This window comes from Xiphophorus couchianus, chromosome 14 (assembly GCF_001444195.1).
Source record: "Xiphophorus couchianus chromosome 14, X_couchianus-1.0, whole genome shotgun sequence".
Classification (NCBI taxonomy): domain Eukaryota; kingdom Metazoa; phylum Chordata; class Actinopteri; order Cyprinodontiformes; family Poeciliidae; genus Xiphophorus; species Xiphophorus couchianus.
Window position 1 is genome coordinate 17,904,395 of NC_040241.1, and position 60,948 is coordinate 17,965,342.

Sequence of the window (60,948 nt, forward strand, 5' to 3'; positions counted from 1 at the left end):
CGTGGCTCAGTAGCTTGTAGAACATCCTCTGTCTAAAATAATCTAATGTAGTTGTTTTCTGTGTAACTTAATCAGTCTCTGGAATGTGTTTTCGTATACTTAAGGTTAGACATAATTTTAGAACCTCGTAAAGACCAATGGTGTGTCCAAATTTGAGTGCTGCGTCCAGTTGAAGACCGATTGCAAATTTAAAAGCTCCTCAAAAGGATTCAAAGGACGGGTCGGGGAGATTTTTGCTCTAGTAACAATGAAGCGGGAGATAGAGCAAATAACTATAATTTCCATTCTTATCCATATTTTTTGAAGGGCAGTATTGTTTACAGAAATGTAACAACACTTTTTATCGATGGTTTCGGTTGTGTGCAGTTTTTATTTCTGTTTTATTTACAGTTTTGGTTGCCGCGTTTTATTTTGGATATTTAAATCATCTGCCAGTTCCAGTGTCACGGGTTCTTTACAAAATTAAAGTTTATCAGTCGTGGTGAGGGTGAACCTACGTTATTATGCCGCTATTGATATATTACTAGAAACAACATTATAATTTATCACAATAAGTACTTGGATAATGTATCATCCAGCAAAATTTGTTATTGCGACAGGCCTAGACATACGCAGAACTAATGGTGGGAATAAATCTGAAGTCTAGTCTGCCAATTTCACCCCCGGTTCACCTCTATTTCTTTATAACTTTGCTTCTCGCCGACATCTTGACAGAAAACAGAGGTCTAAGTAACTAGTCTTGATTTCTAGACTAGACTGTTTTCTCACAGTATTTTAGTTCAGTCACATATATGGCTGTAATCACCCAGATGAAACACAGCATTTTGAGACACAATGAAGGTCAGAAAGCGTTTTTACGAGGCCTTTCAGTTAGCTATTATCAGACAGTTGAGAAAGGGGAACGTCCCTCTGATTGGAGCTCATATGAGGATCTGCAGCTGTTTTTCATTTTGTTCTCTTGTAGCTGGATTTTCCCAGCTGGTCAAAAGGTTATAAAAAACCACTGACCTTCCTGTCACAAGCTCCTCTCTCTCTCTCTCTCTGACTGTCATCCTGCTGCGTTAGTAACTGTAGGGGCAAACCTGAACTCTGTGACTAATGTAGTCAATGAAGCATGGCCTGTTGGGACTGCAAACTGCTGCCAGACTAAGTAGGGTTTTTCCAAAATCCATTTTATTCACTTTAGCTGCCGTGTCATACCTCTATACCATAATGATATGTATATCAGTGTGATGCTTTGTGTTTGTGGCTATTGTTAGCGCTAAACACGTGCAAACCAACTCCTGCCACCTGCGTGATTGTTCAGGGTTGAGTGTCTTGTTGTTTGTCCCCTTGGAGGAAGTGATCGTTGTTAGCTGTTGTTTTCTCAGGGTGAAAAAGATAAAGCTTCCAGCTGGTTTTGACTGTGGCGTGTCTTTAACTCGTTCAGGAGCTACTGAGCTTGTAAAAGCCAATAACTGGACCTGTCCCCGTAAAGGAAGCTTCAGTCTATTCCTGTTTTGGTAAACTACGGGTTTGTAAAGTAGTAGTTTGTTTCTGTTTTCTGTGTGTAATGTTGATAATTTACCAAAATAAAGTGAAACTGAACTGGGCCGAATATCTACAGTAGGAAATTTTGCTGTCATTTTTAAAGAATCACCCTTTTATTTCTATTGGTAGGCTTTAAAAGAGAGAAAAACAAAACTGGGAAAATGAAGATGATAGATCCATTTTCTTTTATGGGATGTAAGCAAAAAAGCACACAGTTACCGAACTAATAAAAGGAAAAATATATCTAAATGTTAATCGTATTTTTTAGGACTGGGCAATATGGCTGAAAAACCTATCACAATATAAGGGTTTCATATTAGTCAATATTGATAATTATTGATTAGTTTTTTGGTTTAAATATCTGAAAAACTGTCCATCTGATGGTGTGACCTATCCTGCTTTATCCACAGTTTCCAATTGAACTATTGTTCTCATTTTATGTTTTCATTTTTAAGCATTTTTGAGGCACCTGAAACTGCTGCTGCCAGTTACTCAACAGGTTGTTGCTAGGTAACCAAAGAGCGAGTGAGTTGCTAGGTAACCAGAGTGAGTGAGTTAGTTGATGCCACCAACCTGGCTGTGAAAGGTTGAATAGCTAAAGCCTTTCTGCCTACATCCCCCAGAATGCTATACGGTTCTGGATCGGTGTTCAGCGAAATAATTTAATGTTGTAGCTAATATATTTTCTATCCATATTGATTAAGTGTTTACTTTAGCACATTTGTTGTCATGTTTAAAGAGCCACCATTTTATTTTTTTATTAGACTTTAAAAAAAAGAAAAACATAAAACTTTTGGGAAAAAAAAAGAGCATAGATACATTTTCTTTCATGGGATGTGGAAAAAAGCAGACAGTTTCTGGCCTAATGATAAGAAAAATAGATCTTATTACCAGAACTTTTACTGTCCATTGTTGTGGAGATTGAATGAAAAACTAAAAATGAATTTAATTAAACAATGATCTAAACTTCAAAATCAGTGGAAGAAAAATGATGTACTCCTCAAGATTTAGTAGCACGTATTGAATTGTTACATTCTGATTGAAATTTTGTCTCATCAACCTCTTATGTTGCTGTGAAGTAACTTTCTCTGTAGAATCATTTTTCTGTATTAAACGACATAAATGTCGTTATAATTCCCAGCTGGTTTAAAACGTCCAGATTAAAGCCAGTTTTGATTTTTAGGAGATGAATTGCTGAGTACAGAATGACTAATTCTGAGAGTGGTCTCTGCCTGCTGATTCGAACAACTGATTTATCACCACATGCCTCCTACATTAAGCCTCAGGCAGCAAACGAAAGACCCACTTATCACTCAGACCGATATATTCAGAATAAACTGCAGTGTTCAGCCCCCATTGTTTGTGGTCAACCCGACCCGTTATCTCTGAGTGAAGATAATTTCTGACTCTTTACCAACTACCTCTGTTCACATCCTCTGAGTTTTTACAATGTGATCTGTAAGTTTCAGTTTTGGTTTAAAGTAACCCAGCTTGCACAAAGCACTGGTTTTCCATTGTTTGGACAGATGAAGCAAAAAAAAAAAAGAAGTTTTATGTTGCATCAGCTTTTACAGATAAAAAAATGTTAAGAGAAAACGTGCTGTACTGTTTTTACCATAGAGAGGACTAATTAGTGGATATGAGATCTTCCTGCATTTTGAATATTGCCTAAGAGCAATTGTACTTCAAAACGTTTTCCCAGTTATACAAACAATAACCTCTGTAATTAAATAGCAATAAAATAAATACCTCTGCTGTATTAGAAAACTAACCTTTAACATAACAATTTCTGTCCTTTTAATTATTGGATAAATAATTAAATAAAAATATGAAATATTCGGTGGAAATGAATAACATTTTCTTTTTAATATGGTAATAAAATTAGACTTATTTAATAAACAAAAAAGTGTTCACTTTAGTCTTTAAGTTTTTCTTCATCCTCCCTGTTCTTCACCCATGTTTTGCTCCAAAACTGCCAAATAAACATGAAAATCTTTGCAAGAAGTGAAATTATATTGCACAAGCAGAATATCTGTAAGTGACTCAACAAAAAGCCGGTTCCTCTCCTTCGTTCACTGGGTTAGTGACGGAGCCAAATCAACATTTGCATTTTGCGATGGAAGAACAAAGACAAACTGCAGTCTTAAGCAATCCAGAGAAAAATGTTATGCTTTTGGCCTTACAGTCTTAACTCGTACTGCCTCTTTTTCTTTTTTGTGACTATGAGATATTTTGTCATAGACAGAAATACAGATTTTAGCTTTCATATGGTGCATTTGTCCCGACTGGGATGGCATGAGGGAATTTTCCTGTGTAATGTGACACTTTTGGCAGTTTTATCATATCCCAAGAGCGGAGAAAAGAAAGACCACAGAAGTTAGCTTCTGTGCTAGCACTAAGTCTGCTTCCACTGTATTAATGCATATTAAGGTATTTTTGATGTTTGAACAGTTTAAAAAAAGTATTTGTAAGTGTTTTTGGAGCAGGTTTTAAGTATTTGAGGGTTTCGGTTTTTCACAGGTGGTTGTGGTTTGCTAATTCTCACAAATACTAAAAGTTCACGGCCCTATTTTTTGTTGACTTTAAATTGAAATATGTTTTGCAACTTATTTTGGTTTGGTGACTGTTAATGCCACATAATTTAAAAGACATTGACCCCCTGATCAAACAAAACTATCTGAGTGACTGATGGCAGATAACATTTCTTGGAGTTATACCCTTCAATACAGCAGATCACTAGCGCATTTTAGAGAATGACTGAAGTCCAACAGTGCCTCCTTCTCTTTTGACACATGGATTGTTTCAATACTTTCTTCATTGAGCCCTTATTTGTTTTCCACCCATCAGAAATGGAAGAAAAACTGGTTCGTCCTCTACCCTGCCAGCCAAAACGGCATCGCCCGCCTCGAGTTCTTCGACTCTCCCTCGGGTGGAGGAGGGTCCGCCGGGAGCTTGGTTAGCGGCTCCAACGAGAAAACCAGGAAGCTGGACAAGAAGATCATCCGACTGTCGGAGTGCATCTCCATTCTGCCTGCCCTGACCGAGAGCTGCCCCAAAGACAACATGGCGGCTTTCTGCGTGGAAACAAATGACAAGACGCATGTGTTTGCGGCAGAGAAGAACAACGCGAAGGACTGGATGGACACCATGTGTGACATTGCTTTTCAGGTATTTCTGCCATTCTGCTCTCACCTTTTGTTGAAAACAGGATGACCAGTTCACTCATTTGGTTGCTAAAGGAAATAAGAGTGTGCACCAAGTGACTAACACATAGGTGGAAATGTTTTTTTAGGACTTCCTGTGCATGTGTCTGCTCTGTTTGATGTCTCTCTTGTTCTCTAGTCTCTGAGCCTTACTGTGATCAAACACAGACAGAAAATTAATTTAATAGGAATTACTGAAAATTCTTATTGGTTGTGTTGCCCACACTTACAGTGTTTTCCAGTCCAGTAGAGCTGGTTTGATTGGGACCAATATTACATTTTCAACTGGCACGGTTTGCTTTCTGTGTGAAACGGTCCAAACTCTTTGGAGAAGCCTGTTCCCTCTCTTCTTGGCGCTGCACCAAGAACCACTGAAGGAACCGACACAAAAGCCTTTGAAGAAGACATGAGCTCAACTTCCTTCTTCACAAAATGTAAACAAAAATGGAGTGTTGTCAGATTTTAGCGGTTGTAGGATTTCTCTTTGGTCTTTGGTAAAAGACCACAAATCATACAGCGTTATCCCGTAACTTTTGTTTTGGTTGTATTGACCCAGAATACCCTGCGCTGTAGTCTGCTTCCTGCTTTTAGACCATTCAAACCGCACCAGAGTTCACTTCAACTAAACCAAAATCTAGGCTTTTAGGTGGACCAGAGTTTGCTTTTTTGGTCCGGATTAGAGTTCACACCTCCCCAAATGAACCAAACTTTCTAGGCAAACGGTTACAGTGGCCTACGCAGGTGTGAAGGAACAATTATTATCCAAGTGGCTATCCTTGGCATATTTTTATGCACACTGTGGAGTAAACAAGATGAAGTAAACAGCTTACTCTTTCATGGGAAGGTGGAGTAATAAGATAACTAACATGATGTTTTCTCTCTGGTTGAGTACAGGGGGGGACCGGCAGCAGCCTGACGGACAGTAATGGAGGACCCCAGGACCTGCAGATGTCTGAGAACCTCATCTACTACTCCAGGGAGGAGGGTAAGGACATTGATCAATTTAGTCTTATGACCTTTGGTTGGAAACTCCAGCACGATCCCTAATGGACCTTATCACTTGACAGTGAATGAGTTCTGGGTGACAGTTCAACGCACCGAGGCGTCTGAACGTTGCGGGCTCGCAGGAAGCTACTGGCTGAAAGCAGAAAACGAAGCGCTGATTATAAAGGAGCCCAAGACAAAAAGGAACATCCTGGTGTGGCCCTACAAGCTCCTGAGAAGATACGGCAGGGACCGGGTGAGTGCCTCACCAGACAAACTGAACAAAACACACAAAGAGCAACTCTTGCTCTTTTCTGAGCAAGAGTTGCTCAGAAAACTCTTAGAGGAAGCTTGTTGGCTGCAGCAGTGATCATAAGGAGGAAGCATAAATACCACAGATGTGGTCAGATTATATTTAGCACCCCCGTTTGTGGTCATTTCTGTCTCGCAATGTTGTTTCAAGATAGAGTATGTGATCTAAAACTGACAGATGACCTTTCAAGTTTTTATTTGTTGTCTGTTTATAACAAGTGTAACATGACTGATTAGAACTTTGAAACCTGCCGATACCAATTTTAGCCAATTTGTAGTTGACTTTAAGAGATACATTATGGGAAAGTTTTACAGGACTTCTTGCTATGGGCAACCAGTAATTATTTATATCAGTAGCAGACATGATGCTACACCATCAGTATCTTATATTAATGATTAGCATGATTATGTTTATTAAAACAGCAGTGCCCATGTGTATATTTAAGAGTAGTGATCCTCATGTTTCAGATTTGTCCCTACTCCATCAAACCTAATTCACATGCATTCTCACCCGAGGAGGGCATCAGTTCATTTATGTCAGGTATACGGAACCCAGTAAATGCCAAAAACATGGAGGCCAGTAACTGTTTCCATTGCAAATGTGGCAAAACTTTGTCAGTATTCCACTGTCAGAATACATGATTTCACAATTCTATTTAATAAGAAACTCAGTTAAAATCACATGTGACTAAGTTTGTTCGAAGGATCAAACATCAACTTTGTTGAACTCCATTAAGCCTCTTTGTTAACTGATGAAAGTCTTGCTTTCTCTCGCTTTTCTGCAGTCTTAAGAAACTTCAGATACCTCCTCGACACGTCTGTTGCTACGTCTGTTCTTCCTCTGACTTCATTGTTAAACACCTGCTACTCTTTGGTTTTAAGGTTTAGCCTCTACATAGAAACAACTGGTGTGTGGAAAATGAGCCGTTTCAAAAACCTCCCGATTGTTAAGTCACAATCAGCACCGTGGCGTTGCTTAGCAACCCCAGAGGAGCTCCAGCACACTCGATAAGCTGGTTTTACTGCTGTATTTACTGTACAGTGGCTGCTGGAAAAGAGAACTGCTTTGTTGTTGACTTACCATCCAGAAGTCACTTGCTCTAATATTGTTGTTTGTGCAGGAAGCTCCACTTCTGCTTTTCAAAGATGTTTTGCTGCAACAAAAATAATTGACCCCTGAAATAATCGAAAGAAAATAATTAATAAATATAACTGACGCATCTGTTTTGTAGCCATTTTTACATGCAAGTGTAAACATTGAGTTAGGGGGCGTGGTCAGCAGCAGCTTATTTGGATTTAAAGTGACAAGACGCCCTAAAACAGCTGATTTTGAAAGAAGCTCAAAAGCTAAAATCTCATTATCTAAGAATGATTTTGTGCAAAAAATGTAGCTAACATATTTAATATCATAATCTGTTCAAGGAAGCATAATAAATCTGACTTAATTTCGTCTTTTCTTTCCCCAGGTGATGTTTTCTTTTGAAGCGGGACGCCGCTGCGATTCCGGCCCTGGCAACTTTACCTTCGAGACAAAACAAGGCAATGAGATCTTCACACTGGTTGACTTGGCCATCCAGTCTCAGAAGGCCCACGCCGAGGAGCGCCACCTCAGCGGACCTCAAAGCTTAGACCCCGACTGCCCGTTGTCCCTCCAGTACATTCGGAGCGGCGTTCCCGGCTGCGGCATGGCGGCGGGAAGCGGGGACAGCAGTAGCTGCAGCAGTCGGGAAGCGGACGGCGATTCCGGCGGCAGCAAGCCGGGCTCGGCTGACGGAGTGCTTGGGAAGAGGGAGGGCGGAGACGGAGTCGGAAGAGGGCAGGGAGGACACAAAGGGAGGAGCTTACCAGAACCCCCAGCTCCCAGAGGACTGGCAGGGAAAGCTGTAGCCCCGCTGGATGAACAGACAAGTCTTTATTCTGAGCCAGCCGACTCAGTGCGACTGCTTGTTCCCAGTTGTGACGGCCTTTACTCAGACCCAGTGGACACCATCAAAGGTCAGAACCAAACCTCGCCTCCGGTGCCAACGCCACGCCTTCGACCTGTGGGTGACGACTCCTGCGGAGGAGATCATCACCACACGGGAAGCAACCAAAAGAAAGTTCCCGACCTGTATTCGCATTTCTACGACCAGATTGGCGTGGACCTGAGCCAGAAGACGGGCGCACTGAGTCTGAACGGGTCGGCTGGAGGAGGAAGAGGAGCCAGAAAGGGGGTGATTGGCAGCAAAAGACCCCCAGGAGGTCATGGGGAAGGGGCTTCACCCCCTCCTGCGCCCTCTGCGGACCACATATATGACGAACCAGAAGGCTGCGCCAAAGGAAGCAGCAGGCTTCCCGTAAGCCTTGGGATGACTGTTTATGACGAGGCCCGGTTGGAGCCTCAGAGGCAACAGGAAGAGGTCGGGCCTCCATCAGGACTGGACGTCACTTACAGCATCGGCTCCCACGGGAAGCCGACGGAGCTGCAGAAACACTCTCCAAAGCTGCTGGGCCTAAGTCGCGGAATGCCGCAACCTCCGACGCCAAAGTTTCCCAAACCTGCCACCGCTCCAAAGCCCAACAAGAGCGCTTTCGCTCGGAAGGAGCCAGTGCCTCTTCCCGCTGGGAAACACGCTGTTTCCAGTAGCAACGTAAACAACAACAACAACATGTGGAGCTCCAGAGGAGGCGGGAAGGAGCTGTACAGTAGAGTGTCGAAACAGAAGCCTCCTCCATCCGTTGTGTGGTGTAATAAGAACCACCAGGCCCCGCTCAGGGCACCTGACATAATTTATGACAACTTGGGAGACATTTGACCGCTGCTGTAAAACGCGGACCAAAAACAAATCTTTACTTACTCTCTCTCGCTGAAAAACGGAGAGAAGCTTCGGAGTAGAACGCTGGGCGTCTGCCTCGGGATTTTCTCGTTTCACATTCGTTCCGTCCACGCGGACTGCAACAATTATCTGAGACGGTCAGCTGGTTCGGAGGAGATTAGCTCACAACTATGAGAAAACCACATTACGGGCGCAATTTGAAATGTGGATTGCAGTGATCGCTGGGCCACCCTGTGTGCGTGTCATAGAGCGGGAGAGTGTTTGCATGGGCAAAGCCATAATTGGCATACCAAGCCACAGTGCGGCCAGAGCCAGCCACTTTACTGGAACACACACACACACACTCACGCACACAACCCAAATGGATTTGTCTTCACTTTAACAAGCTGAGAGAAGGAAAGCGGCCTGGTTCCTCTTTTCCTACAAACTCCTGCTGTGCTTATGGAAAAGACAGACATATTTTTGCACTGCGTCTCTTCTGTGTTTAATGTGAAATAGAATGTGATGGTCAGGAGTCGATCTTTGACTTCAACAATAGGAAAGCTCTTTATTATTTTTTTCTGGACTCCCCCAATGAAACGGGGGGAATAAAAACAGGACGGCTTCGGGCTTTGGAAACACAAAATGGGTCAGAATCTCTCTGCATGTTTTGTTGGTTGGATTTTAAGCCTGAACCCAGTAATGGAAAACAAAACAAAAAACAATTGGGTTATAATATAAAGTATTAAATAGAATTGCACGCATTTGAAACCATATTTAAAATGATAAAAACTTAAAATCATTGAGAAGAGTTGACCACTGCCTCGCTTTCTTATATTTTGAAATTTTGACATCATTGCCCATATATGGTATTTTTGAGTGTTTTCAACATCAGCAATACATTTATTTATTCTTCTTTTTGACTATCCTTTGTCTAAATGTTAAAGAATGTGTTTATTCTATACACTCTTGTTTATCTGCATTTGCTTCATTTTTGGAAAACAATCAGGGAAATTTCAGAATTTTAAATGTGTGTTTTCATATTAATAGTGGTAAATAACAAAAATAACCAGCAAAAAATGAATCCCCTCCACACCATGGGCTCGAGAAGTATATGATTTACATTAATGATGCACGTGTAAAGTAACGGGCAGTGTTTGCCACATGCACTAAAATGTTTTTAAAATATGTATCACAGTCCGAACCCATGAAAACATTCGGTGTGAGTTTAACTTACCTTCATTTACAAACATTTAAGGACCACCACAGTTAAAATCCATGAATACTTCAGATTCCCTCAAAAAATACCAAATTTAGTTGTTCAAACACCAAATATGCCTTAATATGTTTCAAGTGGAAACCATCTTATTACTACCGCAGAATCTTCCTTATTTACGCTCTTTAAGCAACAACCAATCAGCATGAAGGAAAATGACTGAAGCTTTTTTTATTGGCTGCTTTTGAATGCCAGCCAATAGCGTGTCAAGTAGCATTGAGTCTGAGTATTTCAGCTTCCCAGCTGCATTTTTCCCCCCATATTTTAAGAAAATAAATCTACAAATGGACGCGTTTTCGGTGAGTAAATTTGAGTCACCTTTCACAAAAAATCTGCAAATACTGAACCGTGAATCATCAGTGGTGTAGAGAGGAAAAATGTAACATTTTTAATATATTATCAATATTAAACACATGAAATTATGGGTAAAAAGAAACAATAAATTGGCCTGTTTTTCATATTCTGACACTCTCCATCTAGTAAAGCATGTGCATCACTCAGTGACGTCACTCGCCATATAGGGAAGACGTTTGTTTTCATTTATTTATTTTTCCCAACAAGTTCATGAAGCAATAATAATAATAATAAAAAAATGCTACAAAAGTATTTTTAAAAAAGAAATTTTATTGTCCAGATTTTATATTTTTGTGTCCATCTGAATTTTTATTTTACAAATTAAAATATACAGAACAGAAAATGCACTGTCTTGAAATATATGTGTACAAATTTTACTATTTTAAAACATGGGAAAAAAAAACATTATATATTTTTATACTATAAAAATCTAAACAGAATAAAATTTTTGCTTGCCTCAAATTTTAATCTAATATTTTTTCTATTTAGTAAAATATGAAATATCCACTTGTTTTTTTTAATGGTGAGATAATCCAATTACCAAAACATGCATGGACCCAAGAGCAACTTTCTGCACAAGAATCCTGAATGTGTCTGTCGATAGATTAGATGAACTAAATATGAAACTAATCAATGTGTCGGTCTGTGTGTAAACGTGTCACAAACAGCTGTGCTGTCTGGAAATGTATCTGATAATAAAAGTGTCTCTAAACGTTATTTTTCTCTAAACTGAGTCATTAAACTGTTCATAATTTCTTCCCCTCTGTGTTCTGGTCCAATCAGAATCTGTTGTTCGTGTTAGAAAGGACTTTTCTGTGCTGGAGCGACCGGGACAGTAAAAACAGTCTGACCTCATCCTTCACTTCTCTTCCTCTGCTCTGTTTTTGTTGTTTCAGTCTGTTTCCAACCACTTAATCACGCCGTAAAAGCGTAGCCTCAAAAGCAAAAGCAAAAAAAAAAAAAAAGAAGGAAAAAAGACCCAAACAAAGACGTTCTTTCTTACTTTTCATCCTTCCTTCTCTGCCTCTAATTGTGTTGTTTGGTTGCCGAGGCGACAGATAATGGTGGCTGGTTTGTGTCGGACCTGCCGTGCATCTTAACTGCGGAGTGATACCGTTAAGAAGACGAAGATGAAGGAAAACAAAGTTTTAGATCCCTGATTTAATGTGATGAATGCTGTCTGGATTGGTGAACCTGCCTGTGTCGTCTTGGCTCACAAACAGGTACAGGCTGTTCCACTTACTGCCCTCTCTCTCTCTCTCTTTTTTTTATTTCTGCCCTTTTTCTTTCCCTCACCTGCTGCTAGAGTACTTCCAGCTCCGGAAAAATAACTGATTACATCTGCTTCTCTCAGACAGAGGGAGGGAAGAAAAACAGAAAGCGAAAAGAGCTTCTGTTTTTCTCGTTAAACTATCTTTGAACTCATCAAGGGAGGAAAAAGGAGCGTTTGGCTAAGGGGGACTGTGTGCATTTTTTTCTTTCATTTGCGTCAACACTTCCTCTTGGAACGACTAACAAGCTGTTTACACGTTTACAGGTCCTGTGTGTTTCAGTATGTAGACTTTTCTTTTTAAAATTAGGGTCATAAAACCTCCATAAAGTGCCAACAATAGGATTCCAACTTCGGTTTTGACTGCAGTTCTACCTCCACCGAGTCGTCTGCTGAAGAACTAGATTTGTTGTTTTATTGTTGTTGTTGCAGTTTTACTGCTTTATGCTTGGCAGGTACAGTAGCTCAAATGTTCATTATTGCTGTACAGTGGCTTAAAGAAAGCATTCATACCGAGAGAATCCAACAAGCGACGGCGTTCGTAACTGAGATGAAAGGAAGATGATGCAAAGATTACATTTATTTTCACAAATAAAACTTTAAAAATAGCACATTTGTATTCACACCCCCCATAATCAATAATCTGCATTTAGCTCATTTTGTCTCTTCAGAACAGAACAGAAACTTATTATGTTGTAGGTCTGAACTTTGACTAGACCAGTGTAACACTTATGCAGCCACTGAAGCTTTAGCTGTTTAGTCTCAAAGCTTTTGCATCTAACGGGTTCATTCAAGGATTATTCTGTATTTAACTCCACTTTCTCATCCATTTTGACCAGTTTCTCTGTGAAAACCATTCCTACAGCATGATGCTGCCACCACCATGTCTCCTGAGTTATGAATCTCTGCAGCATGTGCCTCTTGGCTGCTTCAAGAGGCTAGATTATGTTGTCCTTTAATTACACACAAGTTGACTTTTTCTATTCTAATTGCTGAATGCAATTGGCTGTGCTACATTTTTAGGGGCATTAAAGTCTGCTGATTACCAATGCATGCCACACTTTTCAGAATTTTTTTGTTCAAAAAGATCTACGTCGCAAAAAACTAACGTCGTTATGCAATACTTTGTCTGCCAAATAAAATCCTGGCAGCTTGAGGTTGAGCTGTGTGGAAAAATAAAAGGATTATGAAAACTTGTAATAAAGTTCAGATTTTTCTATTTTGTTTTCCTTTTGGTTTTTGTAAAGTTCTGCACACTTGAGCACAAATAATTTACCTCAAATATTTACAGTTTGGCTCATTTTTAAAAGCAGCAACACTTGGATTTGTCAAATCTGGACTGGATTATTTGACACTAAACGCAGATTATTTAAAGCACAGTTTGTGGGTTGTGCTGGCTTTATTTTAGTTGTAAAGATAAATAAACAATAAAATTTTATCCAGAGCTTAAAACCCTGATTGAACTAAGAGAATGTGGAGACTAAAAAAACTGAACAAATCACATTTTTGATATATTTCTGGACTATGTGGCACCAAATGTTTTATGAAGTTGAACAAAGATAACACAATTTAAATATAGATAATTTTCTTATTTTATTTATTTATTTTTTTTACAAATTCAGATTTTTAGGCAACAGATTAAGAAATATGACCTGGAAACCGAACAGTTTTTTGTTCTTGTCCAGACTTGTTAAATAACAAAGAGCAAACTGAACCAGCTGCTTCGGCCATTTAAAGGAAAAATGAACAGAAACTTTTAGAAAATGGTTTTAGCCGATGTATTTATTCAATGAAAAATCATTTCTTGCCACTAATTGATCAGTTGAAGGAGTTATGTAACCGCAAGCATGAGGGACTTCATTCATTCAAACAAAAGGAGCTTCTTAAAGAGACAGAGGCCCAATTTCAAGACGTTAAATTGCAAAGTCAAACTTCTTTTAAGTCAAGTTTGATGTATACAGCATCTTCATAACAACTGAAGGTAACACACAATTGTTACATGACTGGAGGGTTGGACGATGTGGCTCAAACACATTTCACAGTATAAGCGTTTCAGTCGATAGCGATAATTATTGATTAGTTTATTGTTTTGAATATCTGAAATATTGCCAAACTGGTGACATGACCTTTTCCTGTTTCAGTCACAGTTTTCACAGCTTTTGATTATCTTTAAGCAATTATGAGGTCCGGTCCACAGGCCTCCCTGCCCTGCATGTTTTAGGTGTTTCCCTTCTGCCACACACCTGGATTGAATATTGTGGTGATTAACAGGCTTCTGCAGCACCTTATGGTCATGCAATCATTCGAATCAGCTGTTCTGGAATAGAGGCACATCTAAAACATGCAGAGCAGGGGGGCCCGAGGACTGGATTTGAGAAGAGCTGCCTTAAGTGGTTGAGCAACTAAAGCCTTTCCTCTGCCTACATCTCCCAGAATGCCGTGTGGTTCTGCACCAGGGTTCAGTGAGTATTCTCCATACTGAATACTAAATATTCTACCACACGTGTTATCTATTGATATTGATCATGTGTCTATTGCGGTATAAATTGTTATTGATTTATTGCACAGCTCTATTTGATTGTGCTGTAAAAATGGCTGGAATATACAGAATACTTTTGCTATAAATCTGACATCAAAAACTAATTTATTGGTTTTATCTGAGATCTCCACCACTTTTGGCATTCAATACCTGGTTTCATTTTGTCTCATATCGACTGACTGGGGCCTCACCGTCTAAAGCTCACATATCCTTTGCAACGATCCCCTCCTCTGCCTTTTGCACAAACTTCTTCTCAACTCGTCTGACCTTTCGAACTTGTGCCACGCAGTTCGGCTGACTTCGCACCGGAGCACATCTAGGTGTGAAAATAAGCCTTTCGTGCTGAAGTGCTAAGTGAAAATATGTAGAGCAAGTCCAGCCACGTCTTTTTGTTGTTAGTTCTTGAGTTATTGGTGTGATAATTTTATGCATGCTCAGATAAAAAAGACAAAAACCCACCTAACAGTTTCAGATCAACTTCAGCAGGTTCACACTGTTCTTAGAGAGGAGGCATATTAAGAGGAAGCCCTTGATAATTTAGGTCGTCCATTTTTTTTATTTTATTTTTTTTAAAATGTGGACTGCCTCTGCAGTAAAAGACAAGATCATGATGTGTGGGCGAGGCTATTTTAACTGCGGTGTCAACATCCACACAAACAGCCTCTAACCTTTAATATTTCAGACACTGTCTCTCACTTTGCAGCTTTTGTTTAAAGGTCATGTTAGAGTTACAGAAAGAGAAGAGTCGGTGCAACGACAAGAGGCACTGAAACTACTTCTTACCCAACAGGTGCTTCTGTGTGACGGCCACTTTCTGGATAACGCACAAGTGTTGCTCCAGAAATTAAAGTTCAGCCGTTAATTTGATGATGCAGCGCTTATAATTTGACTAGGAATAACTCATTTGCTTTGTGCATCTCTTAATTCACAACCAAAGGTTGTGAAACTGCTGTTGGCATAACAGCGATGCTGTTATGAGTGTCGGTGCTAATGAAGAATATTGACAATATCCTAAAGCTGCATTTCTGTGCTGACTAAATTACAGGAAAGTTGGATGTGTGGTGGATAAAGACTTCAGTTTTATTTATTTCTTTGTTTTGTGGTTGAGAGCTGGAAAACTGAACTGAAACACTAGCGCTGTAAAAACCAAAATAGTAGCAGAAACGCCCTGCTGATGCTTTTTTTATCTGGAAGCTTCTCTCCGTGTTTACGCTCTCTTAATTTGACTTGTCTTGTCAGAGTGAAATCCTCAATGTTTAGGGGGAAAAACTGATCTGAACTCGTCTCTTGATCAGCTATGCTAAATAAATCAATCACAAATCCCTACTGAAAGATTGTGACGTTTGCTTACAGCAAGACATTTTTCATGTTATAAGAGAAATAATTTTCCAATGGAACAAGTACTTTTGAAGGAATTACTGACTTAAAAGAGTCTCATATTTTTGATGAAAAGTTGCTTGTAAGTTGGTTTTGCCTCATTTAAAGTGTACTAAGATATTTGCACTAGAAACTAGACTGTTTTTGCAGGGTGTCTTTGTCCGCAGTGCAGCATGTCAGCAGCTGAGGGAAATGAGCCATCAAGAGGGACTGGTCAGCCAATCAGAGGTGGACTTTGGTGAAATGACAACAAGCAGTCAGAGGGCAGAAATATGATGTATAAACTTCCTTTATGCCATCTGAGAGACAGAAGTTGTGTGAAGAGAAACATCATGAGTGACCTTAGTCTGGACTGGAAGATTTTTTAAAAACTTGCTTTAATTCTTACTATTTTATTAACCTTTAACTTGCTAAGACAAATAAACCAAGGCTTAATTTTGGTTAAATTGTAAAAAATAAGGGCAGCTAAAGAGGGAAGAAGAGCAAAAAGTCTGTCAACAAAACCTCCAAATTAAGAGGTGCATGTTGCTACGCAGCTTCAAAGACGGCTGCTGGCATCGCCGTTTTCCACGGTACAGATGGTACTTCTAATGCGATGCGCTCTTCCTTCCTGTCTCTGCTGCACAACCTGTCCGGAAGAGAAGCTGAACAGTTTGATCTTTGCTTTATTCAGAGGATTTCCTGGTGAACTGAGAGTCAGGTGCCTTTTGGATCATGTCAGCCAGTCATGAGTCATTCAGTGAAAAGTGACCTCTGCCCTGTTAACCCGCCATAAAGCATAAAGCGCTGCACTCTGAACTAGTGTAGGTGTGATTGGCTTTATTTCTCAGGATGAAACAGAAAATATTTATTTTTTCCCCTTTCAGTGACTCCTGGTGCATGTGGTGGCACAGACGCAAGAATACAAAAATCAGGTTTATTTAAAAGTTTCATGACAGAAAAATAAGACAATTTCAAGATATAAAAGGAGGCTTTACCAAATTTAATTCAGTAAAACAGTGAAATTCATTCAGTCTAGTCTGGAACATATCCTTAATTCTGCTATAACATTTAAAAAGTGATGTGACAGTGAACAAGTTTGAACTTTTTGTGGATTTTGTCTCATCCGCTCAAGTTTCCACTACACCCCAACAAGATTAGCTTCTCAGGAGAACTGGTAACGTTTACTTAAATTGGTTGATTTCTAAATATCGATCCTTCATCCATTCCAAAACCAGTTTCAAACTGTGTTTGGGGTGTAAACATGTGAAAACTGGTTACAATTAGTGCTGCACAATCTACTGAATATGAACGTCTTTGCGTTATCCATGTGTTGGAGGACGTTCAGCTCTTGACGTTCTGCAGTAGATGTTTGTTTTTTATGGCTAAGATGCTGCAGCTCACAAGGAGTGGTGGAGTCGCAGTGACGAAGAAAAACAAAACAAATGCCTGCAGAATGTGGGTTGTTTATGTCTCATTTCGTCACCTTGAAATATGGTGGAAGTTTAACATCATTGGTGACCAAGAAAAACAGCTGCTGCTCCAAAACAGACGCCTCTGAGAAACTGCATCCACGTGCAAAGGTTGAGCGATTCCACCAAGCTGACAAGAAGTTTGTTTAAGTTAGTAAATTTGAGGCTTTCAAACCAGCTGTCCCAGTTTTACGCTGCGTTCCAGTTGTACTTTGAACTGGGAAATTCTGACTTCTCAGTTGGAAAAATTAACTGGAACGCTCCCAGAAGTCGGGTTTCCCAGTGGGAAACTGAGAGTTAGCCGGACTTTGTTTTTTCAATATGGCCGCTCCTCGCATCAACAGTAGCAAGGTGTGGCGGAGACGTTTATTTTACAAGACACACATGTAAGAGCGCATCTAAAATCAATGTAACATGTAAACTGAACTAATTAAACGTGGAGTTTGCTGTAAAGCTTACACTGCAAAAACAAAATCTTAAGTATTTTTGGTTGAGTTTCTAGCACACTTGAAATAAGACAAAAATAACTTACAAGTAACTTTTCAGCAAGATATTTGAGTTTGTTTAAGAAAATAATTTCTTAATACTGATAAAAGTACTGGTTCCACTGGCAGACTTTACTTATAACAAGACATTTTTTTTAGCATTTTATGAGCAAAATAATCTGTTAGTGTACAAGTACTTTTTATTAATATCTGTTTTGCTTTGTTTCTCTTCTAGATGAAAGAATTTCTGGATCAGTGCTTGGTCTGTGTGTGGGCAGGCGTGTATGTGTGTGTGTGTGTGTGTGTGCTTCCCTGTGAGGCAGACAATGTTTGCTTTTGTGTAACATTGTTGACTAAAAACCATCTATACTAGAAAGTCCAACAATTTAAATGATTCTGCAAAGATCCAGACAGAATTATGCTCCGAGGCTGCAGACATTTAACCAGAGGGAAGGAATAAAGTCAAAATGATTTATTCTTAAAGACGTTTGCTTTCCAGCCTGAAATAAACTCCTGCTCCTTACGCAGGTTTTTCAGACCCAAAGCTTCAGTCTGATGTGATCTGAGAAAGGACTTCCTTCTAATGTTGAGGAACTTCGACAGCTGTCAGCTGCACTTCTGAACGTAAAGCAACATTTAGCTGAAGCTAGGATGTATTTCCTCCTTCTGTTTCAACTCTGCGGTAAGGCAAAGCAAGAACCCCTTTCACTTTTGAACATCTGATAGGGATCTGTGCGTTCTGCGTTCAGAAACACCCGAAACTATATGGCTCCCTCCCCGCCGAGCGTGAAGACCACCCCGGTTTATTTTTAGCTTTTAGCGTGGGCTAACAGTGATGAGTCTGAAAGAGAATCTTACTCATTTCTCCTTAGATCTTTCTCAGAACTACCTGAAGGAAATGACAGGTCTTCATGCATGTCATCGCTCTGCCGACCTAAAAATAAAGGCACGTGTGTGTGGGGTGTGGGTGTGTGTGTGTGTGTGTAAACTGCAAGGTTTTAAGCGTAAAAGTGAGTCGTCAGGAGGAAGAGGTTTGTTTGAGTCTTTCGTTTCCAGTAACATGATTTTATCTGCAAAAGTACTCATTTACAACTTCTGCAAAATTTACAACTTTTGCAGTGCAAAACCATAAAATGTATTGTTTTGGAGCTTGAACTATGTGTTAGTTTTAGGTATAAGGAAAAGAAAACAAAAGAATTAGGATTTTCTAGACAATTCAGACTTGAAAAATGTTTCCCATTTCTTTCAAACAATTCTTGTTTGGTCCCTGCAAGGTTCTGACTTCACTTCCTCCCTCCCAGAGATGAACTTCCTCTTCTTGCTCAACTTTGCTGGTAAGAGATATGATTATTATTATTTTTTCTTGTTCCCCGAGTCTGAATTGTGACTCTTGTATGCTTGTCTGATTCCTGTGGCCTAGATGTGTGGACAATTACAGGAAAGCGACGGAGACAAAGAGAAGCTAAAACATAATTCTGCCTCTGCTGCAGATTGTTGCAAAAAAGGAAATGGAACATTAAGAATAAAGCAGGAAGTTGCAGAACTAATATTATCCCAGAACAGATATAGATGAGTTAAAAGAATCATTCTTTTAGTCGGTGTGAATGCAGAAAGTTATTTTTGTTGATCACAGTGGAAACTGGTTGGAGAAAAATGATGATTTTCTTAGTAAAAAGAGTTTCGGGAATGATTTAAAAAGATTATCAGAGAATCATGAAATACACAGATGTACAAAACTAGAGCAGATAATAGCTCCTCGTCTTGACATATGAAAAGATTCTGGGTAGATTCAGCTGCTTTTTGACTGCAACTAATTGGTAGCAAAAAATATTGAGCCTCTTGATTATTTTAGGAGACAAACAGCTGTTAAAAATGTAGGTGGCATGCAAATAGCATGCGTGTTATCGGTTTCGCATTAGCTTCTGCCAATATTTGTGTGTTATCGGTTTCGCATTAGCTTCTGCCAATATTTGTGTGTTATCGGTTTCGCATTAGCTTCTGTCATTTTTTAAATGTGTTTAGTGGTTCAGCATTAGCTTCTGTCATTTTTTAAATGTGTTTAGTGGTTCAGCATTAGCTTCTGTCATTTTTTTTGTGAGTTTAGCAGTTTAAATGCTAAATACAATTAAAAAAATGCTGATTTTTAAATGTATTTAGCAGCTTAGTGTTCATCTAATTGGCAATTTTAGTGCAAAAATTAATTCTCCATGACAGCCATGGTGGCCATGGTGAAAATGTAAAAGTTATCAGTAAGTATATAATTTTTGTGGGAATAATTATGTATGATTTGACACTAAGATATTCATCTGTGGTAATTGCTGGCAGTTGCAGTGCAAAAATAAATCTTCCTTGACGATCATCTTGAAAAATGGCCGCCACCTTGAATTGTTAATGTCCAACGCTTATTTAAAAAAAAAAAAAAGCACCTGGAAACACCTGTGCCACGTTAATTTCTTCTATACACATGGGAAAGATTTTGCTGAAATATGAAATTATCTGCTGCACTAACTGGTGTAACTGGTAAACTATAATGGTGGTGGCAGAATGGTGCTGGGAGGTAATGTTCACTGACATCAGGATCTTGAGTTTGATGTTGCACAGTTAAGAAGTCAGTGGGTGGTTAAAGGTTAGAAGGTCAAATGCTCTAACCTTTGACCTTCTAACCAGTCACTTAATGTCACAGAGATTTTACGCTGATAAAGTTCCCAACAAATGTTGCTTTTATTTAGTAACCCAAATGCTACAGAGATAATAAATATAGAACACAGTGAAGACACACAGCAGAGAGAACTGAGTTAGAAGATGAACTGTTCATTTTCTACATGGATGAACCATTAAAATCGCACAAAAGAAATCAATTAAACACAAAGCAAACACTGAACTGCAACATTAACGAGTCAAAATGTAACAGTAGAACAATATGAACGGCTGCCACAGCTTTTAAAGCAGAAACAAGCACACTTTTGTCCTCTGATTTTATTTAAATGTGAAGTGTGTCTGACAGCATTAGGATCAAACAGAAGGACCTCCAGCTCTGACCTTTTGACCCTCAACGCGGACAGAGGGGCTTGCTGTTGTTCTGCCTGAACCAATTTGTGAAATCTGCACGCGCTGACTCAACTTCTCCGCTTTTTAAGGTAATTAAAAGAGAAAAGACACCGCAGAAAACATACGAGGGTGAAACGTCAGCGGAAAGTTGCTAAGGTCCGAACATTAGGCCTCTGGGAACAAAACAAATCGTTGTGGTTTGGGTTTGTGAACGCAGAGGAGCTGCGGTGTCATGCCAGTCACTCGTTGGTGCTGCAAGCTTCAGCAGGGGGGCGGAATGGCGGGATCCTGATTAACTCTGTGTGAGCGTCTGTGTGTGAGGATGATGCAGCTTCCTGAAGAGGAATAAATTAAGACGAGTGACGACAGACATGTTCAACCGAGAGGAATCTGCGTAAGAGCGTGAATCATCGACTAAATGAGAGCAAATGTAAACGAAGCCACTTCATCGACTTAGAGTAACCGCCAGGCCAAAAACACCACGGAAATTTTCCTTTTCTACGTTCGCTGTTTCACAGAAGTCTCACACTGGAGATTTTAATCACTTACTTGGTTCTGCTTGCAGGCTGTGGCCCCCCTGGAGCGGGAGGGGGCCAGCAGAGAGGCCCCTCTGTCTGCTGCTTTATAACAGAGACGCTGTGTTCAAACTAGGGGCACAAGGGCCAAAATGAAAAGAAACGCGCACTTGTGTGTGTTTTTGTCTATGGGGCTTTATGCACACATTACTGTACATACATGGTGTGTCTGATGTGCTTACTCTCATCTTTTGGGGGGTCTTAAATTAAAAGCAGGAAGTGATTTTTTTATATACATCCAGAAGCTTTAATCTGCCTACACGAGGAACCTTTTGTTCTTTCTTCCTCCTCATTACTGAAGGAAGCCTTCATTGTCCTGCTGCTTCCCTTCATCTCATGTTTTTCTCTCTTTGTAGGTTTGCAGTTTTGAAGTGTGCTGCCTCAGCATTCTGCACGTGGCACCAGCTCACCCCCTTACAAGTTCAATTCGGTTCTTACTAAAGATGTTCTGATTACTGTAGACTTCAAGCAGTCACAAATCAGGTACAAAAGTATAAAAGCCCTCTCTAACGTTTTCACTTTTTGTCATGTTGCAAGTTTTCAGCAGTAGTGCGTAATTCAGATACTTGCCACCTTTACTCTGATATCCTCAAATGAATCCAGCTGTCTTTAAATGTCACCTCATTAGTAACTACAGTCCAGTCTGAGTGCGTAAAACCAAGAAAAACAAACAACGCAGCGTCCTTGTCACAAAACGCCTGTTACAGGACTTGGTTTGGATCATTTATATGTTGAGATGACCTAGTCAAAGCCCAGACTTGACAATTGATGTTCACTTGGGGCTTTCCATCCAAAGTCAAAATGTTTGAGTTATATCACAAACAACAATTTGAAGGTTTAAAGCATAATGTGGCTTGATGAGGGTTTTACTTGGGTGGTTGGGTGAATTTAAATGCACACCACACTTTTCAGATTTTCACCGTTTAAGAAAAATAATGACAACCACATATCATTTTCCTTCCCTCTTCACAGTTCTGCTCTGTAACCTTAAATTCCAATAAAACGCACCAAACGCTTGTGGTCTCAACTCATTCAAAGGCTATGAATATATTTCCAGGGCACTAAAGCTTCAAATTAAAGCATTTTTCGTTATTTTTTAACGATGTCTTTAAGTACTTTAAGAGCCATGTGGGTGCTCCTATGTTTTACAACGAGCCCAATTAGCCAAATGAGGGTGTATTTGTGCTGACTAAGGTTTGCTGCTAATGCAGGGAAACCCCTCTGCAGCGCAGCGCTCACCTCTCCCTTTCTCTTTGACTCCTTTCTTCCACTCATCCTTCATTGTTCTTACTGTAAAATCAAACAGTCATCACTGTCTTCTTCCTGCAGAGGAGGGGCCGGGGCCCGGCGGCCGCTGCTGAGGAAGTGCAGCGCGGGGCGGGAGGCCTTCGCCGGAGGGGGTCCCAGCAGGGAGGAGGAGCAGGAGGAGGCGGAGGGCAGCGGAGCCACGGTGGCCCTGACCCTGCTGCTGGGTCCAAGCTGGCGGTTTGGAGGCTGAAGTGAAACAACACACACATTGTGTCCATGTATGCAGAGGAAACCTCAAGACCAAGAAACACATTTTTTATGCATTTTACACACATATTTATCTAATTTGTAACTGTGAATGATAAAGTGTTGTTGGACTGAATTAAGCTGAGTTGAGTTGTAGATCGTGATTGTTAGAACTAAGTCTGTCGTTATAATCAAAAACAAGCTCAATGATTTCCATGCGCATGATTTATCATTTTTCTACCAAAAACTGGATGACAAAGTCATCAGTCTGGTGCTTTGGTCTCAACTGGCCCTTTTATTTTGAAGGGTAATTTTATTTACAGAAACTTCAGAATTCACTTTATTTGTTTTTCGTTTGTTTATTTTGGATATTTAAAATGTCTTCCAGTTTCAGAGTTAAAATAATCATTAGAATTTAAAGTTTATTGATTTTTGAGAATGTGTTTTTGCATTATTACCATTATACCACTTAAAAATGGTCTCACAACTACAATATTATTGTTTATTGCAATAACATCTGAGACAATTTATCGTCCAGCAAAATTTGTTGCTGTGACAAAGTTAGTGATAACAACATCTGTGAGAAAAAAGCCTGAAGGAGTCTGAATGCCGTTCTTGAGGGAACATTTTCTCCTCGTTTTCACTAGCTGCGTTCCCATTCACCATCAAATTTAGCAATTTGACGGTTTGAAAATAAATTTGCATAATGGAAGCAGTCATTTTAAAAAAGCTCAAGTTTTTGTGCTAGGATGAGGTGGATTCTTTTGGCCGTATCAAACTTGATTCAAAACTGCAATGGAAATACTTTTCACACCTATGATCAACAAGTGGATGCTACTGGCGCCTGACTGAGCTTAAAATATTTAGCAAAAAATCCATCCATCCATCCAATTTTGGGTTAAAATTTGGGTAAAAATATAGAGTTTAAAATGTAAAAATGTGTGGGAATAATTCATGTATGTCAGTTCAGTGTCTGTCAAGACAGACTCTTGGTTCATTTGAAAAGCATTTCAAAATAGCTCATCTCCTTTGAATAAACGCGATCTGTTTTTAGATTGGTAGTTTTTTTTTGGAACTGAAACGTTATAGTTCTCAAACTTTAAATCTTTATTTCCACTAAGTAAATGTCTTATTCTTAGAGTATAAAGCAAAAACAAGGCTCAGCAGATTCTAAACTAATTTAAGAAATAAAAAATAGGACGAAGACGAATAAAATAGCAGAGCCCTGAACACTGTCTTGCACTGAAGTGAACTATTTGCATGTCAGCAGCTTATCGGCCTTGATGAGTCACACGGCCTGCGGCGATGACACTGCGGGGCCGCCGTCGGCCTCTGCAGACAAAATGAAATAAAATGGCAGCTTGATGTGTGGGTTCTCAAGCAGGAGGTCGTTTGGAAAATGGGTTTAGTTTGAATAAACAATTAATGGTGTGAAAGAGTGTAGGAGTCAAAGCATGGTGATATCTACGACATCACAGGATTGCTGTTGCAGCAAAACCATGAGTTGGCCGTTAAAACTGTTCACCAGAAATACGACAACAAATAAATAGAAAGTTTTTTATAAGAAATTGTATTTTTAAATCTGAGAAGTATCACTTTTGTTGTAAGTCTGTTTTTATTTTAAGTAAGCTTGCTTTTCAAATACCCTGACCACAGACTTGCTCTGTCATTGTGCTTTATTGGCGGTTATGAGTCACTCTGGAAATATTGAAATACAATAAAAGAATGATTCAAAGAGAATTAGTTTGACTCAACAGGACTTTCTGTCTTAATGTTCAAGATTTAGAACCGAGCGTGACATCTAATCCTAGAAACATGCATCATCGCAGCAGAACAGTTTCTAGAGTTTTAACTTTGGGGCCATTTTATACTTTTAATGCAAAAATAAAGATTAAATACCAATGTTTTACTGTTTAGCATGTTGCATTCATCTTAAAAAAGAAGATTAGTTACATTTAAAAATTAACTGTGTTTGATTTCGGATCTCAAGTACAAAATAAATAGTGCATTGATTAGTAGATTAATAAATAAATTGATAAAATCAGTAAGTGGATTAAAAAATATGTTATATGAGTAAAAAAAGAAACAAATAAGTAAAATAAAAAATGCATTAAATTAACTAAACCAAATAATAAAAAAATACATAAAATAAATAAATCCAATAAAAAATGCATTAAATGAATAATAAAAAATACTAAATAACTAAATAACTAACTAATAAGCAAATGAATGTGAAGCGGGGAATATGAAAATATATTAACCCCTTCCCACTTAAAATTTGGTTGCATTAAACAAAACCAAAAGTCCCTCTTAAGAGTCTGTATCTACTGGTTTTAGTTCAGTGGATTTAAAAATAGGTCAACCTGGGGGTTTCTTTTGTTTTTATTTTTTGGCTGTAAGTAGCTTCATCTTTATTTAACAATATAAATAAAAACAACATTAGGAAATTAATTTGCATTTTATTAAAATAGATTATGCTAAATGTTACTCGTTAAGTCTGACAACATCCGACCTCAAAAGTCAAAATTAAAGAATAAAAATAGTTTGCAGTATTTGACTACAAAACCAGAACACAGAAAACACAGAAAACTTAAGAAACTTTTATGTTTTACTGTTTATATGGACTTTATTTTGTCTTGTCTGTATGAACTCTGCACCGCCATCTAGTGGGTCACTAAGGAACTAAAGAAGTGAGGAGGAAGTTATCCTAAAAGAGGCTAAATATAAACTGTGTAATGGCTCTGGAACCACGGCGCCAACATTTCCATTGCTCTATTATTTCCATGAGGAGCAGCTGTTGGCCTTTACCTGCCGCTGCTGTCGGCCGACTGCGTTTCTGCTGCTTTCTGCCGCCTGCGGCTGCTCTCTGTGGGCGGCTGCCGACTGAAGCCTGAAGTAAAGAGAAAGAGATGCACGATAAACCCCTCATGTTGTCATTCCTCGTCTCTTTCTCTCTCTCAGTGTACGTTTCAGGTGGATTTTATTGTGGGAGCAGATAAGGCGGCCGACCTGTACGGGTATCGCGGCTGTGAGAGGAGCGCTCTGCTCCGGAGGTGCTGGTACAGGTTGCTGCTCAGTAGGAGAGGGTTCAACACAAAGTCCTCATCCAGCTGAGAGAGGCAACCCTGAGATGCACAGAAAACACAAAAACCTTAGAGGAACCAGCACAAAATCCTTCTTTTTCAGTAAATATTGTCCAAGATAAAATGTGCCTGTATGTATATACCGTACCATTTTAGAAACTGTGGGCTTAGTCTAACCTAAATATTAGGTTTTATGAAGCTATACATTAAGTAAACACAAATTCCAGTAAAATTGACATATTTTTTAAAGTAAAGATTATTTATAAAGTGCCTTCAACAGCCACAAACTGATATACAACATAAATAAAGGATTATTAAAGGAAGAAACATAATAAAATCATGATAAATTAGAATATTTTCCTTCATCACAGCTCATTATCGCTACTAGAATGAATAAGTTCTGTAGGTTACCTAAATTAGAGAACTAATACATATATAGATCAAAAAAATCTATATATGTAACCAGTTTTAGTACGTTTAAGAAACAAACAAAACTCTGGTTACGTCAAAAACAGAACTGTACCCATTTTTAATGTTTCATATTTCACTGTTTGTTTGTAGATGTCGTCAACATTATGCTGTGCTATTTTAAATGATTATTATTTTAACTGTTAGAGGTACTTATTAAAAGCCCATCTAGGGACAAGTGCTGCGAATAAGCTGTTGCTATTGCACTGACGCAAACATGGGACTGCTGTTTTGTTCAGTTTGTCTATGTCAATGTACGTCTGTCCCTACCAAATAAACTCAAATAAATAAACAAATAAATACATTTTATTCACTTTTGCATGTAAGCTGCGAAAATCTTACCAGATAAATACCTATTAAAAGTATTGATAAACTGGAAAGTTTTACATCCAGTTTTACACTCTTTAGTCTTTGAATATGTTGCTATGAAGGAAGAGCACAGATTTTTATTGACTATTTTCATGTATTTAATTAAAAATGTATTTTTTCAATAATAATAGAACATTTTTTTATTGTTGCGGAACAAGAAGAAGGGCATCATTTTTGTCAGCATTTATAATAAAATCTACTAAATCAACAAATATATTTTATCCAGTGCAACTTCCATTAAACAGATGTTATTGAACCTGTATGCTTTGCATGGCATTAGGAGAGGGGTCCTGATTTGAGACGGGCAGTGAGCAAGGCAGCAGCAGCTCTCTGGAGGCGACGGGCTTCAGGAGGAGGGAAAGAGATGGAGACGGCTGGAGGATGTAGTGGGAATATACACCTGTAACAAGTACGATAAGAGGATGTGAAGATATGAAGTAAAAAACTGTGTGTTTGTCTTTAAGACACAGACCTGAACCTCCAGCTGGGGATTTCTTATCAGGTTCCACCCTCAGCAGCAGGAACAAGTCTTGATTCTGAAGACGAACAAAGGAAATACTGCATTAGAAATCGGATTTTAGTGTGGGACAGAAAAACATGGAGAACTGGTGCAAAGCATCCACAGCAAATGAAGGTAATCAAATAAATCAACCATGTGTCAAATGAATTCACGCTAAACAATTAATTATCTGTGAAATTTTAATTTTGGTAATAAAAATGCCGCAAATAGCAAAAACAAAACTATAAAACTTTGCAAAAGTTGCTTCACAAGATTTAAGTCCTCCAGACCACTAGGTGGCGTCGACCACCAAATCATGTATGACCAGACCTCAGTATAAAGTTTGTAGGGGACGAAAGAAAAGGCACGCTATGCTTCATGTCTTTATCGAACATCCTGTCTTTTTACAATATTATGTAACAGCAGCATATTTATGTAGTTAACTTACTCCACACTCCCCCTAGTGGTCTGGAGAACTTCCGTTTTGTGGAGGAAGTTTGCAGCATTTAATACTTCCTGTTGCTATTTGGAAAATTTTCCATTTTGTTTCTGTTTCCTGTGATTGCAGCATTTTTCTGTTGCATGTTTTATGGTGTTTCTGTGTTTTATGTGTGTGCAGCACAATTTGCCCTGCTGGCCAAAGTAAGAAACAAAATCATTGATATATCAGAGTCTGGAAAGGATTACAAAGCCATTTCTAAGGATTTTAATGACTCCCAGTGAGAACAGTGGCAAACCTCTCTGAAATGGCTGGGGAACAAAAATGACTCCAAAATGTATTGACAAGGCGATGAAGTCACAAAAGAACCTGGAGCAAAGTCTTAAGCATGAGAGGCCTCACTTCCTTTAGCTACGCTCAAATAATCATGATTCAAAAAAATGAAAGAAACTCAGCAACAATTGCCTCCATGGGAAAGTTCCCACCACCAAAACCATGCTGACGAAAAGGAACACAATGAATAAATACGAAACAGAACCAAGATGACTGCAGGTTTCACCAACTCAAATGTAAGACTCTCTAAGACTTTTTTGAATGAACTTTAAGACCTGACCAAGGTTATACATATATATATCTATCAATCAATAGATAAGACATGTCAGTGGGTCAAACTGGTGCTTGACCACTGTGTTTGAAATCCACTAAACCTCTGACTTCAGAGTTTGTGTCGCTCGTGGAAGCAGCACCAACCGTTTCCTGTGGCGAGACGTTTTGCACCTAGTCTGCAACAGAAGTGAGCCAATGGCGAAGACAAACATCATGAAACCAACTAGTGTTAAATTTGCACTTAACTAAGACAAATGGAAAAAAGCTAGCTAGCAGAGGTATATTCGCAGCTAGTTAGCGGTAGCCTCAATCGTCTTGAATGACAGAGTATAATGAAGAAATCTGCGTGCAACTCAGACTTTTACCTGACAGAAAAGTCCCGCGAGGAAAAAAAACCCATATAGTCCTGCTATGACAAAAGTAAATACCTGTGGTCAATGAATTTCAGGCCAACTTGCATTTAAAAAAAAATATTGAAGACATTTTAAGGCCTTAATTTTGGATGCATAAATTCAAGACTTTTAAGATTGTACGGACACCTTGAGAACAATGACCACACGCACAACAGCAAAAAATACCCCAAAACAAAATAAAGATTTCCCCAGGGCCTAGTCAAAGTCTGAACTTTCTCTGTTTGAAATTTGGCTGATAAACTCAGTAAATAATCTTAACTCTGAGCTAGATTATGCAGTTAAAAGACATATACAGTCTCATTAATGTCTCCTACATTTGATGTATCTTATAGACAACATGATAAAATTTCTAAAAGTTAATTCTTATTTTGTATTTGAAGCTTTTTGGCAACACAAGGCAACTAAGAAATGTTATTAAGAAATATCTCAAACTTGTAGCAATGGTAAATTCTCTACATGGATTTTGATTATATATAAAATGTTGAATAAATAATCAATTACAGAAGTACATGTTGTGAGACAGGGAATAAAAGTTTCTAGCACAGTACAGTATGTTTCAGTATTTAGCTGTATTTGAAACACTGTAGGATGAAAACCAAGTGCTGTTCAAAATTACATGTTGAAATTCAGTTCGTAAACCGATTTCATATTACAAAAAAGTATTTAAAACACTGTAATGATGAAAAAATTAGAGATCATTTAAAAACATATTTTGGCTAAGTTTGTAGGTCTTGTTTGACAAATAGCAGCATCAATTAGACTGAACGTTGTTTCATTCCTTAAGTGCCTGGTGGCTCAAATTAGCATCATACCTAAATTTACACTAATTTTAGGTGCAATTCAAATTAAAAATACTTTATTAATGTTCAAACTAATAGTCTCTAAGTAACTCAACCCCTGGTTGAGAGCAACAACAACATTAATATTTTGTTTTGCACAGCTGGATGCATTTCGCTGTCATCAGTGGGAGAATAGTGTTAGATTGTTTACACACCCGCAGTGTCTGACAGAGTGCATGAAAAAGGCTGTTGTTGGTCTCCATCTCGTCCCAGTCCAGCTGCCAGCAGGTGGTGGGCCTGATCACCAGCGGCAGCCCGTACAGCACACTCTCACACACCCCGTCTGCATGCAGGACCCTTCAAAACACACAGTCTCAGTTGGGATTATAAGCATTAACGATTGAAGGAAATACGAGGTTTTTGTTTTAGATTTTTTTTATAGCACTAGTAGCCTTTATTCATAGAAGTTAGATAGGAAATGGGCTGGGACAGTTGAAGGGAAAACATGCAGCAAATGCCCCAGAATCAGTAATGGAACCTTGAATGGCTGCATTATCGATCAATATCTTTTATTCGGAAATGTTTGGTGACTAGATGTTGCTAAAAAAATACTCCTGATGTGAACCGTCATCACTGCAGAGGTGAGGTCTTTCACAGCGTAAAGTTTTCATTTCTTCTGAGAACTTCCTTAACTGTAGGTTAATGCTGTGACTCATTTATGTAAAACACTTTTTCCTGAACACAGACACACTTACATGTCATAACTGCAATTCCACAAAAAATGCAAACGCCATGCAAATCAGGATAACTGATGGAAACAGGCCTACGTCACTCCAAACACCTCGGTTTCTACTTTCTGTTGTCAAGGCACAAAGGTGTGTTTGACTTAGAAGAAGTGTGCATCAGTTTGTGGTGCTGTTGGCGTGTGCGTGTTTGTGGGCGTGTGTTTACAGGAGTCGGTGACATCATCTCTTGAACATCGGTCAAGTATCTGTTGTTCGGTTCTCAGATGTAAACGTACGCAAAGCAGCAGTATAGTAAATACTCATAAATATGAGAAACAAAAGAAAATAAAAGGAAAATATTTTATTTTAAATCCAAAACTAATAATTCAAATACAGTATAAATTGGTTCAGTTAGATTTTGAAGTAAAAGTTTGCTGCTTTTCTATATATAAAATATTAGAGCTTTCAGATCCAATTCTTGAATATGGATTAAATCTGAGCATAATTAAGTCTTATTAAAAATATAAAATAATTACAAGTAATAATAACAATAATAATAACACATTTTACTTATAATGCCCTTTATATCCAGTATGTCATAATTGTTAGTTACATGAAGTAAAGAAAGTAAAATAGGAATACATAAATATGCTCATGTCATTCAGCATGTAAAAGAAATCATATTATACTCGTTTTTTGTCACTTTTAAGATAGAATGAAAGGCAATTATGAATTTTTAGCAAATATTGAGAAACTTGTTTGGGAAACAGAATCTTAGAGATAACCACTTAAGTAAACTCACTTCCATTTGGGGGTCCGAAGCAGATCGTAAGTAAATAACTTTCACTACTTACATAAACAACATAAAATTGCAACAACTTGATTTCATTGCATTGAGAAGCAGACAATAGTTTGTAGCAATCAAAGTTAAATGAAGGAATAATAAAGAAAAAACTTTGCTGAAAACCTAAATTAAGAATGAAATAGGAAATTAATTCCACTTCACAATTATACACACAATTGTATTGATCCATCACATAAAATCTAACTAAAAAGCACTGAATTTAGTGGCTTTAATGTGACAAAATGTGAAAAATTTAATTAATTAAAAGGCCCTGTGTTTCATTTTGTGTTTGCTTCCAGTAGAATCTGTTATCTATAAATCCAAACTTCACAAAAACATCTCATGGTTTTCAGTCTCGGCTGTTAACTCATTCTCGTGTTCTCCCACTTCCTGAAGTAGGAGAACGTGAACAAAAGGATGTAAAGCACATGGAGGACATAAACAACTCAGTCCAGAAAACGTCTTTTAGCCCCTGTGAAGTTTTTCCACTCGGTTTCACTCGTTCTGAGACGCTTCAAACATCAGAGCAGAACAAAGCATCCTCTAACATGATGAGAGAGTTTCATCTAAGAAATATTCCACTGCTCCATACAGTCAGAAAGAAGGCATTCATAGAGATTTTACTAGAGCGAGGTTTCATCACACGGACGGCAAAGGGCTCGAGTGTTTCTTCTCTTCCTGTTTCATCAAGCCAGACACAAAATTAGGAAGAGTGGACATGGCAGAAACAGGAGGAAAGAGGACGTTCATGTTGTGTTTTTGGGGGGATGAAATTAAAAAGAAGCATCCACAAAAAATAAAATATATTTCCAGGGTTTGCACACTTTTCCCACAGTAAAACTGAAGCACTTTCCAAGCATTTTCAAACTTTTCCAGTCCCACACTTTGGAGATAAACCAATACAAATTAACTATAAAATACAATTTAAATTTACTATTTTATGACATAATTTATTACTATTATTAACTTATAAGATAGGGACAAGATAAACTAAAATGTAGCAAAATTTTATTGCTTTGAAATTTCAATAATGTTTAGTGTAAGAAAGTCAACCTTTATTTCAATTATGCAAGTCAATAAGTCATTAAGACAAAAAATCATGACCTTCCTGCTCAAATTAAATGTTAAAACGCCATATACAAAGAAAGGTACAAAAACTGTCTTGCTAAGTTTTCTGGCATTTAGCAAATAGAAATAATTTTGATAATTATAACTCACCCAAAACAAGAGAATTTTGGTTTGATTTAAATTCAGACTGTGAGAAAAAAATATCTGCTGTTAGGCGTTTGAAAATATTCGGTTTCAAATGTAAGTAACATTTCCCAGTTTAAGTTTTTAAACAAATATTACATTGCACTTTATTACAAAACTATGCAGTGTGAATATTAAGCACTTTCCAAAATTCAAGCACTTTCAAGGATTTCAAGTACCAATATGAACTCTGTATTGCAGATCCTGAGGCTCAGAGTTTGTTGTTTTTCTCTCTTTCACTTACTTGATCACTCTCAGCCTCGGAGGAGTCGGGCTTTGATTTCCGGGGCCCTTGACGGCCGGCAGGAAGTCTCGAACGCTCTCTGTCTTGACGCCCAGGCTGGGGGTCATGGGGATGAGGGCGGGGCTTATCAGACGCTCCAGCATGTCACACTTCACACAAACTGCACAGGTGGGACAGAGCATTTCACTGAGTTTGTTTAACGCTTGAGTTTGTGGGGTTCTGAGTGCTGGTCATTGAGTCGGACCTGGAAGCGGGTTGTCAGAGGGGCTGGGCAGCAGCAGGTGGAGGTGCTCCCTCTCTCCCCCCTGCTCCTGAAGCCACGCCTTTAACACCGTCTCCATGGCGAAAACGCTGTTCTCCACCTGCTGCAGGTCCACCTCTGTCCCCAACATCAGTGAGTCTGCAGAGACAAACACACAGAAATCATATCAAATCAGAAAATTTGATATGCTGCATATATCTGTGCAAAAGGTTTAAATCCAAATCTGTCTTATTTTACTGACGTTTAAACGACTTTTTCTAATGTTGTTTAAACGTCTCCAGACCTTCTGGTGATATTTAGGAATTTATCTTTGGAGTTTTGTTGCTTTTTCACTTATTTTTACTCCAATATTTGCAAGAAATAGGGACCACATCATCTACTTATGAGAAACTGCTGGTAGGAAAGTTTCCATAAGCTCTAATGTAAAACTGGGTCTTTGCTATGTTGACAGTTAGGCACAACATTGGTCAGTTTGGGACATTTTTTGTGCCTCAATGATTCATGACAGCATGAACATGACATTCCTATTGTAATGCTTTTTTATTGATATTTTGGAGACCACCAAGTAAAACTATGTCTATGACTGCAGGTGTATTTCAGTAAATTTAAACATCATCAAAAAGTTCACTTATTCCGGTAGTTAAATTCAAAAGTTAAAATCACCCACTGAGTGTTTACTTCCCCTAATTCTGATTTACAGATGATAAAAAATGACATTGACACCCATCTCAAGGACGGTAAGGCACAAAAGATCATTATTATAGCATTTCAAGTGATGTTTACAAGCGGTTTAATGGAAAATTGTGTGAAGGGAAAACATTAGATAGAAAAAAAGCAAGCATAATTGAAGTTTATTTCATCCACAGTCGGATGCTTTGTGGAGCAATCCAGACATTTTTATTTAGGTTAGAGTAGTGCTACTTAATAATAATATAACCCAAGTAAAAATAAAAAGTATGGTATAGTAGAAATATTTTTTTCCCCCAAAAACTTAATTAAATGTAGCCAGTTATTACACACCTCTGGTTTTATGCAATAATCAAATTTACAGAGAAACTGAATAATCGATGAGTTTCATAAATAAATATTTGAAATTTAACCATTTTTGCGTACAGGATATATATAAAATGTGTGCTGTTGACAATTGCTAGCCACATAGAGTTGTTTATTATGTGCAAAATATTTCAAAAGCTTAAGACAGAGGTTTTCTAAAAGTTGTATTGATAATCTATGCAGCCGTGTCTGAAGTCCTTCCCTAAAGCAGGCAGAGATAACAAACGGCAGCCAAGAAGGGACAAAAATACAGATAAGAAAAAAGTTAGTGCTTTGTCCATCAAAAAGTGTTCCTTAGGAGAATTGTTGTATATGGCCAGCAGATGGCGGCATTATTCAACATACTTTAACAACATTTGACACCCTTACCAGCCCAAATAATCTTCTGGAGTGTCATTTCAGGGCTTCAGAGTCACTTGATGAAACTTTTAAACATGCCTGGTGTGCAGAGATTTCATTAACTTCTGATGTTTTCTATGTAAACTAATTTATTAGAATGTATTTTATCCAGTTGTTTGTGCTTATCTGTTACTTCAAAGGACAAACTGGCCACTTTTTCTTCTTCTTCTAACCATAACTTTTCCGCTTTCATCCCCAGCGTCCATTTATTATCGCAGGCTTGACAGAAACCTTATAAACTCGGCTCGTCCATCCTCCCCTTTTTTCCTGCTGCTTAATAGTTAATGAGCCATCAGCGGATAACTAATGGGGCCAGAGGGAGAGCAGAAGATCAGGAGGTCAACAGAAGGGAGGATAAGTTGGACGCAGAGCAGAGGAAAATAAATGAAAATATCCCCACTCTCCGCGTCTGGATGAAATTAAGCTAAGTTAAATTCCTTTAGTAGACTGAACCATCTATCTGAACTATCATGTGCTGTTAGCTTTTTGGATTAACCAACATTTGCAGAAGTTCTTCATCTCTGCGCTTCATCTGAGGGGAAGATTTGTATTTGCTCGTTCTCCTCTGATTGGTCCCTGTGAGACTCAGAGAGGTTAAAGGAAGATTTAAACTTTGCTAATAAGTAATGAATTGCATGTCTACTTCAACGTGTCAAAAAGTCGCCTTCGGATTAAAAAATGTCCCTTAATTCCTTCCAACTTTATAAGACAGCTGTGCTAGAATCAGTTTACATAAGAATGAATTCCAAGAAATAATTTTAAAGTTAAAAAGCACGATAATTAAACACTAATCTTGTCCCCTATAGGTTATAATTATTCGAAAAATAATATAACTTAAAATTGCTTTCCTTATGTCACAATAAAAACAGATTTTTACAATATATATACACAACATGTTCTATAATGTAAATATGCATCTTGTCTCTGGTTCTGTCATTCCCTGCCTGATCTTTTTGTTGCCCCTCCTGTTTCTCGGTTCATGCTCCATGCCTCGTCCACTGTTTTCTTATTTATTCATTAAAAAGTGCAGACAGAAATCCCAAGTACCTGTCTGCGCTTTGGTCTGCTTCAGAACACAACAGTTCAGTCAATCAATAAAAAAATAAGGAGTATGGCTCTGGTCTGGCTGTCCTCACAATCTGACTGACTGGGGAAGAAGATTGAACATAGCAGACAATAAAAACCATTAAATTAAACGACACACTGAGGCTGTAGGTTTGTCTGCTCTGCTAAATCTTAGGACGTTACGAACTTGTTTTGACTGGACAATGTCTTTTGAAATAACTAGAGCAAAACCTGAGTCATATTTTTCATTTTTATCGCATAAACTATTGTAATTGCCTTTTTATTTGTCTTAAAGAGAGTTTGACTGCCTCTCAACAGCCCAGATTGCTGCTTTTCATCTTTTAACCCACAATAGATATTACATACATCAGTTTTAGCTTTGCTTCAGTGGTTATCAGTTAATTTTAGAGCTCTTTTAGAAATCCAGGTTCTTATTTTAGAGCTTTTTGCAGTCAATTCCTCTTTTGATCTCGGATCTGACCCTAACCCACATCCTTAAAGCAGCTGGAGGCATTTTGATTTTATGCAAGCGTTTCATTAAAGGTCGTTAAAGGTGTTTAGTAGACCAGAAAGTCTGTGGTCCAATGAGATGAAAGCTTATCTCCATGGCCATCACATAAGATGCTATGTTTCGTTTTATTAACTGATTTTCGCCACAGATACATCATCTCAACTGTGAGGAATAATGTTGACAGCATCATGGTGTGGGGTTGCAGCAGCAGCCTCTGGAAACCCACCATACAGCAAAAAGCTTCACTTAAAGACAAATAGAATGTTCTGGAATGGCCTAGTCAAAGCCCAGATCTCAATACAGATTGTGTATTCAAATCAAAAATTCTTTATACTATATATGCCTAGGGGAAATTAAACAGTGTCATAAATCATATCATCCAACTATCTTCAAAAAGTTATTGTGGATGGTGTGTGTAGCAGTCAGTCCAGTAGCAGTCAGTCTTGCAACGACTCTGAAGAAGCCTCTGACTGAGGACTGTTGCTGTATGACTATCGTTAATATGCTAACACCTCCATTTCTGGGCAGCAGAGATGCTAAGCCACAGTAACATGTCCTAAATGATACCATCAGTTAAGCACTGCTAATCCACCTCATTTGCTTTTGCCGCACCTCTTTAAGTCTCTGTCTGGTAATTAAATGGAAGGGATAGTTTGAACTTCCGCCTTCTGTCTTTCCTCTGCATCCTTCAACTCTCTTTTTAAACTCCTCTGAGATTTGGGGTTGTAGTTCAGGGGTTATTTTATATTTTTGATTTGATAATCAGCTGTTGTACAAACAAAACCTTGTTACCATGGTTACACATCGTCACAACTGTCCGAAAGCAATAACGTAATCTTTACAGCAGCACAGCATCCAAGAGGGAATAATTGCACAAAACACTCACAAAAAGTCAACAAAAAGAACAAATACTTTTTTAAAATTACACAAATTAATTTTGGTGTACTAAACTAACACTGCTGACTATGGTTTAATTTCTGACAGCAATAAAGCAGTGAAACATCTAGCATGAAGAAAGAGAAACTTTAAGTTTTCTTCTTGGGAGAGGGATATAGATCAGAAAAAAAAAGCTAGAGGAAATTAATTACCGGTCTCTACGATAATGTCAGTAAAGTTGGAAAGAAGGATAGTAGCGAGAAGGAGCCATCGGAGCTGGAATAAACACATGGAGAAAAACCAGGAGGATAAGACGAGATAGAGGGAAGACGGATGGGTGAGCTGGGTGATGGATGACAGACCACACCGTCAGCAATGTTCGTAATTAGACCACCGAGTCTGCTTGTGTTTACGAGCGTCTGAGGATGCGCGATAGAGGGCGAGTAAATGGAAGGGAAAAAAGAGATGATTTATATCTCCCAGTTGTTTAAATACTGAAAAGTGATGCTTTAAAGAGGGAGAGCAGTCAATCCTCATGAGTGTGTTCGGCACAGAGCGATAAAGCAGCAAGGCTATATGTTTCACTTCTGGGGATTTATCTGTTTAATCCTCCTGTGGATATCTTCTTCCCAATCTCTGCTCGGTTGGTTAATAGTGTGTATTTAAGTCAGGTAAGATTGAAAAACAACAAAAATCAATTACATCCAGGAGCCTTCCTAAACCGCTCTCCCCACATTCTCAGTGTTTTGTCCCCCCTTTTTGCTCTGATTAGCGATGAAACATTCATTAAATCAAGAGCCGGAGCAAGTGACCTAACCCTGATCTGCAAGTCTAATGGTGTTCCTGAATCTCATTAGGTTTTCCTCCATGTGTTAGCCTGTGTAAAACCTGCTATGCATGTTAAGGTTAGCATGTCGGGCGGCGCTAGTATCTCATTAGAGATAGAAATGTAGACGCCCGTGTAACACACCTCCTGTACGCAATCATGTTTTTCTAAATTGCTGCATTTAAAGTGTGATTAAATAATAATTATTCAAGCCCTGCAAACATTAATGCAGAAACAGACGTGTTCAGATGCATTTACATTTCTTTTTTACATGCAAATGACATTTCAAATAAGGAAAACTAACAAGCAAGGCTGCATGTGGCAGAATGGTAGAGCCTCTGTGTTTGTTGCCCCATAGATGGAGGCTATTAGCCGTCGATGCAGCTGTTCAGGGTTGGACTTCTGACCTCAGGACCTTTGCTGAATGTCTTCCCCCATTCCATTTCTGCCACTTTTCTGTCCAAAATCCTGCTAATATAGGCTGATAGTGCCACTAAATCTATACTAAAGCTGTTAGGGAGCACTAAGTCAGTTCAATTAAAAAGTACTTTATTTACCCCAAAGGGAAATTAAATGTAACTCATTTCATCGAAGTATCTTCAAAGAGTTGTTGTGGAGGATGATGTTCCAGTAGCAGTCAGTCTTGAAGCAAATCTAAAAAGGCCTCTGACTGAATACTGTTGCTGCATGACAGAATAATGGCTATCACAACATGTTAAGAGCTAAATTAATGTGCTGAGAATGTTTATGACAAAAATCCCAATTATGCTGGAGTTACAGAAAACAAAAAGTGTTTGCTTAAATATCAGAATAATTACTCCTGAATGTCTGTATTTTTAATTGTAATTTTCTATTTTAAACACTTCATGTTTACACTATTGCTAACCTCTGGAGCGGTTTGAATAATAGTACTTTCTAAATATCACCTGAAAAAAGTATCCTAACCTACATATGTTAAGCAATTAAATAGTTTCTGTTCTGTTTTGACTTAAAGTATTGATTTTAATTTGTACTTATTTGTTGATCTTTTATTTTGCTAGTTCCCTTTGGTTATTTTGTGCATAAATACCTCTGTTTCTAGTCTTTAATGTTTGTTTTTATGCAATAATTGGTCATAAAGAACATTTTCATCTGATCTGATGCTGTTCAATAAATATTTAAACATGTCAGTTTAGCAGAGTGTGGTCAAAAATAAAATCACCCATTTCAGCATCATCCACTATCATGTTTCAGTCCTACTTTTAAATTATTTTATTTTTATGTTTACAGCAGCAGTAGAAAGCTGATCGAAGCAGTAAACTCATTCAGACAATCTATATTTATGCTGCCTGCTTAGCAGCAAACTGCAGATAAAGTTAAAGAGTTGGCTGGTGAACAAATTAAATATTTAGATGTTAAAGTCTCAGATTATTCCAATGTGATATATTTTGTGGAGTGTTATTTCTCGGAGCACGTACAGGTAAAATGCATTTGGCTCTGACCACCCACAGCTCTAAAAGCCCAACGTATACACATTTCCAGCTGTATTTGTTTTGCCCATTATCCATGAGGCTTTTACTTTTGCTTGTGAAATGGAGGATAATCAGATTACTTGCTTTATATAAGAGGTAGTGTTCTTCCTCTCAGCTCACACTCTCCTCGACGAACACACAGTAATGCTTTCTTTTATCTGTGATTTAGGACAAGTGCTTCATCCTCATGACCATTAGCCGTTTTAACATGAGCTTCTTTGTCTTTAGTAATGACGCTAAAGCTGTACAAGAAGAGGAAGCTTGTTTTCACTCAGAGATAAGTACTGCTGATAAGTATAATGGACTGTGTTCGGGATAATGATGGGAATCCTGGTGAAAGCTTCTCGCAAACTTTAGCAAATTCCATGATGTTATCTTTGTTTGGGTAATTAAAGGCCCAAGGCTGCTTTAAGGTGTTAGGTTAGAAAACAAAATCCCAAGCTTTGAACATCTTTCCGAACACTGTTCAATCCATCATCTGAAATGGAAAACAACAAGACAGGACGAGTATTAGCTGTGCACTCCACAAATTTCATAGAAAAGTGGCAAGAAGACAGCCATTGTTGAAAGAAAACTATAAGACGTACAGTTTGCTTCACAAGAACACTGTGAAAGAAAGTGTTCTGGTCAGACGAAACCAAAATTAAACAATGTGGTCAATGTACAAAATGCCACATGGTGTGCAACTAAAACTACCCGTAAACACAACACCCACATCTCAAAACATGGTGAAACTGGGAATGCTTTTCTCCAGCAAGAACATGGAAGCTGGTTGGAGTTGATGGAAGATTAATTTACTTAGCATATTTGGCAGGGAGGAAACCTGCTAGAGGCTGCAGAAGGCTTGTGATTGGGCAAAGAGGCTCACCTTCCAGCAAAACTACCCTAAACATACAGCAAGAGGTACAAAGCTTGGTTTAGAACAAAATTATATTAATGTTTTAGAATGGCCAATATTTAAGATTTCGTTCACAGACCATTAAATCAAAGAAGATTGAGCAAAAGATACAGTTTCTATGCACAGCAAGCACTCTAAAGTTTTACAGCTGTAGAAAAATGTAGCTCTACAAAGCATTTCCATCAACATTGGAAAAGTTTCCAAAATTAACAATAAGTTCCTCAATTTCACAAAAACTTATTTCCATCGCCTTGAGGTGGTGTGCCTTACCAGAGGTACAAAACTCTGAAATAATAATACTGTGGGAAATTAAATGCAACCAAAACATGCCTCTAGGCAACATAAACCACTCAACAGTACATTTTGTGAAGATTTTAAAGGAGCGTGAGGTTCCTAAAAGGACTTGTGATCCTTGCTGTATTATGCATTCTTGTGCCCGTATGTTTATTCGACACTGAGGCCAAACCCCTAATCGGTGCAAACTTCAAAATGTGCTTTAACATAAAAGATGTGCCGTCTGTGGAATTTCCCGCTGACATCAACATTTTTCCCCCCTACAATGACACTGACAACATCCACTGTGTCCTCGCTTGTCAGCATGTCTGTGTAAATATTAATGATGAATGGTGCATTGATGCCGTTTGAGATGATGACAAATAGGACATTGATCATCTGGTCTGAAACAAGGGCCCTCGCCACACCAGCGGCTGTGTGACCTAATTGCTTCAGAGTCACTTCTGTTAAAGTGATGCGGTCGCAGTGAGCATTAATTCAGACAGACGGCTGAAAAGGACTTGAAGATGAGGGAAGAAAAAGCTCTTTCATCTGGCTGTCAAAGGAGAGGCAGAACAAGATATCATTCAGAGTTGAACAAAGGGACCTGCTTACAAATAATGCAAAGCTTTATCTGATTACTTAAAGGTAACATAATGCTCCAAGAGGTTTGAGTTTTATTTATTTTCTGAACAAATCTCTGCAAGGTTTATTAGCCGTTTCTAGAATCTCTCTCATATTACATTCAAATCCTTCCAAAAATTGCATTTTGTTTAGCTTTGAAAAAGTAAACTTATGTTTAAAATGATCTTTTAATTTTGCAAACATGTATTTTTCCAGCTGGAAGTGGGTGGAGTAGCCAAGTCCTGAATTGAAATTAATAATCTGTGGAGGGGCTCAAGATTATGGTGAGCTCATTATCAAAAACAAACCATCAAATTACCAGTGGAAACATGTAAAAAGCTGCGTAGCAAACATAAGAGGAATATTGTCACGATGTACTTCTCAAAATTTAGTCTTGTAGAAGCAGTTTGTCAGATGGCCTTAAAGTAATATTGAGAGTCTTTTTTTAATTGAGTAGCTTGTATAGAAACTAACATAAAGGAGCCTGAATGCAGCTTCTGATGGATTACAATGGTGTTTCTTTCAACAAGCAATATTGTATATATAGCTCTGGTAAAAACTTAAGAACCTACTGCACTGAACCTCATAGAAAACCTCCTGGTTATTCCACTAAATATTGATTTCTGAAATCTTATTGAGTTCAAACATTAGTATTGTTGTTTCTAAATTAATATGAACTTGTTCGCTTTACAATATTTGAGGTCTGAAAGCACTGCCTCTTTTTTTTTGTTATTTTGACCATTTCTCATTTTCTGCAAATAAGTGTCACATTTTTCCTTGGAATTTCGAAGACATGTTGTCAGTAGTTCATAGAATAAAAGAACAATGTTCAATTTACTCAAACATTTACCTATAAAGAGTAAAATCAGAGAAACGGATCATTTTAAGTGGTCTCTTAATTTTGTCCAGGGCTGTATATACATATATTTATTTATTGTTGAGTTATTGATGCTTTAATAGTGATAATGAATAATTGTGAGAACTACAACACAGAAACACATAACAAATTTGTTATGAGTATTGAAAAACCTGGGTTTTATTATCGTACTGGATCCTGTTTTTCTCTCAAAGCTAGAAAAAAATTGGCATCAGCAACATTCTTACCACTCCTGGATTATAGAGACGTTTTACATATGAATACTTTCGGACGTGATTTCTAAGTTACTTTTTTGCTCTTAAAGCAAACTGTAAAATGTAATGGTGAGATGAACTAGCTTAGTTTATCTGGTAAAAAATGAATTTCAGGGCAGAAAAGGACACGGAGACTAAGTGAGGACAGCTGTCTGCCTTCTTTGAAGCACTTGGAAAAAGAAGATAGAAGTATGCTTGATATCAAGAAGCCACATGAAAGAGGAGTGAGTTACACAGAGGGATCAGAGAGCGGTGAAAATTACAGAAAATATCAGCCACAGAGAAGCATGGAAAGCATTTTAATTTAACAGAGGAAATTTCTGTTTTAATAAAACCACCGGATGTCTACAAACTCTACCTAGAAGAATCAACAAGAGATCACAGTGGATTGTATGTTAGTATTTGAGATATTGATATAAGTAAAACAAGGGGCTCAGCACAACTAAAAGAGAAGTTAAACAGAAGATTTGGACAAAGTGAGTTTCAATAATGATCCTGAAGAAAACGGAGGAATCACAAAAATCGGAGAGCAGTGTGACTGTCCACATGGACTGGCTCTCATGCTATCGATGTGTAAAGGATCTTAAAAGTGACCTATTAAGCTTCTTTGAACATGTTAGAATATAACTTTGGGGCGATACTAAACATGTTCATTACATGTATTGCACAAAATTGTTTTTAGATAATGAAATTTTTAGAAATATGGTCAGTTCTGCCTATTTTGAGCTCCTTTCAGAATGAGCTGCTTTAAGGTGTTTTGTCACTTTAAATCCAAATGATGTGCTGCTGGCCACACCCCCAACTCAACGTTTACACTTGCATGTAAAAATGGCTGTAAACAGATGCTTTAAACAACTGTACATCTTTGCAAAGAAAAAACAGAAGTGGAGCCTCCTGCCCAATCAACAAGAATGCAGCAGGTGCTTTCAGAATTGGAAGTCAACAACAAACCATTTTTCTTTTCCAACAGTCAGTGGACAGCACATACAGCAGTAAAATCAGCTGACCAAATATGCTGGAGCTCAGCGGGGGTTGATAGGTAAGAGGCTGTGATTCGCTGGGGTTGTTAGGTGAGGGGGAGTACCTTTTCACGTTATATTCCAGATGTTTTGGAAATGGCTCATTTTCTGGACACCAAAAAACATGAACGTATTGCCAAAAACCGGCTGGATGGTTTTTTAAGCACTTGGGCCGGTTTCAGGAGGGGTTGAAACCCAAATGGAAGTACAAAGATTTACAAAAATGTACAAAATGTGATGTCGCATAATATGTCCCCTTTAACATAGATTCATTTCTTATTGCAGTAGCAAATTGTCAAAGTAAATTGGGCTTTAATTTGTTAATATGTTTTTAAGAAACAATTTATCCTCCATTATGGGCTGCTTTGTGTTGCTCTATTACATAAAATACCAATAAATTATGCTAAATGTTGGTGATGGAAAATGACAAAATGTGTGAAAAAAATAAAAGCAGTGTGAATACCTTTGAATAACACTGCAGCATCCAAATAGAAGTAGGAACCTAGCTTACCACCCAGCCTACTAATATTTTCTTTTTGTAAGCAAATGATGACAAAAAGATTTTTCAATTTTTCTTCAGTTTTCCAAAACAATAAACCTCATAATACTTCAGATGTTTAAATTTTTTGACATTTTGCCTCATAAATCTTAAAACCAAAAGACTATTTACGTGAGCTTGAAATAGACAGGCTCACATAAATAGAGAATAGCAGACAGACACTAAAGCTACACCTTCTGGATGTTTTATAGCTGTCAGTCTCTTTGAGAAACATTTTAGTTTCTCTCTATACCAACCATCTGTCCCATCCCCAGTGTAAAGCAGGAACCAAATCGAAGCTGCTTCCTTTGCCAGCTGAACTACGACTGACACCTCACCATGTGTCAGACAGCCTCTCTCTTATCTCCTTAGCTATATTCTAGATCTCTAATGTATATTTTCTTGTGTGCCAAGCAGAAAATATAAAAGACAAAACAGACTGACGGACAGCTGAGGCGTTGACACAGGTGAGAAGAGGACATGTGGATGTTTGTCATGACGCAGAACAGCCAGCCAGTTTCAGTGACAGGCTGAAATCTGGTGCAAACAGAGACGCTGCTCTCCATCTGTGTGACCACCTGCTGTTCTGTTAATGCAGAGGTGTGAACAGCCTAACCTCAGCACTGACCGAATGTGCACGCAACAAATAATTTAATTACTGTTAGTAAGAAAAAACCCCTCGTTCTCCTTGATTTCTAGCCAAGCATACAGTAAGTGTGTTTGTGTGTGTGTATAAGCAGGTCTGGGTAGGGATTTGCCCCTGTGCAACCACACACTGAGCCGAACTAGCTCGCTGTGATAGAAAATTAACCAAATGAGAGTGAGAAGACAATCCGAGGTAAATGTCTGCCGGTGTGTGGCTGCAACAGCAGATGAAAGGGAAGCGGCTGGTTGAAAAGTGGAATTATGATTTAACACGGAGCTGGAAAAAAGAACGGCGTTAATCGGCACCTCCCAGGATCAGGATTCACTCAAGATGAAATAAAAAGGTTCAAGTTTAGGAGTGGATTTAGCAAAATCCCTTAAAGATGTTGGAACGCAGTAACCATGACAACACATGATGACGCAAGTAATGATGTAAATATTTATTCATCAAATAGTCGGAACCAATGTTAACCGACAGCAAAGTTGACAAGTGAAAAGCGCTTTTGATGGTGCAAGTGGATTTCCTATTAAAAAGGACTGAAAATGCAACAGTAGTTCACTCAATGTTTTATGATGACACCTATGCCAAAGGGCTTGTAGCTCCGTGGAGGAGTATAAGCTTTGCATGTACGTCCTGCTTTAATGCCCAGCATCAACTGTCACCAAAAGTCTCACTTAATTCCTATTGATATGTATTAGAGCCTAAAAACTCTACTCATCCATATTTAATAGATGTCAAAAATGGTCAAAGAAAATAACAAACAATTTAGAAATTTTAAAACACTACAACAAACACATGGTATCCACATGATAAAGTTTCAGTATTTCTGGGTTTATGATGTGGCAACATTGCAAAGTTTAACACACAGCAGAATACCAGCATTTTTTTCTCTCTTCAGTTAAGTTTAAAGGCTAGACGAACATTTTCCACACTTGGGTTGTCAGATGCACTCTCAGTTAGGCTGCAGTACTCCCACTCCCACTTAGGCTCCCACTAAAACCATCTTGTATTACCTTGTACTTTTCAGAAAGGTTAAAATTATTATTATTATATACGTATATGTTGTTTATTGTTGTGGTTTCTTGGTTTTGTTTTTTCTCTTTTCGCAGGTTTAGGGGCAGACTGTTAGGGTATTGACTCTATGTTTCTTTCTGTCCTCTAATACAATCTCAGTCTTTCCCTTTAAACATTTTCTCCATCTTTCTTCCTTTCTTTTTCATCTCTGTGTTCATTATATTCTAAATAAACACAAACCAGTTTCTAATAAAGTTTCATATATATATGTATATATGTATGTATGTATGTATGTACTGTATGTATGTATGTACTGTATATATATATATATATATATATATATATATATATATATATATATATATATATATATATATACTGCTCACAAAAATAAAGGGAACACTTAAACAACACAATATAACTCCAAGTACATCAAACTTCTGTGAAATCAAACTGTCCACTTAGGAAGCAACACTGATTGACAATCAATTTCACCTGCTGTTGTGCAAATGGAACTTTGTACAGAACAAAGTATTCAATGAGAATATTTCTTTCATTCAGATCTAGGATGTGTTATTTGAGTGTTCCCTTTATTTTTTTGAGCAGTATATATATATATATATATATATATATATACAGTACAGACCGAAAGTTTGAACACAACTGTGCGTCCAAACTTTTGGTCTGTACTCAGTACAGACCAAAAGTTTGGTCTGTACTGTACTGTATATATATATATATATATATATATATATATATATATATATATATATATATATATATATATATACACACAGTATATATATATATATGTATATATCAAGTGAAGCAGCATGACTAAAGTCGTAACGCTCCACTTCTTAGTTTTTTCCAGAGCTGTATTTATTGTATTTTTTGTTAAATGACAAAAGTTTTAGAGTCTTACAGACTTGCTTCATGAGTAATTAATCCAAATCTTAAATACATCATTTGGAAAAGTAGAGTGTAGAATCTAATGATGGTGTATATAAAGGATTACTTTTTACAAGTTGTTATAGTGTTGTCTGTTCTTGGGATCAAATCTGATACATCTAAATAAAAAGCTTGATAATTTTGATGACTCAAAACAACTAATCAATATGAGAATCCTTCTTTCCTAAGATTGAACTATAAAATCTTTTGGACAAAATAATTACATTAAACTCAATTTGACGATGTAGCTTTAAAGTCTAAAGTGAATTGGATCTCTGTGACGACATGATTGTGATGTACTGGAATGAAATGGGTTGATTTGCTGTGAATTAGGATCAAACTGGATTCTTTAGAGTTGGATATAACTGATTGTATCTGTTAGTCTTCCAAAGTGCCAGGAGATAACCCTCGTCAGCTCATTAAAATCGTATTGAATAATCCACAGTAGCCCATTCACACATCAGCACTTGACATTCATGAGCTGACTAGCTAAAGTCTATCATCGATATTTGCATCTAGGTATTTGACTCCTTCAGATAATGTCCGAATAATGTCAGGCAGGGTGCAAATTATGCTGTGACAATCAATGGGGGGTGGGTAGAAGGAAGGATACACTTATCTAAAAAAATGTGGAAGTAAATCTTCCTACGACAGGTCTGTATTTCAGTAAACTGAAGTATTACTGTATAAACAATATAATCTTTTGGTTGTTATGTCATCTAAATCTACAAAATTCAACTAATAATAGGTCTTAAATAGATTTATATTAGCTTTTTATATTAGAAGTGTTTTTCTCGGCCTTCATACAAAGGAAACTAAATTCAACATCCATTGATGTGGTAAATTCCTAACTCTTTACCATTGTTTGAACCAGATCCTATGATTCTTATGCCATCTTGTCAGTGTAACATAATTTAGCGAACCTACAGCTGACAAAAAATATCAAAAAGATTAGCATTAATCTTCAAAGATTTTACAAAGTGTAGTTAGGGAACACTAGAGGTCATAGGAAAATATACACATCTATTAATCTATTTGGGATTAGCTGATTGGTGAGCAATGGTAGAAAGGCTCAATGTTTCAAATATGTCTGACAACAGAACAGCATGTTTGGATTTGGTGTAGTCCTAAAACAAAGATTGCTCCCAGCGTATTTTCAACTAACCAGCATAAAACAAGATAAATTTGGTCTGATTTATCTTCAGACAGTGAGGAAATTTTTTTTTTCATTTTTATTTATAGACAAGAAACTGCTATCTATCGGAATCACTTGTTTTTCCCCCCCTCATTTTGATGGTCAGTTTGAACTTCAATAGACCATTTTCACCATGTAATTGGCCAATCTGCTTTGTTTTAACAAGCAATTGAACAAGTGTGCCAAATAAAATGGCGTGTTACTGCATATTTTTCTAATATTTATGAAACAACCAATTAATAACTTCTCGCTTGTCATTTATTTTAAACATCAAGGACAACGAGTCAATGTTTTCCAGTTTCAGACTAACAAAGTGACTTTGGGTTATAGGGAGTTTAATTTGAAATAAAGTCTACAACTAGATAATAAAATGAAGTGCAATAAATCTAGGTTAAAACATCATGAATTTGTGAATACAACAGAGATAAAACAGATGAAAGGATAGAGGAAATTAGATAAAATAAAAGGGAGGAGGGGGAGCCGTAACGGCAAAGAACTATCCTGAAAAGACCCACAAAACAGGAGGAGTTGGAGGAGGAGAAAGTAATTAGACAGCTGGAGAAGAGAGAGGGAATCTGCCGTGGCTTGATGGAGAATTGCGCACGCTGTGAAGTGGGGTTTGATTGAAGAAAAAGTGAAAATCACGAGAGAAAATTGCATTGGCTCAGACCACACATTCATATGGCCCTCTGACATCTCAGCACAGAGAGGCAGAGAGGGGAAAATGTGCAAAAAGAGATAGTCATGAGTCATGTATGGACGACACACATATGAGATACGTGTAATGCAACAAAAATATGCTAGAGGTTACTGTGAGTCAGTGCTGTGGCTTGAGAGGAGTGAAAATGAGAGGAAAAGGATGAAAGAGGGAGATGGAAAGGAAGGAGAGAGGATTAGGGGTGATATAATGTGCTAACAATCCGCTTCTATGGAGGGACACATCCAGGAATCGCCTAAAGAGTGCCAGCTTAAAATTTATCCAAGATGTGACTGCTTCTGCTTAACGCTAAGAGGTTTTAGGCAAAGCTTTCAAAGAAATACTATAAGTCCCCACGTTAATTGCTATAATAAAGTAGACGCATTAGTGATTACCACTGCTTTCATAAAATGTGATTACCTTAATTTTAAATGCAGTGCCAAATTCCTTAGGATCAGCAAGCCACACAAACTGCAGACATAAATTACAAATTTTCTTTGGTAAAGCGTCAGGGTGAAATAGCACTCTGGATTTCATGATAATTTATTAATCATTTCCCCTAAGTTTACGAAATTTAATTGAGGGAAATATGGTCAGAAAATGAAACTAAGGAAAATCTGTTTATAAAAAAGATTGAATGTAATAATGGAATAATTAAAACAAAAGAAATGTTACTTTTTTAAAGTCATGAAAAGGCCACCTCAGTTGTGATCGTGATATAGAAATTCTTGTTTTGTATATTTTGACACAAACAGGCTGGTTTAAGTTACACTGCGTTGAAGTTGTTGCCCCTTGTGGGATGTTACAGAAAATGCCACCATGCTGATCACACTTCAAGGTGTGAATGGTTGTGAAACTCGCTGAGTAAAAGAATAAAGACTGCAGTGTTGTTGTTGGATATTTGAAACCAGGGGAAATCTCTATGACTAGAAACCTTTATTTCATGGTAAATGTGTTTACTTTCCAACCTGTTACAAAAGATTGTGCTATTCTGTTGATATGTGAAGAAGTCTAGACCAGAAGAGCTATAACGTGTTGTTCCTTGTTTGTCTTGCATATTCACATCTGTTTTCACATTTTGTCACATTGCAAAAACAAGCTTTAATGTATTTTATTGGGATTTTATGTGATTTATAATGAAGTGAAAGGGAAATGATACATGGTGTGACTATTCAAAATCTAAATAATTTAGTTCTGCAATTGTATTTAACTCCAAATACTCTGATGCATCTAAATAAAACCCCGTTCAAACCAACTTCAGAAGTTATCAAAATGGTAAAAGAGTAAAAATAAATGCCATAATTCATCTGTCAGAAAAAAAACACTTTGTAATCAATCAAATTACTGGTTTACAGAGATGGGACCCAGCACAGACAGCCTGCTTTGCGTGGATGACATCCTGGGTTTAATCCCCAGCTAAGCTTTTCATTAAACATGTCTAAGAAAAAGACTACTGGGGTGGCTAAAAACAAAAATATTAAGAAATTGTCAAATATCTTAAAACAAAACCTTAAAAAACAGTAATCTGGTGCAAGCAGGCAGATATAAAATAAAGGGTAAGCAGTATAGCAATATTCTCACTTTCTTCTTTTATGCTGTCAATGTTATTGCCACCTACTGGCAGAGATAGGTATTAGGAAGTTGTGATTGAGGTTTCTTCAGGAGGGGATGTAGCTCAGTGGTAGAGCGCATGCTTTGCATGTATGAGGTCCTGGGTTCAATCCCCAGCATCTCCAACTCGGTGGCTAGAAAGTTGAAGTTTAGCTGCAGCTGTTAATTCACTACACAACATGGATCTGCTGCTTATTTTAACCACAGATCTAAATTTAAATGAAGTTCATTCTGAACATGAACGTCGGAAAAAACAGTTAAGAGTCGCAGCATTAAAGTTTTTAGAAATGTTGTGACATACATTTTATAAACTCCAGCTCACTAATGTTGAAAGATCAAACAAAATTAGGAAAAGGAGCAATTTATATGGGATTAAATGTCATTTGTAAATGCATCATTCATAGGAAGCAGCGGCTGTTTACTTTGGAATTTACAAACACTATAAATATTAAAAGCCTTAACAGCAGGGAATGTTTAAAAAAAAATTAAATCTTGCTCTGACTGTGGATGTAATGACTACGTTTTTTATTGCTGTTCCCAGAATTTAGATGTTTAATGCTGTTTGGAAATGACACTGCTGCTATTTTTCAAACGAAGCTCGGCATTATCCATGTAGCAGCAGGAAGCTGGAGCTGAGAAGAGACGATGGGTGTGGTCCAGCACTGGGAGCGCCTGAGTCAGAAGTGAACATATCTGAGCCGTTCTCTTCGAGTTCCTGTTGTCTTAGTGCTGACTGTTTACCTTCCAGCTAAAGCAAACAAGTTTATTCATGTGAGACTGATGGATGCATTGATGGAGAGCTGATCCACGAACAATACATAATGTAAATATAACCCGTTTTGGAGGCTGCGTAAATAGACCAAAGAATGTGTTTTTGAATTTGGATTAGGCATATGCATCTGTGGGCTAAATGTAAATGAAGTTGTTATAAAAATGAAATGTATCTGACAGAGTGCTGATCTGAAAAAGCTGTTTTGAATAAGCATTTTTCCAAATACAGTGTGAGGAGGAGGAAGCAAGAGTTAGCCAGCTGAAACGGATGAATATCAGAATAACGATAAAATAGGCTTACAATTTCTTTCTGCTTCGGTTTTACTGTCACAACCAAACGTTTCAGATCATCAAACAAATTATGATATGTGACAAATATAACCTAAACAAATACAAATGATCATTATCAGGAATTAAAAGAACTGCACAAAACACTTTAATTCTTATTTAAAAAAAAAAAAACAACTGATTCCCTGCACGTAATAACTGGTTGTTGAAAACAATCACCAAACATGGAGAAATAGCATTCAATTTCACTGCTCCTCTAATTTGAAACAAACTTCCAGAAAACTGTGAAACTGTTGAAACACTGAGTTCCTTTAAATCAAATTGCCTCAAATTGCCTGTTGCTGACATGCGCTATACAGGCAAACTTGCTGTAGCATTATTTGGCATATGAAGTGTCTGGTGGCAGATTTTCTCAGGAAAACTTTTGCAGAAAACAAGATGAGCTTTCACTAGGTGTCAGAGTTCATAACCTTATGGCTGATCAGTGTGCTTTAGCAGAAACTATCAATTCGACTGAAGCTATAATTAAAATATTAACAGGAAAAACAAAAACATCTCACAATGCACCAGGTCTCCTACTAAATTGCTGTCTGCTATGGAGGAAAACAAACCAACAATGATATATGAAGCAAATCAGACTAGTGGTGATTTTAGATAATTGTTAAGACCAAAGATCTGCTTCACCAAGAAAATTCAGCCTGGAATGAAACTCATTAATCATTTAAACTTGCCCCTGTTCCCAAGGCCGCAGTGCTCTCTGGAGACAATCCGACAAAAGAAATTTATCACTGTTGTTGCCCCGGAAAGTGTTCCTGTCAGTGTGACGGCGTTGCTGTGGATGTCCTCCAGCCCTGACAATGACTCGTGCAAAGATTCGTAACATCAACAATGGACCAGGGTTCATCGTTTTTTTAGTCTGTAGTCAGGAATGTAGGTCTTCAAGGCCAAGACTTGCAGAATTTTTTTCATGCAGGATTTATTTATCCATTTTATGCTCTGCACTTCATCTCAAATTAAAACTCAGACTGTGTAATTAAGATTTATTGGCAATTTATATAAATGTCACGTTTTATCTTCTAAAAGACTCACCACACATTTTTAAAATGCCTTTTCTTTCCAGCTGGCGTCCTTCTTGGGTTTTATCTGGGATGAATGTGACAATTCAGATTCCTTTTCAGAAGAAATAGCTAACTACAAATTTCCCATAACTGTCATCATGCTTCTAATTTTCACTTTAAAAGTAATACATTAATCTTTCGTAATAAATTAATTAAGTTTCGACCAGTGTACATGCACAAGAAAAACAATCTTATTTAATTTATATAGTTCTCTTAAAATGTTCACATTTTTGTTTTTTATGTTTTTTATTTTTGAACGTCAGTCACTTGGTGAAAAATTCGGAGTTGATAATTTTTTGTAAACCATGGACACTAAAAAGCATATTGTAATATAACAAGTAAGTTTTTATTATATGTAGGTGAAAGAAAACCTGAACTGAAAATTGTTTTAGAAAAGAATGAGGGTAATTTTTTTCAACCTTTTTTTAAGTGATGTTTTAAAAACATCAATTTATTTCTCTACTAGAAAGTCCTGAAGAATGTCCGACCATCAGGTTGTGACCTAAAGGTCAAGCAAACTAGGTTCATATAGCTGGACAACAATGCAAAGAAAACCAGCATGTCCACCTCTGAATGGCTTAAAAAAATTAGCACAAAGGTTTTGAAACATTTCTGAGTTAAAATTATTCTGCAAAGAAGAGTGGGCCAAATTCCTCACTGCCAGTTGTTGGGAAGTCAAGGTAGGGTATATGCAGAAATTATTAAATTATAACAAAAAAGATACCCAAATCAAATTGGTCCTTATTAATTGACTTCTATTTTAGAATTCAGTTTTACTATGACTGCTTCTATTCTGCAAAAGGGACAGAAAATATAAGAAGAGGCATCCATCATATCTATAAATCTATCACTACAACCTTTAAACTTTCAAAAGTGCATCTGGACAAGATACCTTAACAACAATCAGGAAAGAATATTTCCAATAAAGAAATATATGTATGGATGTATGTAGGTAGATGGGGTTTCAAACAAAATCCCAGCACCACTCCAGAAAAAAAGCCTGTAAACTCCACTAAACCCAGAGTCCATCTCCGTTTTCCACTTCAGTTATTTCAAATAAAATTGATTTATCTGACTGAGAAAAATAACTCAGCAATTCTAATGTAAATATTCTGATACAATAAATAGAAATGTGTGTTTATTTAAGTCGCAGGAGAATTGTGATTTCGGTTTTGCTCCGACTCTCTTGTGCTGTTGATGCTCCCAAACAACGCTGTTGCTAGTTATAGCAACAGAAAGGTTTAATGGGAAGAAGTGGGACAAAGGAAAACCGATTTCTTTCAGATGTTATGTAAAAAGCAGAGATGGAGACAGCAAGTTTAACGACGTTACGTAACTGATCAAACTGTGTCAGGCAGGAAAAATATCACATCATTAGTGTGATGGTTTTCATCACGTAAAGTTTGGGGCAAAACAAACTTCCAGTAAGCTCAATGATTTCTTCATCTCATGATGCACTCAATTACAAAATTCTGTTTTTTCTTTTCCTTCCCCTGAAAATATTTCCAAGTCAGTAAAGCAGAACAGAAGGGTGATGGTTATGTGAAACAACTGGCAAATAATTGGATGGTAGGAATATCCCACCAACTGTGACAATATCAGTTATGCTGAAACTGTAAAAACATTAATAATGCAACATTATGAATGGGTTGAAACAAAAGTGTGTGTGAATGGAAGGGGTTTAGACACATTTCCAGCTAGCAGCACCAGTTAGCAACATTTAAACAACTCAACTTGCCTATTTTCAAGTATTATCAGTTGAAAAACCTTCTTTATGCGTTTTACCTTCAGTCATTGTGGCTTCAGGTGAGTGGGAGTCCTGGCTCCAGTCATTCGTTCCAATAATCTGAACAACCAGAAGCCGCCTGAGTGACACCAGGTCAGCTTCTTTCAGCCCGCTCTCCAACTGATGAATCACGCTGCGCCCCGGCTGGCTGGTCACCACGGTAACCTGAGGAAACATGGAGACGAACCGATTAAAAGCAACTTATTTAGAAACAATTCAAACTAGATATGTTGTGAAAACATTAAAACAAAAAAAAGAAGAAACTCCAAATATAATTTTTTTCTTCTATTTAAAAATAAAAATCGTAGACATTTTACACTTAAATGCTGTAGTACCTGTGTCATACCAAAAGGTAGCGATTCTGTCAACACCAACTGCATCAAAATTATTAAGCTTATTATGAGTTTAAACAAGTGCAAGGTACAAGATAACCAAAATAGTTATAGCTCATATATTTATTTAACATTGTTTACCTTTTTGCTCTCAGTGTTTGAAGTCAAACACTCTGGATATTGTTAGACACTTCTGACGGATTACCTAAACTAAGTCATACAGTTAAAATGAACTCTACTAGATATTAAAGTAATGAATGTGAACTTCTGAAATTAGAAGAAAGCAAAGAAAACTCCAAAACATCTTCATGCTAATTATTCCATTCCTAAAGAGGAACATTTTTTTGGTTTTATGTCAGAAAGTGAGAAATAGGTCATAGATATTTACTCAAAACGAGTAAATATCTGGTTTCACCAAAATCATGCATGTGAATAAAAACTTGTATTGTATTAGATTAGCAACAGGAATGCAGACACTCATGCATAGGGTTATTATGCCTCTGTGTCTGGTAATAGGAGCTATTCATATCGGCTGATGATGGGAACAGAACGTCCCAGTGTGTCATCCACAAACCACTGCGTCTGGAGTCTGTAAAGCATTAAAGTTTAACAAGCACAGATGGGACTGGTTCATCTTTCAACTGACTTTTAACTCCAAATTTAACAACCTGCAATTTTAGCAATTTATAAAACATCTATACAAACATCATCACAATCAAGAGCTTTGAGTTTACTGAAATAAGCAGTGCTTCTAATGGTTTATTGATGCAGTGTGTTACAGGGCTTGATGAATGGTGATAATTTTACTCTATAGTTAGAATGGTTTTGCCCGTTTACACCTTCGCAAATGTCTGAAAATCAGCCAGTGTCTCTTATGTTCTGCTGACTGACCGACCCGTCCACCAGGTCACGTCTGTACGTGAGCAGTTAACAACAGTCACCCCACTGTTGCCCAAATAGCCACTTTCTTGTTTTTTTAGCACCTTTTCAGACAAAAAAAAATCAGAATGTCAAGCTTTTTAAAGGTTGGTGATCAGCCAAAAAACTACAATCAGTGCACGGCTTGCAATTATTACAGTGAAACTATGCATGATGTGGAAATTTTATTTGTATTGAAAGTGTTACATGCTCAGATAGCAACAGTGGGGATGTAGCTCAGTGGTAGAGCGCATGCTTCGCATGTATGAGGTCCTGGGTTCAATCCCCAGCGTCTCCAACTCCTTTTCCTCAGAGGTGTGTGTGTCTGTAGTTATACGCCATCTTGAAGCACAAATCACGACCTGCAAAATTGGATTGAAAAATAAAAATCTGAAACTAAATGTAATTCAAGACAATGAAAATCTATCTACAAGTTTGCCAAAACAAACTTTCACTTCCAGTCCTTATCAAAGAAGGGTAAGAAAAAAACAGCATGATGTTGAGCTGGAGCAACATTTTTTTCAGATAGAGCGACATCTTTGGCCTTCAGGACAGAGCCGACAGTTCCAGCTCTAAAAGTTAAGTTCAACAAAGTTTCTTTCTAAGATTTTTCTGAGTCTTTTTTGTTGAACTTGTGACTTTTCCAAAAGTATGATTCATTGACTGGTTTTCCTCCGCTGATCTGAGAAATTAAAGCTAGCCAGCAGTACACTCAGAGTTCAATAAATCCCCTGCAAAAACTTTGCTAGACACCTGGCCTTTTCCAGAAAGTCTCCAGTTCAGAGGAAAAAAAGACTAAAAGAGCCTTTATGTACCTCCACAGATGCGTTGCTGCAGGCCTGGTTGCCTGTGCTGGTGTGTCTGATATACTGCTTAAACTGCTGCAGACTGTCCAACACCGCCTGTCGCAGAAGATCGCCTCCTTTGGCTGCACTTTTGATGCAACTTTCACCTGGAATAGACCTCAGCTCCTCGACGCAGGAATGCAGCCTGGCTAAATTTCCACGGACCTGCTGTAAAGAGAAAACAGCCAGATTGAATGCGAATGCGAATGGAGAGAGAGGCATGAAAAGATGCTTTTGTGATGTTTGCTAACCACAAATGGAAGCAGACATTCCTGCTGCCTGCTGATGGCGTAGAGGCTGAGTAGGGGTATCCTGCAGGGTCCATCCAGGCTGCAGGCCAGTGACAGGAAGTTATCCAGGGCATCACAAAGCACAGAGCAAGTGTCTGACCAACCGGGGGGCAATGCCTCCACAATCAGGACCCTTGCTGCTTGACGGGGAAACGAGGAGGACCAAAAGACCAAACTCCCCGTACTGGAAGAACTGGGTTGCCTCTTCCTGTTGTCCATGGGCTCCTGGAAGACAATGTACACAACACACCAAAAAATGGGACAAAAATATAATAATATATAATTTTAACCAGACTGCAAGGATAATATATGTACATTTAAACATAACATGAATTAAATTCGTTGGACATTTTAAACTGCATAAAGAATAGCAGAAATATAATTCGTTTTTGTCCAAAGCATGGTTACATTTATTGCAATAGTTGTAGTAGTTATGTATTCAAGTTTCACGTTTGTTTCATCATGTTGCCTTAAATTTGTCCCGGAGTCTCTATGGCAACATTTGCTTGTGAGTTTAACATAAACAAACAAATTCACATTAAGCTGAATAAGTGGCCAGGTGAGGCAAGCTGGGATAAACTCTGGATGAAGAATATCTCAAGGTAGTTTACTTTTTGTTACCAGGCTGTGTCATCATCAATTAAGAACATGTCCAACAAAACACTTCAGCGATCAAGCTGAAAATAACTGACAGATAATATTCTCCACAAAGACTGAGCTCCCACAATCTGTCTTCAACTGAATTTCTGTAACAAACTGAACCACCCATGACGACCACATCAAACACCTTTCACCCTCACACCTTCCACTTGCATCATCTTTTTTCTTTTTTTACTCTTCTGTGAAGAAAAAGTAATCAGACTCAGTCCAGCAGAGATCTATAGTCTCCGCAGGCATGCCTGTATTAGGCAGATGTTGGTTGAAGTGGATTTTTTTATTTAAATTATTTTTTTTACGGGTATTATTGTATTTCACAGGCTGGGAAATGGTGATAAAATTTCACAGTAGAGCACAACAAATACATGTATGTTTTCTTATTTTATACTTTAAGTAGGCATGCTAAAATGCTAAAATGGCAGTGTGTGGCTGGGATTTTTGGTTCAATTACTCAGTTCATGATTGCATTAATGGCTGCATCATTGCCTCAAAAACAGGTTTTTATTTGCTGTTGCCAGCTGCAGTTTCAGATTTTTTCATTTGAGGTCTGATAAACTAACTGACAACAAATACAAGTGTATTTAAAATCAAATATTCTGTTATGTCATGTTCATTATTATTGTTACCTGTAGTTGAAACCAAACTGGACTTAAATAAAGTTTATGCTTAACTAATGCATACAAAATTTGGTTTCCATCAAAAAATTGGAAATGAATTTTGTCTTGATTTCATAATTTAAAAATAAGGCAATAGAAATGCCTCTTTTTTTCCAAGGCAGAATATTTGCTGTTGCTGCTTTTAATGGTACAATGTCACTTAATTGACATTGTACCACTACAATGTCAATAATATGTACAGTAGATGGACAATAGTTACCTTTTGGCTGAGTAAAAGCTTTACTTTAAAACATATACAATAACTAACAAAGAAAGATCTCCTTTTTTAATTTTAATATCTAGAAAACCTTTAAAGGGTAAAGTCGTTTTTGGTGATTCCAGGTAACTTTAAACTGTTTTTTGTGTTAACTGAAGGAATAAATTATTTTAGTGTACTTTCAGACAAAATCATTTTGACGTAAGTTTAGTTTTTCTATTGTGCCTAGTGAATGCAGCTATTTTCTACATTAAACTAAAAATTTACCTACAATAAAAATGTATAAACACTTAAAAGCTATAGGTCATTATTAAAATCAGGTTTGATAGTTATTGGCTTAGCTATTGTCTTTCTCTCGCTTTAGCATTAGCTTAAACTAACTGTTATATAAACTTACTTCTCCTTTATGTTGTAAAATGAAGAACTGCTAAATGAGCTACAGCTAAGCTTTTTATATATGGACAGCACCAAAAACAAATGTTAGCAACTAAATTCGAAAAGTTTAGGTTTAACTGCCATCTTAAACCTAAAATCTGCCTAGATAGCATGCTAACATTTGCTAGCGCTGACGGTATGCTAACTAGCTTCATCAGCTTACATCCGCTTGTAATTTATTTTAAAAACTCTTTACTTCTCATTTGGTTCTCCCATTGACAGTATTAAACTTACCTTTACGTTATATCCCGTTCTTTACGACTGGAATATGATGCTTGAGCCAGTAAAAAGAAATCTAGAGAATTATGTGGGTAGGGATCAAACTTTTCAAACGTTTAGTATAAACAATATCCAGCAGAAAACTTTGAAAGAGTTAATATCTGCAATATTTATATCTCTCTATATCTCTGTATCAATATAATTGCAAAGTTTAATCCAATTGATAGCCGGGATATTTTATTTACATTTAAAAATAAAAACGAAACGATTGGCAACTTTTATCTTGATAAGAACTGCAGATGTGGCAATATAAAAACTGCATGCTGAAGAACTATTTAATAAAATTGATTCATTTGTTTGAATAAGATGTCACTTGAGGGCATTTTTAATTTTATTTTATTTATTTATTTTTTTTACATTTTCCTAAAACAAAAACCCACAATGCCTTAATATAAGTAAGATGGGGAAAGGAATTTAGATAGCAATACTCAGTGCTTCAATATTAGCTAAAACAATCCTGGTTGCTATGAGTACATTGTTTGTATAGAGGTCAGCAATCACTGGAACCGTATCACTGCCATCTAGTAGTAAGAACTATGGACATTTTTCATAGTTCATAGTTCAACTTTTCTCATTTGTCTTTAAATAGTATTTCAAATAATATGCTTTATTTTGCTATGAACAATTTAGCAATCTCTAACTAACTTAGAATCAGTCTGACTGCAAATACACATATACATTAAAAAAAAATCAAATAACTGTAAAGTCTTAAATTAAGCACTAAAGTGAGGGGATGTGTTTATTTCCCTTTAATTGGTTGAATATGGGTAAAGATTTATGGGTTGAACAACAGAGTTACGTATGTGGGGCAGCCCCAAGAAAACCTTACCTAATCCTCTTTGCCAATGTCAAACAGTTTATTCTGCTATCTGACTTTTGCTTGGTGTCATTTATTGGATTGGATCACTTTGGTTTGAAGAACCAGACATACCAAGTTCACCAAGTAGGTCACTCAAAAACAGGGCCCTGACTGGTATTTGGAAGAACCATAAGCAACCACAACAGCCTGGCATCAAGCTTGTTACTAGTTTGGTTGCACACTGCTGTGGCTTCCCAAATCTCAATTAGCCAGTTTGTTTATGCTTTTCTCTCTCATATGAACAGCTCACCCTGCCTGATCCCACAAGGACTTACGGTGGTTGAGGTCTGCAAGCAGGACGTTATGTTTGATCATTGCATCTCTCCACAATAACACTAATTCCAGTCAAGACAAGACTTGGCTTTACAGAAAGGGAGATTTCAACCCCCTTCATCAAACTGCCTCCACCAGAAGCTGTCTGGCATTCACATAGAGAATTTGGCAAGTCTAATCATGGGTGCAACCTACATACTCAACACTGTTGCTCAGCCCACAAATGTGGCACCATTTAAGAGGAGATAAAAATGGTTACAATAAAGGGGAAAAAAGATACACATTTCTTTACTATCACTGCCAAGTGTAGTTGTAGATCATTGTTTCAGATAGCTTAGTGAGATACTGTGAGGCTAATTCATTGAATGAGATGTTGACTTAACAGTTCACTTCTGTGGGGCTTCAGATTGAACTCCCAGTCTATTGCATCAAGAAGTTTTGGAGACTGTCACTCTATCAAAAAAGTTCACACCAATAACAGACTTGTTGATTTGTAAATAAAAATAATTTCTGTAGCTTTTTATAGTAAGGCGTTGTGGGAAAAAAAGTACTTTTGAATCTTATTCTGCCCCACATCCATCTGTTTGGTTTCTTTCATCTTTTCAGATGAATGGAGGGAAAAGATCAATGAGAGGCCAGTCACAGCAGCAGACTAAGAGAGCAATATGGAAATCTGCTCCTGATAGTTGACCTACTTGACTGAAGTGCTTTCTACTCCTCACGGCAGCTGAATATGTGTGAGAGATAGACCTTACAATCTGCTTGCAGAATCACAAGCTAATCAGTGTCAGTGAGGAAAATTTTGCTGGTGAATATGAGTGGGTATCAAGGGATTTTGTAATTGAAGTGCTGCATGGTCACAAACCCTCTGAACGCAGTTTATGCTTTGTTGGGGTTAATGAAGTTGTCATGAAGAAATGTGGAACATAAACATCTGTTTTTGGGAGATAACTCTGCACCTGGCAGAAACCATTTCCCGATGTTCCTTTTTACCCACTGGTGCTGATTTGAATGTAAGCCATGTACATTTCTACATGAGGGTGTGTGGTGTGTGTGTGGCTTCTCAATGGCACTGGCAGTTCTCCATAATGCACCCCTCTCTTGATTTCTTCCTTTTCCTCATCAGAACTCCTCATCATGCCTCTGCCTCTTACAGGTATCCTCTTTCTTTCATTCACCCACCTCTCTCAGCATCCTCCTGTCAGACCGCGATGCTCTATTTTTATCTCTAACATGTATTTCAGGCACATGATTCTTGGCAGGATACGCGGCCTTTACTCTTTGGATTTCCACTGAAACGAATGAGGAACATTCAGTCTCAAATCCAAGGCCTCTGTAAAAAGGATTAAGTGCTGCGATATGACTGGAGCTTAATCATTCTTACACACCGACACACTTTTTCAAACTCACACTCAAATAATGAAATGCACTTGTGGATGTGCTTTCTAATTTAGTTGTGACAAACGCATACTTCTGGGTCAAAGGGAGCTTTACAACAGTGAGCTAATCCGCCGTTTCTCTCTGATTGACTCTGGGGGATTGGTGGAAACTTTGTCCAGCAGTTTGAGCGATTATTTTGTTCACTAGTTGCTTTTTTCCACCCCATCTTCTAGAGTTCCAGCACTCTTTTCAATATTACTTCTGGCTAAGTTTTCAAACTGTACGAGATTTAGAGGAAAATAATTTCAAGTCAAGCCTTTTTTTCTTCTTC

The 60,948-nt window shown here is 37.6% G+C and overlaps 2 protein-coding genes and 2 non-coding genes across 4 annotated transcripts in view; 3 read left to right on the top strand and 1 right to left on the bottom strand.

The window, feature by feature from the left end:
- The window catches only part of dok1b (docking protein 1b), a 23,092-nt gene extending 11,879 nt beyond the window's left edge, over positions 1-11,213 (top strand). The window contains exons 2-5 of the mRNA XM_028038864.1: positions 4,378-4,698; positions 5,628-5,718; positions 5,801-5,973; positions 7,496-11,213. Coding sequence (XP_027894665.1) covers positions 4,378-4,698; positions 5,628-5,718; positions 5,801-5,973; positions 7,496-8,824 — 1,914 coding nt within the window. The 3' untranslated portion in view covers positions 8,825-11,213. The remainder of the gene's footprint in view (positions 1-4,377; positions 4,699-5,627; positions 5,719-5,800; positions 5,974-7,495) is intronic.
- Positions 11,214-20,273: 9,060 nt separating this feature from the next.
- On the bottom strand, positions 20,274-58,323 carry m1ap (meiosis 1 associated protein). Its single transcript, XM_028038865.1, has 12 exons — positions 58,061-58,323; positions 55,823-56,086; positions 55,542-55,739; positions 53,476-53,641; positions 32,658-32,813; positions 32,414-32,573; positions 29,565-29,706; positions 27,086-27,149; positions 26,871-27,013; positions 25,703-25,818; positions 25,502-25,583; positions 20,274-22,693 (listed from the first exon to the last, which is right to left on the bottom strand). Exons 2-12 carry the CDS (start codon positions 56,078-56,080, stop codon positions 22,487-22,489), a joined length of 1,692 nt encoding a protein of 563 aa, XP_027894666.1. The 5' UTR covers positions 56,081-56,086; positions 58,061-58,323; the 3' UTR covers positions 20,274-22,486.
- Positions 49,567-49,638, top strand: trnaa-ugc (transfer RNA alanine (anticodon UGC)). The gene has a single exon. It is a non-coding gene; the product is annotated as a tRNA-Ala (tRNA).
- Positions 54,953-55,024, top strand: trnaa-cgc (transfer RNA alanine (anticodon CGC)). The gene has a single exon. It is a non-coding gene; the product is annotated as a tRNA-Ala (tRNA).
- Positions 58,324-60,948: the final 2,625 nt, after the last annotated feature.

Coding starts and splice junctions, on each gene's coding strand:
- m1ap (XM_028038865.1), bottom strand. CDS start 56,080: ATGGACAACAGGAAGAGGCAACCCAGTTCTTCCAGTACGGGGAGTTTG. Junction 27,150..29,564: donor CACTCTGTCAGACACTGCGG/GTGTGTAAACAA, acceptor GTTCGTCTTCAG/AATCAAGACTTGTTCCTGCT. Junction 27,014..27,085: donor ATCCCCAGCTGGAGGTTCAG/GTCTGTGTCTTA, acceptor TACTTGTTACAG/GTGTATATTCCCACTACATC.